This window comes from Malus sylvestris, chromosome 1 (assembly GCF_916048215.2).
Source record: "Malus sylvestris chromosome 1, drMalSylv7.2, whole genome shotgun sequence".
Classification (NCBI taxonomy): Eukaryota; Viridiplantae; Streptophyta; class Magnoliopsida; order Rosales; family Rosaceae; genus Malus; species Malus sylvestris.
Genome location: NC_062260.1, coordinates 19,694,772 through 19,764,288, shown reverse-complemented (window position 1 = coordinate 19,764,288; position 69,517 = coordinate 19,694,772). Strand labels below are relative to the sequence as shown.

At 36.1% G+C, this 69,517-nt stretch overlaps 8 protein-coding genes, 1 long non-coding RNA gene and 1 pseudogene across 14 annotated transcripts in view; 5 read left to right on the top strand and 5 right to left on the bottom strand.

Moving 5' to 3' along the window:
* LOC126631401 (protein ENHANCED DISEASE RESISTANCE 2-like) overlaps positions 1–3,940 on the bottom strand; it is a 6,711-nt gene extending 2,771 nt beyond the window's left edge. Inside the window, exons 1-13 of one of the 2 annotated variants that reach the window (XM_050301541.1) lie at positions 3,474–3,940; positions 2,727–2,801; positions 2,561–2,614; positions 2,416–2,481; positions 2,271–2,332; positions 1,728–1,858; positions 1,608–1,654; positions 1,421–1,521; positions 1,202–1,297; positions 1,061–1,125; positions 897–968; positions 519–665; positions 108–421 (exon numbers count right to left, since the gene is read on the bottom strand). In XM_050301541.1, the coding sequence (XP_050157498.1) occupies positions 108–421; positions 519–665; positions 897–968; positions 1,061–1,125; positions 1,202–1,297; positions 1,421–1,521; positions 1,608–1,654; positions 1,728–1,858; positions 2,271–2,332; positions 2,416–2,481; positions 2,561–2,614; positions 2,727–2,801; positions 3,474–3,626 (1,383 nt within the window). In that variant the 5' untranslated portion in view covers positions 3,627–3,940. The remainder of the gene's footprint in view (positions 1–107; positions 422–518; positions 666–896; positions 969–1,060; positions 1,126–1,201; positions 1,298–1,420; positions 1,522–1,607; positions 1,655–1,727; positions 1,859–2,270; positions 2,333–2,415; positions 2,482–2,560; positions 2,615–2,726; positions 2,802–3,473) is intronic. The other variant, XM_050301543.1, reaches the window with a different exon arrangement.
* Positions 3,941–12,442: 8,502 nt separating this feature from the next.
* LOC126625328 (dolichyl-diphosphooligosaccharide--protein glycosyltransferase subunit 1B-like) lies at positions 12,443–16,734 on the bottom strand. Its single transcript, XM_050294428.1, has 9 exons — positions 16,495–16,734; positions 16,355–16,399; positions 14,956–15,587; positions 14,262–14,409; positions 13,832–14,011; positions 13,635–13,703; positions 13,360–13,449; positions 12,744–12,881; positions 12,443–12,648 (listed from the first exon to the last, which is right to left on the bottom strand). The coding sequence occupies exons 1-8, from the start codon at positions 16,612–16,614 to the stop codon at positions 12,753–12,755; spliced, it is 1,413 nt and encodes a 470-aa protein (XP_050150385.1). The 5' UTR covers positions 16,615–16,734; the 3' UTR covers positions 12,443–12,648; positions 12,744–12,752.
* Positions 16,735–18,264: 1,530 nt separating this feature from the next.
* Positions 18,265–22,113, top strand: LOC126627184 (BTB/POZ domain-containing protein At5g03250-like). Its single transcript, XM_050296624.1, has 4 exons — positions 18,265–18,447; positions 19,712–19,781; positions 20,017–21,240; positions 21,522–22,113. Exons 1-4 carry the CDS (start codon positions 18,389–18,391, stop codon positions 22,008–22,010), a joined length of 1,842 nt encoding a protein of 613 aa, XP_050152581.1. The 5' UTR covers positions 18,265–18,388; the 3' UTR covers positions 22,011–22,113.
* A 2,326-nt stretch (positions 22,114–24,439) lies between these two features.
* LOC126590068 (large ribosomal RNA subunit accumulation protein YCED homolog 1, chloroplastic) lies at positions 24,440–26,732 on the top strand. Its single transcript, XM_050255793.1, has 3 exons — positions 24,440–24,552; positions 24,915–25,603; positions 26,274–26,732. The coding sequence occupies exons 2-3, from the start codon at positions 25,050–25,052 to the stop codon at positions 26,680–26,682; spliced, it is 963 nt and encodes a 320-aa protein (XP_050111750.1). The 5' UTR covers positions 24,440–24,552; positions 24,915–25,049; the 3' UTR covers positions 26,683–26,732.
* A 2,074-nt stretch (positions 26,733–28,806) lies between these two features.
* LOC126620049 (uncharacterized) lies at positions 28,807–29,835 on the top strand. The gene is made up of 2 exons (XM_050288514.1): positions 28,807–29,551; positions 29,652–29,835. The coding sequence occupies exons 1-2, from the start codon at positions 29,255–29,257 to the stop codon at positions 29,721–29,723; spliced, it is 369 nt and encodes a 122-aa protein (XP_050144471.1). The 5' UTR covers positions 28,807–29,254; the 3' UTR covers positions 29,724–29,835.
* A 405-nt stretch (positions 29,836–30,240) lies between these two features.
* On the top strand, positions 30,241–32,225 carry LOC126620041 (uncharacterized; annotated as a pseudogene).
* A 10-nt stretch (positions 32,226–32,235) lies between these two features.
* Positions 32,236–36,583, bottom strand: LOC126620030 (E3 ubiquitin-protein ligase WAV3-like). Its single transcript, XM_050288493.1, has 2 exons — positions 35,853–36,583; positions 32,236–34,580 (listed from the first exon to the last, which is right to left on the bottom strand). The coding sequence occupies exons 1-2, from the start codon at positions 36,081–36,083 to the stop codon at positions 32,649–32,651; spliced, it is 2,163 nt and encodes a 720-aa protein (XP_050144450.1). The 5' UTR covers positions 36,084–36,583; the 3' UTR covers positions 32,236–32,648.
* A 10,789-nt stretch (positions 36,584–47,372) lies between these two features.
* Positions 47,373–48,190, top strand: LOC126620713 (uncharacterized). The gene is made up of 2 exons (XR_007622620.1): positions 47,373–47,740; positions 47,890–48,190. It is a non-coding gene; the product is annotated as an uncharacterized LOC126620713 (long non-coding RNA).
* Positions 48,191–48,858: 668 nt separating this feature from the next.
* Positions 48,859–53,409, bottom strand: LOC126619970 (synaptotagmin-3-like). Its single transcript, XM_050288448.1, has 13 exons — positions 53,391–53,409; positions 53,098–53,233; positions 52,454–52,552; positions 52,299–52,349; positions 52,104–52,227; positions 51,635–51,753; positions 51,431–51,532; positions 51,235–51,309; positions 51,023–51,099; positions 50,613–50,859; positions 49,701–50,069; positions 49,335–49,460; positions 48,859–49,238 (listed from the first exon to the last, which is right to left on the bottom strand). Exons 2-13 carry the CDS (start codon positions 53,206–53,208, stop codon positions 49,110–49,112), a joined length of 1,629 nt encoding a protein of 542 aa, XP_050144405.1. The 5' UTR covers positions 53,209–53,233; positions 53,391–53,409; the 3' UTR covers positions 48,859–49,109.
* A 2,345-nt stretch (positions 53,410–55,754) lies between these two features.
* Positions 55,755–60,992, bottom strand: LOC126619768 (synaptotagmin-3-like). 5 transcript variants are annotated; one of them, XR_007622157.1, is made up of 13 exons: positions 60,537–60,992; positions 59,663–59,761; positions 59,503–59,553; positions 59,289–59,412; positions 58,690–58,808; positions 58,480–58,581; positions 58,302–58,376; positions 58,119–58,195; positions 57,792–58,041; positions 57,290–57,670; positions 57,080–57,208; positions 56,618–56,960; positions 55,755–56,003 (listed from the first exon to the last, which is right to left on the bottom strand). XR_007622157.1 is itself a non-coding variant. In XM_050288242.1 (12 exons), exons 1-12 carry the CDS (start codon positions 60,645–60,647, stop codon positions 56,832–56,834), a joined length of 1,647 nt encoding a protein of 548 aa, XP_050144199.1. In that variant the 5' UTR covers positions 60,648–60,992; the 3' UTR covers positions 56,603–56,831. The 5 variants fall into 5 exon arrangements, 1 of the variants encoding a protein (XP_050144199.1); XR_007622179.1 differs by having other exon boundaries at positions 59,663–60,339; positions 60,537–60,676; XR_007622176.1 differs by lacking the exon at positions 59,663–59,761 and having other exon boundaries at positions 60,537–60,991.
* Positions 60,993–69,517: the final 8,525 nt, after the last annotated feature.

The following is a 69,517-nucleotide window of genomic DNA, read 5'->3' as shown; positions in this document are numbered from 1 at the left end:
TGTATTGCAACAATGTGCATGACAGAATATAAAACTTGACAGAAGCAACTGGTAGCAAACATTGACTCTGAAAATTTGGATATTTAGAGTCTTGGATGTAAAGTTACCGTGGGATTCTGTTCCATGCTCACATCTGAAGGCCACTCGTTCTCGAACTGGTCATACTCTGTTGGTTCTGGAACATCAAAGAACTCGTCTGCAGCATCGTGCAGCCCCTTTAAACTTGCGCGACCTTCTGGCTTTTCCACCTCATCTTCCACGAGAACACCCTCCTCCATCTTTTTGACTTCTCCAGGGTGCTGAACTTCAGTCTTGATATTTTGCTGTCCACTTTGAGAAAATTTGATCTCACTTGACATGTCTCCGGATGAGAATTCAGGGGAGCTAGTTCCAGCTTTGGCTCCGAACAGCTCTCTTAATGCTGCGAATTACAGCAACAATGATAGTCTGCATCAACAAGAACCGGAAAATAGAAAGGGAACAAAAACTGAAATCCTAAGCAAAGAATGGAAGGGTACCAGCAACTCTCTCAAGCATACGGATGGTGATGCATCTTGCAGATGATGGACGCAGATACAATTTCCAGAATTTCCAATCAATAGCAAGCATATGTCTCACAAGAGATTGTTTCCCTTGGTTCGCAGGAGTTATAACAAATCCTCCGCCTGCATTTTTACAGAAATCATATTCATATAGAAGTTATCTAGGATGAAAAGTAAACAAAAAAAGGCAATTGAGTCGCAGATGATTGAAAGAAAGGAAGAGAGGAAGAACAATCATGTATTAGTAGTCGGAAATAGTTCATGAGACGGAAAATAGAAGATTCACATGCATTTTCCAAATATCAAGCCATATATGTAAGTCAATTGGTATCTCTAGCTCAAAGCGTGCATTACTTTTAAGGCAAGCACGGACATAGCCTCTTTTTGGAGGACATTTCTTGTGAGACACTGAATGGTAGAGGATCACTGTGACAAAACCAGATAAAGAAAGTTAGGGGCAGCTAACAAATGCCTCCATAGCTTTATGTTATGATTTAGATGTTGGAGAACTTCAGTACCATATGTGCCATCATCCTCCCTTCTCCAATAGCGACGTATCAGTAGATCTCTTCGTTGCATCCCCCTGCAAACTATGATGTGTCAAATAACAGCATATATATTTTTTATATGATTCTCTTTCATGAGGTTCGAAATATAACCAGGGTAGCCAATCACTGTATAACTGCTGGTGAATAATATCTGTATGACCATCAAGCCTCTCAACCACGCTACCCTGGTAGTAACAGAAATCCCATCTGCAAGACACTTGGTTGAAATGACAGCATATTTTTATTTTAAATAACTATATAAACTAACATAATGGCATCAAAAACTCCATTTAAAAAAAAAATGCTGAAATAACATGTCAGTGATCTTACTCTGATCTTGAGGGGCCAAGCGATAGAAGAGTCCGGAAAATGGCCTCTGAAGTTCCATCAACCACTCCTACTGCCATTATAGCCGGATGATCATCCCAATGCTGAAATTAGAAACGTTGTTGAGGTAAGAAAGTAGACAACAGAGTACAACAATATTAAGAACTTGTACATCAAAAGAGCACCTCACCCTTCCACGGGAATCCCAATCTTTTGCTTCTTTGAAAAGCCGTAGTCCTGCAGAAGGGATAAACTTTTCATGCATACACATTAAGCACTTGAAATGCAGATAAGGAACATGAAGTCTTACCATTCTGACAACCAAAAATTTTCCACGGTGAGGGAGCAATAACATCAGATGTCATTCCTTCTGTGTGCATCAATGGGCTAAAAGTCCAGTCAACGGAGTTTTTACGTTCTGTCCTCCTGGAACCAACCAGTCTGTCAAAACAATTAAAGTATGAAAGAAGTGCAACTGTAGATTTGGATAATGAATTAATGATAGAGTTACAACCTAACTAAAACAAACAAGTTCATCCAACTTATTCAACTCTAAAGGAAAACATTTTAATTGTACTCACTACTACCTTCATCTGATAATTTATCAGAAGATTACGAAGTTTGTTTTGTTTCTTTTATCAGTAATTCAATCAGTCTAGAGCAGTACTATACTACCATTATCCTGTATGTAGGATTTAACTATAGCTCCTAACACTGATATATAAAATCCATTAGAACATCAAAGAAAGATGTAATAACACAGGCATGTACAATATTTACATTGAATTTGCCGTAGAAAATAAATTATGAACTAGGAGATGAAATTCTTATGAGGTGCAACTGATCCATATACCTAAAAGATGGCCATCTGCTCTTAGAACAAGCCACAAAATCCTGTGTTGCATTTGGGCAGGCCTGAAAATATATAAACTTTTATTATACATGTATCATAAAAATATAGCTACTATACCCAGTGTAGTAATTTAGCAGCATGAAACCTTTAATGCAGCATCCTGCAAAGAACGAATCCATTTTGCTGCTTCTTCTGAACTACTTGCTCCCAACTATCAAAAGTTCAAATTTCAATTATTAATCAATACAATGAAATCTAAGTAATGATGTATGACTTGGAATACACCCTACCTTGAGCTGATCGCTGTTATTGGAAGTATTGTAGAGCGTGAAAACAAAGAAGCCCTGCAGGTTGCACAAATCATTAGATACTTAATGCTAAAAAATGTACCGATCACATGCCAACAAGAATTTATCCAGAATCTCTGAAAATCAAAGGGCTTCCCTAGGTCCATACTTTTCTATGAATGCTTGCCCTTCCATTATCCGTGGCCCGAATGCAGGTATCTATTACTGCACTTCTAACTGGTTCCTGATAAAAGAAAGTTTTCAGTGAGCATTTCTAGTGATAATGCAGCTATCCATTATCAACAAAATCCCTGCTTAACTTGCAAAATCAAGGAATGCTGAAAAGCGTCTCGGGGTAGTTGATTATACAAGTGAATGGGAGGTTAAGATGTCATCCAGCAATTAAAGAATAAAGACTAATAACTACTAAACCAGTAAGCATAATTGTATACCAAAAAACATAAAAGCAAAGATGACATTGAATCCATTGGTCCAATTAAAAATAAATAAAGACAAAGCTTTTACTGCACAACACATAATATATACATGATATCTATATAAAACCATCAAATCAAATTATCAAAGGACAAATCGTATCTGCATAAAACCAAAAATAAATAGATCAAAAATCCCAAAGGGAAAAAAATGGTATGAGGATCACAAACACCTCCATAACGATTCTGCAACATGGGGTTTAACACGGGGACACAATACCTCATCATTCACAAGGAATTTTCACCGCACGTGTGTTATGATCACATGTCATAATAACACAAACAAAGACAACAATGATTCTGCAACATGGTTTTCACATAAAACATAGAACTTTTAAAAAAACAAGCCAGAAATGCAATGCATGCAATGCAAAAACAGAAGGACAAAAAACACAATGAGACGAAGATTAAAAGAAGAGTACCTCCGAGTCAGAAGAAGGTTTGGCTTTGAAGCTCCTGAGGCAATTATCCTTGAGAATAAAATACCTTTTGCGCGAGTATTGCAGCCCAAATCGATTGGACCCGATTATATAAAGCCAACCTTCCATTTTACCATCATTCTGCGGGATACCCATTTCAGTAGAAACAACAAGAACCCCGCTTTCTGATTTCCCAAAAGCACTTCTCTTCAGAAGAGGCTTTTAGCTTACCAAAATTGTCTGAGACCTTTCTTGTTATTCGAACTTGAAATGCCTGAACCACAAGAACCCAAAACGAAAAATGGGAATGTGTGGATTGGGGGAGGAAAGATGATCCTCTGATCCCAGCACTGGGAATCAGAGAATCAATACAGAAATTTCAGTGCTGAATTCTCAGAGCAGCGCCCTGCGCTTTCCTTTCGTGCCTTCTTTTCTTCGTTATTTTCTGTTCCTTTCTGTGTTTCTCCACCTCTCCCGGTTTTTGAATAACCGACTTTGGGGTATTTATACGATCCAGAGTTCGATTCGAAATTACTGTTCTACCCCTATTGCTTTGTTTTGTTATTTCATTTTTTATTTTTGGATAAAGCAAAATATAGACAAATTTATCTCTATACTGTTACATAATTTGAATAATATTATTCCCTGCTACATGGAAAATTCTAATTTAAATTTTCTGAATTTTATGATTTCCATTAGCAAATCACACATACAAATTGTTGCATTTACACATTTTCTGTGAGACATGAAATGTGTATTGTAATTTCCAAACTGACAAATATGGTACTTTCTAAATGTTTGATAAAACCCAATTAGTAAACACCTTCTAAATGTTGTGGATTTTGGGTTTTTCAAGCTTGATAGAAGATGATTGTCACCATCAGATATTTCAGTATGTTACACACAGTTGAGCAGTTTTTGTATTTATGAACATTTGCTCGGCTGTTTTAGCAATGTAAACACTCTGAGGAGAAGATTTTATGATATCGTCACGGTAATGCCTTGTGTGAATAATACAATTTCATATGAAGTTTGTGTTGATATGATGTTATTTTGACACAAAACATTGCAGTGATGATGTATTTATGTCACGTGAGTTGCTCTCTTTCTAGACAACATCCAGCAGATTAACTAGGATTGTGAATTTATCATGCATTATATCCAAATAATTAATATAATTTTTACCAACAAAAGGGCACAAAGGTAAATCTGAAAGATTTGAACACTTTTCTTTATTCAAAACTCCTAGTAGGTGTGACACCCTAATCCATAAAAAAAGATGATTAGTTGTAGAGTGAATCATCTTGATTAATGGTAAAAAAAAAAAACAGTTAAGCTTAATTTAGTATCTAGAATTCTTAATTAAGAGCTGCTTTGAATATGATTTTTACTTATTTATTGGTTGGGAGAGAAACAAAAACTGGCATAGCATATCGCCCATAGAAAACTAGGAATTTGGATCCTCTTCGGACCTTGTGTCCAGAGCTTAAGGACTATAAAATTTGGGCTCTTGGTTTGTGTGAAAGAGAAATCGGAGCTCTTAATTTGTGTGAGGTATGCCAGCATAATGAGTTAATGGGAACCATCGAATTTGATTTGAGTGGTCTGGATTGCCTAATTGTTGGATTTCGGATAGTGAGATCCAGAGTGGATCTCTGTCCGAAAAACAGGATGATGTGTGTTTTTGTTTTGCTTAAAATAAGAAAATTGAGCTGTTTAGGCAAATCCAAATGGATGGTGTTCAATCAATGGATTCCAAAGTCCCTCCTAAGTGCTTCGCTGGCTCTTCCTCCCTCCCTCCCTGTCCATTTACTAGGTCAAAACTGTATCCAGTACAAAATCTTCTTTGAATCAATCAAAATTTAAAAAAGCAGCAAGAAAAGAAAAAGAAAAGGAGTGTCTAGATATATGTAATAGCTTCACAATCACAGGCTGGGAAGATCATGGGTTTATGAGGCCAGAACCTTGAATACAACTGATATTATTACGATCATTAGTAATTTTCCATCTTGTTACTTATGTGACGGGAAAAATATTAATGAAGGATAATTCTGATTACATGTCAAATTTTCTAGCTTATAAACCAGTCTTTCTATCATGAAATATTAGTGTTAAAGTTTTAGAGAGACGGGCAAAATGGTTCAACACGGAAATTGTTTCCAACTTAACCACATGTAACCCAAGAAATGTCGGTTTTATTTAGAAAGACCTCAATATAATTCGAAATGAAATCATTTGTATATAAATCACAATTTGTTTTTTCAAATCTCCGATGTAAGAATTCCAGAATATCAACTAAACATATTTAGTTAGGATGGTCTTTAGGTCTGAAGAATATAATTGCTTAACGCATCCCATCTAATTCAAGTCATAAAGCGGCAGTAAACCAGAAAAAGAGGGTCAAACATCGTAATATATACATCCTCCTCTCACCAATTTACTAGTGCAAAGTGCAAACAGCCAAAAATATTGGTACTTTGCAAGTTATATTTGTTCATTGTGGTTGTTTCTTTAAACAAAAGCAAACTATATGATAGGGTCACTCACACTTTTCTTTCTGATATTATACATATTTTCGAGGCAAAACAAAAAATCGGAAGATTAACTTTATGCATGGAGCTCATAATTATGAAAGACTAACGGCTATAGGATGATCAGTTCCTCAAAGGATTATTTCACAATTATCTTGTAATTGTTTCCATGATAATTTCCTTGTAAATTCTTAATTATTAGCTTTCTGCTAGTGTTTTAGGTTTATCCAATTACTTGAAAAATTGACCTCTCGTCGCCAACGTATTTTGTATGGCCTTCAATCATACTTGTGTGATCTTCTAAATTATATACTTATATGAGTCTATCCTAAGACTGTCTTGACCTCAATTTTCATCTTTTTCCCCAAATGATTAACGATTCACTTATATTTCTTGAGATTTTGAAGATTTCTTTTTATTGTTTATTATTTAGGTAGAGATGTTTGATCAAATCATTTATAAGACACTTTTGATAAAAATATGAGACCACTTTGTATTTGGTTTCAGTCGACTAAATTCGTCATTGTGAGAACCGTCATAATCAAGCATCATCATCGTATTTTCTTTCCTGCAATTGATGCATGTTGAATACCAAATTCATATTAGTCTGACAAGTGAATTTTAGTTCCTAAAATGAGACATCTTAATAATCAAATTCAAACCACTCCCGTCCTCATTTTCAGTATCTATAAAAAACAAAGCCTATGCACCATTTGACTTTGCGGTAATGAAAGGAATTAGACCCAACGGAAAGCACATGTACTAGCCAGTTCAGAAATTATACCAAGCTGTCCTTGTTTTTTTTTCCCTTTATAATTTTTCCAACCTCATCCATGAATCATGATAGTCAACTTTAACCTAACTTGAATGTATTATCTTATTCTCAAGTCTCATAAAATCTTTGTATGTTGAAATTACTTCGTCGCAAAACTACTTGCTTGTGTACATGCAGCACCGTCATATGCATATATGATAAACAAAATATTGTACAAATTTTTTTGTCTGACTTTCGGAATTTAGCGATATTGCTCTTTACAAAGTTGACAAATGTTGAAAGAAGTTGTAACCTAAATTCAGAAAAATTGGATAAAGAAAAACGTGTTGTTATAATTGGCCCAGCCCTTGTCTTAATGCATGCATGGGTTGCGTTATGGGAATCCAAAAGGAAGGTATGGGGAAGAAATATAACTGTGCTGGTGCGGAATGGGGAGAAAAACACATTGATTTTTCTTGGTGGGATATGGCTGTGTGCTGGAATATGGTTGCAAAATGCAAACCCTAGATTGAATGCATGATTTGAGATTTTTTTTTCTTTTCAGTGTTTGTGCTGCTGCCTGCTGAGATCTAAGGTTGAAACGACAAGGCAGATATACAAAGCGACAAAGTGTGATGGAGGCTTTGAATTTTTTATACCAGAGAACTATGATTTTCCATTTTCCAGATCATACTAAATCGATTTTTCTGCATGCATACATGCTCACGCCCGCGCGCACACACATATAGTATTCAAGGAACACTGTATGTATTCAAACCCCCAACAATCAACAACATATATACACATATACATACATACATACATACATATATATATACATACATATATATATATACATACATATATATATATATATATACATACATACATACATATATATATATATATATAGTTTTCAAGGAACACTGAACCAGAAGCAGTCATTACTACTAGCCATTCATATCTCATTCTCAAAGTGTCAACCCAAAATATATTTATTCATTTTCTTCTTATGCTACAGTGACCCAACCATTTTCTCAACTTTTTCAACTCTTTCCTATCTTAATTACGTGTTTACGTGTTGAGTGGGATAGGTATAGAATATGAGCTCTACCTTTCTGTTTTCCTCTTCCTTTTTGTCAATGGATTTGTTCTTCTTATAGACAGCCTTAAATTGGTGTCGCATTCCATCATATCCCAGTTTGATGAAGAAGATCGTTGTCGTGTAGGAGTGTGTAAGACACCTTAAGATCGACATTGCACTGAAATTTCACCCAAACTTTATCAAAATTTTCAATGAAATCTCTCCAAAATATAATATTTTAGATATTGAACCGAAGTGCTGTAATCCCACCAATTAATATTACCAAAATTTCAGACAAATTTCTAGAAAGATATGCTTCAGCACCCTCTCTCGAGTAACGGCAACCCCATTCATTCATACTCTTACAGTGACTAACGGACTTCATCACAAAGAGATTCTAGTTTTCTGCCATATTATCTACAAGGATTATAGGACAGTACCTTTTTCACCATCAAAAGCACATTCGCATTTCTTGTGTTGTGTACATGAAACCAGGACAATAAATAATTAAAATCATAAAAACGAAAAAATGGACTTTTAATTCGACTAAACTCGTTCAATTACAACCTCCAACGGGCCACAATTTCATGTTTCAGACAAATGGACCAGGGCGGAACTATATACTTTCATGCGAAACCCATTGATTTTTCATACGAGGAACTGTTGCGTTTTCTCAGCGTTTTCCCGCCTTTTCTCAGCAGTCAACCGGCGATTTTGTCTGTTTATCTTTTTCCTGGATATTTGAGAATGGACTCAGATTGTTTGTTGTTGCGGACTGTTCTTGTAGATAATCTTTTCTCCAAAGTTGTGTCTGGATATTTCCAGGTAAGATATTCATATACATTCAGAGTCCATAGTTTTTACTATGCGAGATTTTTGTCCTTAGTAGTTAGGTAATGCTAGAAAGACTAAATTTGTAAATAAAATTTTAGAAACTAAATGACATAATAGCGTGAGTATAATTAATTGGAATATAGCTCAGTTAATTTGTAGTTCGGCAGAAGAAGAATAGAAGAGAGATGAGTGCACTCGAGAGAGAAAATGGTTGCGGGTTTCTCTCTGCAAATCACAAAGGAAATATTCTTCTCATAGATTGCTATTCTCTCACTCCCACACACAAGTCGTGTAAAGGAGAATAATACCGTTAGAAATTCTTCGCTGGATCACTCTCTCTCTAGAAGCTGATCTCAACCACTCATCTAGCTAATAGCTAGGATCATTACTCATAGCACTCATGTCCTTACATATTAGAGCTTTACACTTGGTAATCTTAAACACAAGTGAATACACAATTAAGTACATGACTTATTCACTAATACTAATCAGCTCACTGCTTATAATTTAACAGGTAGTTGATGGTTGAGTTATTACTTAAAGTTGATAAATGTGAGCATTCTTATTGATGACAAATCATTTAGTTAATTTGTAAATTATGTCTACAAATTTTGTCTACAAAATGTTGTCCTAGAAGTAGCAAAACCTATATGGCACGCATGTTGAAGTAACTAGGCGCTAACTACATCCTTCAATGGCTTGAATGTGGTGGAAAACGTTGTTAACTTCTAGATCAAACAACATTGGCTGATGAAGGAGCACTCTCAGCCTTGGGTTCTATAACATAAAGACAAGGTTATTGATGAGTATATTTTATATTATATATTTTACCCTAATCTTAGTATATTTTCGTTAATATATTGGAAGAATTTTGATACTTTGAATTGTATTTTCAATATAGGACTTTCGACTTCCTCTGGAGCAAAACAGGATCAAATGGACGAATTTTGGAGTAATTCTAGTTGGAGGACGTTCGTGAGTCACTTAGCTTGATTGTATCAAAATTTGGGATTTTTTCACCAAGCGGTTATTTTCTGGCGATGAAATAAAGAAGTAGTGTGCAGTGCTGGAAAATGACGTTTTTGGGCTTTAATTGCGTTTTTGGAGCCCAAAATGACCTCGGATGGGTTCGTGGCCTTCTGGAAAAGTGTTCAGAATATTCCAAACATTAAATCCAGCTATATTGGGCCAGTTTTGGAGCAGCTTATGGGCCAAAAAGTGGCTGTTCAGATTTTAGACGAATTTTACTATTTTTATTTAGGTTTTTTATTAATTTTATTTTGCTAGGGTTTGTGTGGTGGCTTAGCAAATATATTGCTTGGCCGTCTACAGTTTTAAGGACGCTTTCTTTTATGCAATTTTGGAGACAGAGAATTGTTAGGGTTTTGAAGACTTTTTACTTGAAGGTGCTTTCAATCCTTTTCTTGAATATATTTTCTATGATTTCAATTATGAATATGCGGAACTAATTTCTTTTGCTAGGGCGAAGCCTTAAGCCTTAGTATGAATATGTGATTTTTATTTAATTGCTTATGATTGATTGCATGCGTACTTTGAATTGTTAATCACCGGGATAAAAACTATCTAATTGTTTTAATGCCTGATCACCATTAGGATTTTTAGAAAAGTAATTTGATGCAATTTTGGTCGGAAGGTTCCCTGAAATTGACGCTGGCTTCTTGTGATTAATAATTGTAATTTCACTTAGGATGAATATCACGTCTTAAGGATTGCATGGTTTTTCAAAGGATTTTCATAAAGCATAATGAGTCTTTCATGTTCAGATTTGATCCGAACGTCCGGACAGGTTGCATGTTAGATATACGTTATATGTTGGAGGTTCCAAGTAGAATATGAATTAGGAAAATCTAACCTTCAAAGTAGCATGTATGGATCATAAGTAATGGGTAAAAATTCATAGGATTGCTAGGTGATGGTGGAATCCTAGTGCTTTCTTAATTTGATTTTCTCATAACTGTTTTCTTCTCTCTAGTCCTAATATTGCAAATTGTTTATTTTAATTCATTAAATTCGTTTTTATTTTAATTAGGTTATAAAATCAATCACTTCAATTTCTACTTTACAATAATTAAATGAAATCTGATTAGTTCGAATTATTTAATAATCCCTGTGGAGATGACCTTGCGAAATCCGTTTATATTACAATAACCTTGTGATTCTTGCAAGTAAAATAGGAGATTTAAGCCCGTTCACATGAGTAGTAAAAATCCCTATCAGTTATGCAAATCAATGTGAAGTTCTAGATCTCGTGCACCATGTTCGGCAAGATTGACTATATTGGTGAAAACATAGGTCCGCTTAATCGGTATCAACTATAAGGACAAAGATACTCAAAGAAGATAAGTGTCTTTATCGTAAAAATAGTCTGGTCTTATGTTTGTCGAACTCTAAATTGACTTGAGATTATACTATCATAAAACACTTCACTTTGACGAGAATGTTAATGAAGGGATCTCTTTCGACGAAAGATTCTTCGTCGGATAAGACTTGATATATAGTCAATCACATTTTTTGGGAGAATCCCCGTGTATCCAATCGGTCAAAACTCCTAAGGAAAATTTTACAAATCTTATCCAATAAGAAATTGTGCTGACGGTTAGTGAAGCATTTAGTTTTCATATAAAGTGTGAGAGGTTTTGCATAGAGCATCGATTTGCGTGTTCAGTTGAAGAGGATACGTTGCAAATCTTCTTTTATTTATAGGGACAATTTTTTTTTATGCTCAAGTAGTAGAGTTCTGATAATACCACATTTCCTCGCATTAAATAGTCAATCACATTTTTGGGAGAATCCCCGTGTATCCAATCGGTCAAAACTCCTAAGGAAAATTATACAAATCTTATCCAATAAGAAATTGTGCTGACGGTTAGTGAAGCATTTAGTTTTCATATAAAGTGTGAGAAGTTTTGTATAGAGCATTGATTTGCGTGTTCAGTTGAAGAGGATACGTTGCAAATCTTCTTTTATTTATAGGGACAAATTTTTTTTATGCTCAAGTAGTAGAGTTCTGATAATACTACATTTCCTCGCATTATCTGGATATACTTGGAATTATCCTCACCGATCCTTCCACCGAAACTCTGTCAATGGCAGGGCTCCGTTTCTTCGACTTAGAACTAAGATTCTGAATTTGGTCGCATCATGTGATGAATTCATGCCTTATCCAAAGACCAATCCTAATCCTTGGGTGATTAATTCAAATATTATCAGAAACCCATCTTGATCCTTAGACAATCATACTTCGCCTAGGACTCGGGCATGCCCAAACTCAATCTTGATCCCTCAAACAATCTCACATCATCTGGAACTCAATCGAGCCACCAACACTTCACTACGGGCCAAGCATTTTACCGTTGGGCCGAGACTTGCGGCCCTTTTCTAGGCTATCAACTAACTTGACCCAAATTCAGGATTTCAGGCCCAAATAATATCTTTAAAAAGCTTCAGAAGACTTAGTACTGGTTTGGTACTGAGATGCTTTTATAAAAAGTACGTATAAAAAAAGTTGAGCTAAAAAAGATGTTTGGTAAACACTTAAAAACAGCTTATTTTCACAGTTTGAGTGAAAAAAAGCTGAAAACGTGAAGCAGCAAAAATGAGTTTATTCTCACAGCACAGCAGAAGCAGTTTTTTTTTCAAATCACAGCAATACCAAACCAGTCTATACTAAGTAAATAACAAGAAGAACGCAACAAATTTTCACAGCTTAAAAAAGATTTGGCAACACCCAGATTGGCAGTTGCTTGGCTTTGTTTAAAGAACTCTTAGCATATTTTCCTTTCGGCTTTGAAAACCTTTTTGATTTGATGTTGTACACACTAAATAATCAACGCGCAACAAAATATTCCTCATGGTAACCTACATTATATAAGGTAGTTTTAAATTTTAGAACCCAAAGTGGAGCTGGCGACGTTCACGCTCAACAGTCCTGGCTCCTCTCCTCCACTTAACGATCTACAAGTCAACAGTTTTCACCAGATAAGCTACAAAACATGGTTTTGAATAAATTATTTTCAGTAGGTGTGTAATTCCGGGATGTAGAAACGTACCTTTGTGAATCAAGATGATTTGCATATGGAAAAATCTATGTGTAGGTAAGCTACACTAGCCATGAAAATGAAGAAAAATGTAGACACCAACATCAGGGGTTCTGCCAGCATAAAGATTGGGTTGAAGGTGTAGTAAACCTGCCAAATAAAGCAAGGGAGAGAGATAGGTTCAGCCACTAATATACATATTATTTGAAGGTTGTGCACAGGATACGTGTATCATGTATGGGGACAAAACATAAGAATACGAACCTAGGAAATTCAATTCCGTCACAAGACAGTACTTCAATACTTAGTTGATCAACCGATAGTATCATTGTATGAACATTTCACAAGTGAACATACATATGCTAGGACCAATTCCAAAACCTTGCAATGCGAAACTAAAATACATGCTAATCTTTGAGGCATATTTCTATCATGGGATACTATTAGGTGAGCAATACTGATCCTAGATACGCTCCCACAAATGACACAGAATTTAAAGGCGCATAAGTTCTCCAAGTGGTAAGATAAACCTTATCAAATTTCATAGGCAACATGTGGGAGTAAAAATCTTAACCGTAGGGTTCAGAGTAGGGCAAAATCCAACCAATGTTAGTTTTAGATTAGTCACCTGGAAACGAGAGTTGTGCTCTGGAACTACATTCCTCTTTTCAAGAACCACCACCGTCCTTCCAGCAACATCAAGGTATGAATATTTGGTCTGCAGGTATAACAATGAAAATATATGCACAGTACCATTATATATATATAAAATATTCTTGGCAATGAAAAATAGAGTTAAGATTGCTTCTATGCACTTTACAATTAATCGGATGTATAGAGAATGTTGAGAATTATCATACAAAGGTGTTTGTCCATATGAATAAAGCGCTACATTAAGTTTACCTCTAGATGTTGCTCAACCGAAAAAGGAACCACAGCAGAAGGATCTTTTGATCCCTCTGGTAGCACAACCTGAAATATAACAGTGCCTGAATCAGTAAATTAATATTCCCATGTCTAGGGGCAAACAAAATGAAGAAAGAGCTAACGGAACTGAAAAATATAGAAATATTGAAGCAAAAACATAGTACTAAACGCACTTTTACAGTTAACTTGTCTACCACCGTCTCAGCGAGAGGACAACCAAAAGTGAAATTGAGGTATCGCCTGCCATCTGGTGACTCAAAAAGGAAATCTTCCAATGGTAACCCATACCCAATCACAAATGTAGCTTTCCAACCTCCAAATAAAGGATAGCGTGGTTCAATTTCAAGATCCGACTGAAAAAAAAGTATTGAAAAAGTCATGATTAATAGAACCAAAATCAGAGTTGTCTATGCACAAAATGGATATTATTCTGCATTGTTTTTCCAAGTGAACTTCCCCGTCTATTTGCTAAATCTTGTTCTTGTGTTTCCAATGCACAAATAAAGAGAGATTCTACGAAGATGTCAACGAGCAAGCAAAACATACATACAAGGATAACTGCCTCGAATATATAAATGTTAAATTGCCAGGGAGAAAAGTTACCCTTAGATAATCTGTACGTAAATGCGATGATGAGATGTTCCCAATTTCATCCCGGTAGTAGACAGAATGGACCCTAGGAGGTAGTCTGGCTAGAAGATGTTTGAATGAAGAGACACCACCAGCATGTGGCTTAGATTGATAGTCTACCCTGCCAAAATTTGGAAGCCTTGGAAGATTAATATTAAGAATGAAGCTGTCTTAACCTTGGTCAAGCATTACACAAAATAATTGATATCTTTTGCATTCATCCAACTCAGCTGTGCAATGATAAGTCTTTAAAGTTCACCTTTTACGTAGCTTATTCATAACTTTAAAACCATTCACATAGTGTTATGTCTTCCAGCAATTAAACGAGGATGATTTTCTAGTATGAGACTGGTTATCTAGTAAGAGGCCCATTTCGGTTTGTCTTAGGCCCCAAAAAGCTCAAGATCAACCTTGACCGTGTATCGGAGACTCAGTTTTCTTATAAGTAGGGTGTTTGTATTTATTTTTATCAACGTTATATATAAATGCATATACTTGCAAAGAGCAGGATTTGCGACAACATCATATTATGAAGAAATATAAACATTTTATGATAAATTTATCCTACAAAAGTTTTACTGCATTCAATTTTATTGTATCAAACTCTTTTCACTGACTACAACCTTTTACATTAAATACACAAGATAATACCAGCAGCAGAGGTTACCTCGAAAATATTCCTTTGTGTCGAGCACCAGCATGTGCCAACTTGTAATGCTCTGTGATCTGAAGACTGCCCCAGTGAGATACTTCGACTTCACGTACAAGCTCCTCAACAACAGCAAAGGGATTATTATTCTCAAAATGAACAATTACTGGAGAATAAGAGTATGTTGGACGATCCTTGTATGGCCCATACTTTATTTCGGAACCAGCACGGTTAGTGGACTCTACTCTTGTAAATGATTCCACCCTAGTACTAGGTGTTCTTATAAAAGTTGTCTGCTGCTTGATATAGTACGGAGACAATATGATTGCACTATCACGGTAGTAGACCAACTGAGACTCTGATTGGCTTATCTCCGCTGGGAAAGGCTCCAGAGAATGTGTCAATATGTAAAGCACCTCTAGTGTTGCAGTTTCACCAGCATTTAGTGGGTTGAGCAATGAGATAGAAAACGATTTAGCCCCATTTGGTGCATCAGGTAGCTCAGTGGGATTGACTTCAAGGGGCACATAACTTTTCTTTTTCTTTTTTCCAACAGTGATAGCTGCTTTGAGTGATGCTAGGTGATCAACCTGTGTGGGTGGAAAAGCAAGGAGTACTTCCGAAACAGGAGATGTACCAGTGTTTTCAACCTGAAAGACAACTCCATCAATTTAATAAACAATAAACATCCCAGTAGATTAGAATGAGAAATATTACTTTGAAAATGACTAATCTTGCTTGATCATAAATTATGCTTGTCTACAGTGTCATGTTGGTCATCGTTTCAAGCATAGTGTCCCGCCTTTACACAGCCAACTCGCAGGTCACATGCCAATTTATAAAAACTAAAATTTCAAAAATCTCTGATATTGTGATTCTATTATCCACATTATGCCAGATTTGGGCCAAAAACGATGGAGTGGAGCATGACAACTTAAATCAAACCTTAATTTGTCAGGAAAACGAAGTTTCCTAAGACCATGGTTTATAAAGCAACTACATCAAAAACTGAACCGAAGCTCAACTTTCAAATGACTAATGCCATTGCTATATTACTAACAAAGTACGATTGTCTATTGTACCATGACGTCGATCATCATAACAAGTGTAGCGTGCCAATTTGTAAATATGACAACCCATATTTCCAGTATTCAACATAAAAAGTAGTTCATTGATCCACATTATGCCAGATTTGGGCCGAAAACGATACAGTGTAGCATGAAAACTCAAATCAAAGACTGAACCTAACCTCAAGTATCACATTCATGCCGAAAATGATAAGCGAAAGACATGTATGAAATCTCAAACCGTGATAAAGATTTAAAATTTATTCGCAACCCACCAAGGTGTTGAAATTTTTACAAAACTGGGTTCATTTTACCACACAGAAAATCCAACAAAACAGAAAAATCCATACCTTTAACGTCAAGAAAACCTTCACAATATGAGAGGTCAAGTCAATCTGCAACACAATAAATTAATCAGATCAAACGTAATTAGATATAACCAAATCAAATTAGAGTATTGATGAAGAGGAAATGAAAGGAAGAGGCTTACTCTGCGCTCTGCGGTGATGATCTGGAGATCCTGAGTGGAAGATGAGTACGCGAGCAGGGAGAGATGGGAGAAGATCCACAAGGCTAGGACTAGTTGACCTAAGCTTCGCAGAGCTTCCATGGCTTCCGGTGAAAGAGCGTATGGAAGCTTAGCTTGACCTCCTGCAACGACCGATCTGGGAAAGGCTTTTGCTGGGCTATTCCATGGTATTCAAGCTTTGACCTTTGTGCTTCATGGGTTTTGGGCTTACATGGACCTTGTTTTGGCTGGCTCATTTTTTAATATATTTTTTTTATACAACTATAAGTTTATATAAAAATATGAGAACTTTAATTAAAAACTCCCGTTACTGTTTATTTTAACGAAAAAACATATTTTTACACTGAAAAGTCAATCATTGTACTATTCATTATATCCTTTATTTTTTCTTTATTGTTAAAACTCAAAGTTTTCAAATCATTTTCATTAATTTTCTTTCAAAATATATGAGAATAGATAAGTATCGAACTCTCGTAATTTATGAGATTTAAACATTGATATTAAGTAGTATTTGACTGACTCATCTTATTTGTTTCAGTACTTTGATTGAGACGAATAAGATTCCACGTATGAAGAGAACGTAATCGGTTTGTATCAAACGATGCTTCTTAATTCTTTTATCATCATATGTCACACGAAACATTATCTGTATATAACGGGCGATAATCTGATACATAATTATGTGTTCATTTTTGTCAATATATATCACATGATATATGATTGTTTACATTTATGAGTAAAGACAAATCGTCTCCCACACCCAACTTTTTATTTTGTTTTCAATTAAGCAAAACAAGATAATTAATGTCCTTATAAGTCTTTTTGCAAATTGACAAATTTGTAATTAAAAATTTCATTAAAAGATGGGTGGGAAGATAAGACATTTGGATGAGAATAACATCATTCTATTTCTATTATCACATATCACGTGATAACTTAAATTACAACACTTCCAATCTTTGGGGTATCAATATTACCTTATTTCATTATCTGAAATAATAAGAGTACAACATAACTTTCACTGATATTTTTCTTCTACATTCCCTTCTGTCTTTCTTTCCTCTTTTCTTGCGATGTTTTCTCCTCTCTTGCTTAAATGATTGTTTTATAGGCAAAGTGTCTTTCAAGTTACACTTTCTCTAACAATTTTATAAATGTATGGGTCGTTCACTCAAACCAAATAACAGATGGAAGACACGTGACCATCCATATTTACCACACTTCCAATCTTTATATATATATATATATATATATATTTTGCCAACATTTACACCGAAATCAAAACTTAAATTCTTGTTATATGCTAACTTGCTAACTCTAAATCTTATTTAGACTTCTAAAAATGGATAACAACCATAACCTTTTATAAAACAGTACACAAGGGAAAATAATTTTTATTTATTATTTGATGAACACAGTACAGTGTATGCACACGAGAATTTGAAGCAGTTTAGACAATATTTAATGACTTCATGAAGTCGTACATTCCTATATACCACTGTTCCTCCAACGTTGGAAGTTACGAAAAAATATATAAAAAAAGGGTAATGTGTTCTAGAGAGTGATGCACCAAACACTGCCCTTTTCCCGTAACAGCAGCAACTGAACTGAATTCTCTCTCTCTCTCTCTCTCTCTCTCTCTTAGATTAGATCCTCCCCTTTGGACTCGGGACCATCTCCAGCCTGCCCTTCCCCCTAAAAGCTCAGAAAAATAAGACTTTAGAGAGAGAAAGACAGAGAGAGTCACTGACGTTGTCATCATTGTTATCACATTTTTGTATGAGCGGCCTCGTTTGGTACGTCGGACTGTTTTGAGTGATATTAGAGAGAGAAGAGAGGGATTACTGAATCAGACATGGCGTGCGTGAAGCTGGGATCCAAATCTGAAGTCTTCTTCCTTGATGGCAAAACTTGGTACGTTCTTTTCTGGTCCTTCAGGGTTTTCGTTTGTTTCTGTATATTGCTACCACATTTCTTTTAACATGGTGATTTCAGACTGCTGGGTTTTGGTATTTCATATATTTATATATACCACTGAATATATTTCAATTTATGGTTTCTGGAATTCCTCATTCCTGTTAGTTTCTTGTAGAGAATTGATCAATTGGGTTTTGTTCTTTTTGTCAATGATTTATGAATTTAATCAAACGTTATAAGTTGAATTACTGACTTATGCTAATACTGAGGATGATTAGTTAATGGTTAATTTCGTTTAGCAATACTCTTGATTTGCTAAGGTATGTATTTTTTACTGTTTCATCGATCCCGGACTGTGGACTGTGAGCATCAGTGTGTGTGTGTGTGACTCTGCACACATTGTACGCATAAATTGTGTGTTCTGATGTATTTACCTACGATTAATCATAAGAATGTCTTCATTTTTTGAGCTTTCTTGTAGTAATGCACCTCCCTTCCCTAATCTTTTCCCGGCATTGTCAAAAAACTTCACTCCTTTGTGCATTGTTATTTTTCTGTCGTGTCACTCAAGGGATCTGTCATATGTAATCCGGGATCTGCGAAAACTTGTTTTCATGTGAAAATGTTAGAAGATTTACCAGTCGTTACAGGGTGAATTGATATGGTTTAAGCATATTGCACAACTTCAATGTTACAAGGATTAGGAGAAGATGCATTAATTCAGTTCATAGAGAGATTTAGAAGCGTAAATTTTTTGCTTTATAAATTGTTGGTGTTTGGGAGAAAAGCAAAGCATGGAATTGGTCTTATGAACCGCGCAGAACTGTATAAATTTCCACATCGAGACTTGTATCATTGTGACCGGGAACTGTCTTTTTACAAGAAATGCTTTATGTACTTACTTTCATCTGTTTCAATCTTGTTTGAAAATTGTTGACTTAAGTAATATCAGAAAGTGTACGACTTAACCTTGCTAGTTTTTTGCCAATGCTTTCTCGCCAACGGTTTTTATGTGGTTTTGGACTGAAGTTGAACTGTTGTAATTCTTTTGTCACATAATTTTGTGCCCTCTGCTGTTAAAACTCCTTCATCCTTGATCCTTTTGGGGTCACCGGCCTGGTTCCAACCTGTCGGATCCCTCAACGGATTTTTTTTGAAGATAAAAGATAAGTTTCATATAGCAGTTGAGTTGAATGGTGCGATCGATTCGACCTCTATGTCCTTCTCTTCTTTACTGGAGAATAAGTGATCTCTTTGGCAGGCTTTGCTCAACTGGACTTGCTAGTGACGTCATAGTTGAAGTTGGAGAAACGTCTTTCCATCTCCACAAGGTGAACCTTACTTGGTCAAGCTTAAAATTATGTTCTTCTTTCGTTTCTCGTTATGAACTCTACATAATGTATTAGTACTACGATTTTGTTTCGGAAATCAAAAGCCTATTCTCTGCCTTGCATCTCAAAACTTTTGCAGATTTTATCAAATGTTTATATATGCTGTTCTGTGTTTTCTTTCACGCCTGTGCTCATGAGTTGTAATTTTTCTACATTTGTTCGATATGTCCACCAGTTTCCATTGCTATCGAGAAGCGGATTACTAGACAACATTATTGGAGAACTTCCTAGCGAGGATGAGCAAAAAGGCATAGTGCAACTGCATGACATTCCAGGTGGAGCCAAAATTTTCTTGCTGGTAGCCAAATTTTGTTACGGTGTAAGAATGGAACTCAACGCATTGAATGTAGTAAGTGTGAGGTGCGCTGCTGAGTATCTTCGTATGAGTGAAGAATACAGTGAGGGAAACCTCATCACGCAAGCGGAGGATTTTCTAAATGAAATCTTCAGCAATTGGAGCGACTCGATTAAAGCACTCGAAACCTGCGAAGAGGTCTTGCCTCATGCAGAAGAGCTTCATCTTGTTTCGAGATGCATCAATTCATTGGCAATGAAAGCGAGTGCCGATCCAGTTTTATTTAGTTGGCCTGTGACGGGAAAGGATGCCGTGCAGAGCTCAGAGGGTGTGGCGTTTTGGAATGGAATATGCACGACAGCAAAGCCACACCCGGTCAGCGAAGATTGGTGGTATGAAGATGTCTCATTCCTGAAGTATCCATTTTTCAAAAGGCTGATTCGAGCAGTTGAAATAGGAGGCATGAAGCCAGAGAGGAAGGCTGGCTCAATAATGCACTACGCAAAGAGGCATCTTTCCTTGTTGGGCAGGCAATCAAGTTTCCATAATGGAAATCGTGTTGCCCCGTTATCAACTGTTCCTGCTGCATTTGATGGAGACCAAAGGACTCTCCTTGAGGAGATTGTGGGATTACTTCCTGATCAGAAGGGCGTTACGCCAACCAACTTCCTGCTTAGGCTTCTCCGAACATCTATGATTTTGCAAGCTAGTGCATCATGTCTCGAGAGCTTAGAGAAACGAGTTGGTGCTCAATTGGATCAAGCGGCTCTTGAAGATCTTCTGATACCAAACATGGGGTACTCAGTGGAGACCCTATATGATATTGACTGCGTTCAGCGGATTCTTGACCACTTCATGCTCATGGACCGCGATTCAATTAATTATACTTCTAGCTCTATTGTTGATGAGGGCCAGCTGATCGGCTCTTCTCAACCGCTGACTGCAATAACCTCGGTGGCAAACCTGGTGGATGGATATCTTGCTGAAGTTGCACCTGATGTTAACTTGAAACTGCAGAAATTTCAGTCACTAGCTGCTGCTATCCCGGAATATGCCAGACCATTAGATGATGGAATTTATCGTGCTATCGATGTATACCTCAAGGTAAAGGTCCTCTAAATTCTGTTCATACTCGAGATTATTTCATAATTTAAAGAGCGCTAAAACGAGCTTTTGGTTCCTGTAATTTTGCTATATATTGAAAAATACAGGAACGAAAGTGGAAACTTTGCGATACCACAGGGACTCGAAAACATGCTTTCGCTTTTGAATATTGCATCCGTAAAAATGTTCATATTTCATTACTTCTTCAACATATATTTAATGACTGTTTGATAACCTTTTCTGACTTAGCATTCCAATGCTCACATTTTTCTCAAGTTCAGGCCCATCCTTGGCTGACAGACTCCGAGAAGGAACAAATCTGCCGGCTTATGAACTGCCAGAAGCTCTCATTGGAAGCCAGCACGCACGCAGCGCAAAATGAGAGGCTGCCACTTCGCGTCATTGTCCAAGTTCTATTCTTCGAACAGCTTCGCCTGCGCACATCAATTGCCGGCTGGTTCTTTGCATCTGACAACCTCGAGAACTCACAAACCCAAAGTGGAAATCTTGCGCTTGCTCGAACTGAGGCACCTACTCAAGCTGGCACTACGCGCGATCATGTTGCAACAGTTGACATGAGAGAACGAGTTTTGGAGCTTGAGAAAGAGTGCTTGAGCATGAAGCAAGAGATTGGGAAGCTGGTGAAGACAAAGGGGAGTTGGAACACATTCTTGAAGAGGTTTGGCTTGAGGCTCAAGTCAAAAGCTAATGCAAAAACAACACCCAAACCCTGCAAACAAAATTATGAATATAATCGATTAAGAGATTGAGATAAAAAACGCGAATTTTAATGGAACTTGTTTTTTCTGTTTTTTGGGATAATTTTCTTTTCATTTTTATCTCTTTTTTCTCTAGTTAATTAATAATTAGTTTATCTTAGCACCTAGCAGTTTTTTTTTTTTTTTTGAAGTTTTAACAAAACATTTCCGGTACTTTTTATTTTTAACAAAAAATCATATTTTTATTTTTTTGTAATATTATTCACTACACTTTTATTTGTCATTTTTCATTTAATCTTTTTTTTTTGGTTAGTTTTCCTTTTTTTTTCGAGTGTTCATGCGAGTCGGACTGGAGTCGCTCCTCTTTTTCATCCCGTTTGTGTGCAAATCCTGGTACCGTACCAGTTGTACCGACCAAAAAGGAATAAATAAAATATTGAACTTTTTTGTTTTAATATTACTCAATTTGTTAGTTTAATATGCGAATTTCCGCAGACTTGAGTTGGACTGGTTAGTTGGTGACCATAGTGTGTTCACAACAGTAATGCGCATCTAGGGTTTTCATTTTAAGAAGATGTGATATCATCTTTCATTTAAACCTTAGATTAAACGGACCGTGGTTTAATCAGTAACCTTATATTATCCCTCTTACATCCTAACAAAATAATAATCTTGATTAAAAAGAAAGTTCATCATGCCTGAAACTTCTCCATCTTCTTCCCCTACCCGTCTCTCTCCCCTCCATCCCTCTCTCCCCCTCCTCTCCCTCTCCGTCTAAGGCCATCTCCAACCGAAGGGTCCAGAGGGCCAGAGGGCCGAAAATAGCCCTAAAACCGTCTCCAACCGAGGGCTAGGCCAGAGGGCTCGGGAATCTGAGAGGGCCCCACGGGATCGGAGAGGGCTGGAGGGCTGGAGGGCTAGCTGGCTGGCTATTTTTTTTTTAATGTTTCTTATTTCTGTCGGTTACAACCGACAGAAATAACATTTTGAATTCAAACTTCCAACGGCTAGCGCCACTAGCCGTTGTAAATCCTTTTTTTTTTTTTTTATGAATTTAAACCTTTTTTTTTCTTTTTTTTTCTATAACTTCTATTTTACAAAATTTGTTTCAATTTTTTTTTAATTCTATTTTTTTCCTATAACTTATATTTTACAAAATTTGGTTCATATTTTTTTCATATAACTTCTATTTTACAAAATTTGTTTCATATATTTTTTTTAAATTCCATTTTTTCCTATAACTTCTATTTCACAAAATTTGTTTCATATTTTTTTTAAATTCTAATTTTTTCCTATAACTTCCTAAGCCATTATACAACATTAAATTAAATTAAGTAACATGAAACAACATTAAACAATATGAAACAACATTAAATAACATTAACCGACATAAAAATTATACAACACTAACCAACATGATTTTTAAATAAAATTAAGTTGTAGTTTTTAAATAATAAATTATGTTTGGCCCTATGGCCATTTGGCCCTCGGTTGGAGACGGTTTTTTTTTACAGGGCTAAAACGAGCCCTCTGGCCCTCGGTTGGAGACGGAGGCAAATATGGCCCTGTACTGTTCATTAAAATATTAATATTTTGGAGAATCTTGGAGGGCCAGAGGGCTAAAACGAGCCCTCTGGCCAGCCATCGATTGGAGATGGCCTAAGCTTTTTGCGTGAGCAGCAATGCAAATGGTTGAGATTAATGAGGTCATCTTTCCTTTCGATGTTGTAGAAAGTGGATCTTTTATTAGTCAACACATGAATAGTTTCTTGTTGGCCAATATTATTCTTAATCTTAATATACTAATATCCACATTAATGCCCGTGCAAAAAGCTTAGACGGAGAGGGAGGGGGAGAGTGAGGTATGGAGGGGAGAGAGATGGGTAGGGGAAGAAAACGGAAGAGCTTCATGTGTGAACCTCTTTTTTAATCGAGATTATTATTTTGTTAGGAACTTAGCGTGTAACAAGAATCATGTAAGGTTATTATTGATTAATGCATCATCGGATTAATTTAAAGGTTTAAAGGATGATGACCTTAGATGAGCATTACTCGTATTCCCAATCTATTACATTTTTAAGTTCGAATTTTATTTTACTTGGATTTGACCAATTGGTTAAAGCGGCGTGCCCGTAACTTATCAAATTTAAGTTCAAATCTTCTTTTATTTGGATCAAGAGTACTTTAAAAAAAAATATTATTTTATCCAAAATATGAGAGAATTCTTTTGATAGAAATTTGTGTTGATCTCTCAATTTTCCATTTTTCCAAGAAAAATACTTAAGAAAAGGTTCGTACTCGAGATTTTATGTCCGATTTCTATTCTCCGGTAATTTTCCATTTTTCCCTAACAAAATATTTATAAAAAAAAATATACTCGAGATTTTAAATTCGATTTCTCTAATTCAACTTCGGATGTATAAGGTTGGTAGTTTCGGGGCCTAGTAAAACCAAGCTGCAACCCAAAACAAGAGTTGTGGGCCGAGAACAAATAAGGCCCATTTTGAGAATCTGAATAGATAAAGGAGGCAATCGCTCTCTGCAAAGAAGCAAAGCTTACATCTGCCACCTCTGTTTAACGTCGTTCGTCACTGTAAGCACCCTCACCTGCAATAAAGTTTAAATATTTGCATAATTTTTTGTTTTTTTTTTATATTTTTATTTCATGTGCTTCTCGTGCTTTATATATGAAATTTTGTCTGTTTTAATTTTTGGAAAATGGGTAACAAGATTGAGTTTCTTGAGCTATGAACACAAGGTGTTTGTTGAAATGCCCAGCTGAAATTTTCAGTGCCTTCTTTTTACATGTTGCGATTTTGCTAACTAAACTGTTGTCATTGTATTGTTTTCTGTATATGCTAAGTGGGTTTAATGTTTCGTGGGTTCATGCTAAACTTTGCAATCTGATATATCTAATTTTTCTTCTGGTCTGAACTATTTCTATCTTTCTTGCAGATATGGTTTCTTATTCACTTGTTGGGTTTCTGGTTTCGTCTTGAACTTACGAAAGATTCTTAATACCTAGCGTTTCGCATTATGCCTCAAACCCTTTTGTAGTTGTTAGAAGCTTTGTTAGATTGTGAAGCTATAATGTCATTTGTTGTCACCTCATCCTGCATTGCCACCTCCTCGTACTTTAACCGCCATAGCGTTTCTAAATTAAAATCCTGTGAGAATACTACGAAACATTCATGTGTTCCGTTTGTTCATTGCAAAAGCTCATTTTGCATTACAGAAAATATCCCTACAACTTCGACAAGAAACCCAAATGGCATTTTGAGGTCTACTGTAATGAGCTGCACAAAGCCTGATTATCAGTCTTTTGCTGGAGAAGACGCGGTTTTTCTTGACTTGGGGGATAATGAAGACACAGAGTCGCCCTGGGAAGGGGCAGTAATTTACAAGAGAAACGCTTCGATATCACATGTTGAGTATTGCACAACGTTGGAGAGGCTTGGATTGGAGAACCTTTCAACAGAGGTCTCGAAATCTAGGGCTTCAGTTATGGGATTACGGGTCACCAAAGCTGTGAAGGATTATCCACAGGGCACACCGGTTCAGATCTCCATTGACATAACTAGGAAGAAGCAAAAGCTGAGGCTTGATGGGATCATTAAAACTGTTATCACGCTGACTTGCAGCAGGTATTTTAATTTCTTATTTGATTGATTCCTGTCATCCTGTGATGCCGATAATCGATACACCTTATTTCTCTTATTATATTTTGTTGATATGCATTCATATTGTATTCTCTTTTGAAATGTGTAAGTGTTCGAGTTTGCAATTTCACTGTTATTGTTGCTGTTTCCTGCCACTTTTATGTGTTATATAAAATTAGGATTAATTATGCATGAGTCTTCATTTGATGCTTGTGCATTGAATCAGTTTAGCTGGCCTTAGAGACTAGGAAACGTGTCCATTTGAAAATACAAGTTATGTTGTACCGCTTAGCCCTCTAGTCCGCAAGATCAGCTCTAGACATATAGGTAGGTGCAAGATGCGAATAGTAAGGAGACATTCCACTGTTGGGAACCTGCCATTTTCCTAGGTGGGAAGCCTCGAAGCTTTTGATGTTAAATCCCAAAAAGGGGAAACTTAAGATAAACCAGGAACTACCAAGAGATCCTGTTGAACTTCTATCTTTGGATTCACCTCTCTTGGTAATGAATATTGTTCTAGTTTCTTAAAGTTGGGACCGGTTCTATGTATTATTGCTCAAGTCGGCTGATGGAAACATTGATAACGTTCCATACATTTTTCTTTCCTTATAATATGCTATTTTCTCTGAGTTAAGATTTATTCATTATGTTGAAGGTGTGGAGAGCCAGCGGCGGAGTGCATTTTCTCCAACTTCGCCCTTCTCCTAACTGATGAACCCCTTGAAGAACCTGATATCATCAATCTGGGAGTGATGTATGGGGACAATTCCAAAACTTATACCGAATTTGGGGACCAAGAGGAGGAAGATGATGAAGCCGCAATTGACTTCGAGGATCAGCTGTATTTTCGCCCCGATGAAAAAGAAATAGACATTTCAAAGCACATAAGAGACGCCGTGCATCTGGAGATTACAATCGCGGCAGTATGTGATCCGAGTTGCAAGGGTTTGTGTCTCGGTTGTGGTAGGAATTTGAACACTAGCAGTTGTACTTGCAGTAAAAAGGAGGTAAAGAAGGGTCTTGGACCTCTTGGAAACTTAAAGAAGCAAATGCAGCAAAAATGACACATATATATATTGATCTGTGAAAATGCAACTAAATGTTTTTAGTTCAAGCACGTCGTGAATACTTTGTTTCTTCAAACTGAGAATTACTACAAAATTAGGGCTCATCACGTAGTTAATCAATCCATAATCTAAAATACTACAATGTGCTTGACCACTTGACCTAGAAGTCTTTGCAACATCGTTTATGAGACGAGCGCAAAATTGGCATGAAAAAATGGTAGAGTTGAGATAAGAAAAGCCGACGTGTAAATATCAAAAATCGATCATTTGTTACAACGTGGGAAAATAGAAACTCATTGCGACGAGAGAGATTTATATAATATGAGTTGAGCGTCATCATGGTGTCCTAATCTAATAATATAATGTCATGTGTAAGTTGTTTTTTTTTTTCACATAACGTTGTATTATTAGACTAGGACACCAATAACGATAAGCCCGTTTAAGGTAAGTTTTTATACAAGTGTTGACCCTAAAAACTACAAAGTCTACGTGGCGCGCAGGCCGAGTAATTAATGAGCTAACTACGTCCTTCGGTGAATGCGGGGCGTGCCAACTCGTCGGCCGAGCTCGGCCGAGGAGTAAATTTGTTGATGTTGCGTTGGGTCGCACTACTGACTTCTGCGTCTTGCGATTGCGGCCGAGAAAGGAACACGTCTCGGCCTCTTGGGCTCTCGAACCTGAAGACAAGGTTACTATTCTTACGAAATTCAATATCAAATTCGGCTTTCAATGTGCCGAATGTAATAACTGTAACACCTCACTTCGCCGAGAAGGCTGATGAGATGACCTCGACCAATAAGGATTTAGAAACCCTTCTCGACCGAGACTTGGATAGGTAATCAATCGTTCTCGCCGCAGTGCTGTTGATGCCAACGGAAGATACTGCGAGACCGACTGATTCTACGGTGACAGAGCTATCTATGCCGACTTAAGATATCACCGGTTGCTTCCACAGTGCTGCTGATGCCAACGGAAGATGTGTTAGCGAAAAAGGAAAAAGAAAAATCACAAGTTGTGAGAGTTTGCGCAGGGCAATTTTGTATTGATTTGCAGGGGGCTTTGAAGGATGTGCAACCTCTTCTATTTATAGCACTGGCTCCCCCCAAGGTCGAGTTAAAAACCTACTCGGACTAGGTTTTCTTCCCCTGATCAACATCAACTCGACCAGTCCTACCTTCACTAGGACTGTGAACCTAGTCCCTAACTGAGCCGGATTCACTTCCGGGTCCTGCCGAGACTCCTTATTGCACTAGGGTTCGACCTCTTGCGTTATGACCTAGCCGACCTAGGTCTGGAGGCCCACGTATTGAACGATCCATGGTATTCTTGCCGCAAGGCCTTCCGGGCCGAGAATGACCCTACACTCGGCCCAAACTGTTATTTTGGGCCCAAACAACAAGTGATAGGTTTTCGACACTTACTTAACTCCTACATAACGGTGTAAAGGTTCAATGCAATAAAAAAGGTGGGAAAAAATGGATAAATTACATAATAACCCCTCAGGTTTGAGGTCTATTACAACTCCATACAACATCTTTAAAACATTTCACTTTCATACCTCAAGTACTATTTTATTTCAATATAATACATCCGTTAGATTTTCTATCCATTAATCCGTTAAATGCTGACGTGGCTGACACATTTGTGCCAAGTGGCAAAAAAAATAATTTTTAATTTTTTTAACTGAATCTTCAACAGGAAAAAAAAAAAAAAAAAAAAAAAAACCCAAATCCAGATCCCATCAACCCCCCCCCCCAAAACGATTATCCCTTCCCCAGACCCCCATCCCACCCCCAGTGATTATCCCTCCCCCCAACCCCCCCTCTACTACGAACTAGTTGCATGAATGGGGATCTGGGGAAGGAGGGTCGCGGGTGCGGAGGAAGACGAACTGGATTGTTTTTTTTTTTTTTTTTTTTTTTTTCGGGTTGCAGGAAAGGGTTTTGGGGGAAGAAGATGAACATGGAGGAAAGAGAAGGGGGAGGGAGGGTGAGTGTGGGTGCAAGGAGAAGACGAACTGGTTGCAAGAATGGGGGTCTGGGGAGGGAGGGTCGCGGGTTAGGGGGTGTTTTGTCACATGACACACATTTAGCAGCTACGTGGCAGCCACGTAATCACTTAACGGATTAATGGATGAAAAAACTAACGGACGTATTATTTTGAAATAAAATGGTACGTGAGGTATGAAAGTGAAATGTTTTAAAGATGTTGTATGAGTTTGGGTAAGATCTCAAACCTCAGGGTTACCGTGTAATTTACCCCCAAAAAAAATTTAAAGGAAAACGGAACAACCTAGCACCAAGCAGCCATCGAAGCCTTCCCGCAGGCCCGTGTCCCACCCCCCTCAGCCACTCAACGATCCATCCCTCAGCCACCCCACACCTGTAGGCCGTCATCGCACTCCTTGTCGCCGGAAAAATAACCTTCTCTTTCTCTTTCTTTCTCTGTTGGCTTGACTCTTTCTTCCCCTCCTGATCCGACTAGAGAGAGAACAAAACCCTAAAGTCCCAAATTCGATTCAGTTCAATTCAGTTCGTTTCCAATTCAATTAGCAGTGGTTTGGGGCCAGATGATCAAGGCGATGACAAGCGTCAGCAGAACAAAAGCCGGCGCGGCTGCGATTAAATCATCGACGTACAAGCGATGGGGGCGGAGACACCCGTTTATCCGATACGGCCTTCCGATGATCTCGCTCACCGTGTGCGGCGCGGTGGGGCTCGGTCACATGATACAAGGAAGCAAGGACATCGCGAAGGTGAAGGACGATCAGGAGTGGGAGATCATCGAGACCCGAAAAGCACTTTCCAGAACGGGGCCCGTTGACGCCTACAAGCCGAAGAAGACATCGCTCGAGGAAGAGCTCAAGGTACAAGCTTTGTAATAAGCCAAAAGCCATAAGCAGTTAGAAAGTGCTTTTGGGAGCTTTTTTTTATTTATTTTGGCACTTACCCAATTCGTTTTTGCAGGTTTTGCAGCAGAAAGTGGACATTAACAAGTACGATTACAAGCCGATTCCTCGCCCAAGTGAAGGAAAATGATAATTCAGCCTCAATGCAATGCATTAACTTGTGGTTTTGTTGTTTATGTGCTTGGAGGGAATTAGTTCAAGTTTTTGGGCTCAATCAATAAGCAATTAACAGTTTAACACCATGTTTGATGCTTCATTCTCTCAACTGCATTGCATCTTTCTTTCTTTGCTATCCTCCATAGCGATTCGGACTCCTCGTTTAGCCGTTTGCACACCAAATTGAATATTATTTTATGATTTTTCCATAAACTTTTCAAGTGGCACAGCCTCTCCGGCGCGGTAGTACCATAGCCTGAAAGTAATATTTTGCCACCCAACTGGCTAATCACCCACGGAGGTATGAAGCAAATTATATATCTATCCTCAGTAAACCAAAAGCACGAGGTGGTCGAGGAGGCGGTCTTGTGTCCGGTGGGATGGGGTTGTGTATATAGGTCGGACAGGTATCGTGGTTCGCTTCAAAGCAAGAAAAACAGCAGAAACTCTATTGCCTTGCGTTCCAAGCTTCACACTCTGTCTCTCCCCTTCTGTTTTTAATTCCCTCTGGATGTAGGGTTTTAATTGTTGTTAAGGATTTGTTATACTCTAGGCCGTATATATAAATTGTAATCATCCTTCTCTTTAAGCATTGCTTTCGGTTTCAATTCCGGATTTCTTCTTTTTCTTCTCCTCCGTTTATTCAAACGTCGATCCATCGCGTAATTGTTGGCTTTTCTCTATTTCCATATGAATTTTAATTTTGTCCATAGTTTGTTCTCTTTTTGCTCTCTCTAGATTTTCTGCAGAGATAGTTATTCTGTCTGGTTTTCGAATTTTTGTTACGTTTCGGGCTATAATTGTCTTGTTTTCGTGTGGGATTAAGAAATTTGGCTCCAACATTGCTTGGTAGGAGTTGAAAGAGTGAAGAATATAGAATGTCTGTGACAGCAGGTGTTAGTGATACTGTGATTGCAGTAAGGGATAAGCTCAGAGGTAAGATTGGGCAAAGAAAGTTACAAGGTATTGGCCCGGAAAAGCTCCCGAGTGGGCAGATGCTGCCGACGAAGATGGGGATATTAGGATGTTCAAGGCAGCAGAATCTCCCACTCAGGATTCTCATTCTTACAATGTTAGGAAAGATGATCCTAGGCTGCGTCGTTGGGTTGAAAGCAGGACAGATAACCGTGAGGATGTTAGAGCTGACCATAGGCGTTTCCGGCAAGCTGAGATTGTTGCGACAACTGAAGAGGAAGCCATGACGCACCAAGGTTGGAAGCGGAGATAAAGGATGCAGATGCCAATGAGGAAAGAAGACAAAGGATTAAGGAGACGATGTCGCTTCAAAGGGAGTAAGAAGATGAAGCTCCACTGCTTCCGTCAGAAGACGAGGAAGAGGAGGAGAAATCTGAGTATGATACTGAATCGGAACAAGAGCTTAATGTCATGTTGATGCTGAAGCCGTTGTTTGTTCCCAAGTTGGGGAGACATACTATCGCTGAGCGTGTGCAACTTGAAGCCGAAGAATGGGCCCTTGAGGATTCAAGGAAGAAGAAATTGGAGGAAAGGAAGAGAAAGACAAAGCAGATTGTGGTTGAGGAGATCTGGAAGGATAAAGGTTTGGATCAGGAAGCTCACATTGTTGCTGATATTGATACTGATGATGATGTAAACGAGGCAGAGGAGTATGAAGCTTGGAAGACAGGAGAGATTGTCCGGATCAAGAGTGACAGGGAGGGCTGGGAAGCGATGTTGAAGGAGGAGGACAAGACTGAAAAGGTCAGAAACATGACGGAAGAAGAGAGGAGCGAGTGGGAGAGGACGAACCTGAAACCTGCACCACAACCAAAGCAGAAGTGGATGTTCATGCAGAAATATTACCACAAAGGTGCTTTCTTCCAGTCGGAAGCTGACGGCTACGCTAAAAGGGCGGGAACAGACGGCATCTACGCACGCCATTATTCTGCCCCAACTGGAGAAGCTAAGATGGACATAACAAATTGCCCGAAGTCATTAAAACACTGTAAATGTCGAGAATCATAAGGGTTAACATTGTTTACTCGAAAGAAGTATTGCTAACCAAGAAAGGCCTTGTAACTTCATTCACTTGTAAGTGTCTAAGGTTCGAATCTCGTGAATGATGATTGATGAGTTCAATACTAATTTATTCTCTCATACCGCCAATTTTCCGTGGATGTGACGTTATGTTGCTGAACATCTCACATTCCATCGTCAAGTAAATATTACCACAAAGCTGCTTTCTTCCAGTCGGAAGCTGATGTCTCCGCTACAAAGGCGGGAACAGACGGCATCTACGCACGCCATTATTCTGCTCCAACCGGAGAGGCTAAGATGGACATAACAAATTGCCCAAGGTCATTAAACACTGTAAATGTCGAGAATCATAAGGGTTAACATTGTTTACTCGAAAGAAGTATTGCTAACCAAGAAAGCCCTTATAACTTCATTCACTTGTAAGTGTTTGAGGTTCGAATCTCGTGAATAGTAATTGGTGAAATAAATTGAGAGAAGTAAATACGTAGATCGAAAACACAAAACAAAATTACTGATGCATTGAACAAAACTTTGTCAAATGAATTGAGAGCATGGTAATTACATACCATTTTTGACAATTACATACTTTTTGCCCCATCTCTCATGGAGAAGAAAACCATTTGCTTTATGTACACCACCCAACAAAAAACACAAGAAATACATAATCTTATAAACCCTAAACCCTACTCTTCCAGTCTTCCTCCTCTTCTTTCCTTCCCAATTATACCCTTTTCACCATCTCCTCGTTTTTCTTTTTCGGTTTTTTATTGATTTACATATAGAAGGCAGGCCGCGGGAGGCCAAATCACATCCAAAAAAACCTCTCCTTATATCTTCAATTTATCTCCCTCTCCCCAATAAAAATTGAATGACAAAAGGATGAGCACACAGCAACCTTCTATGATTACCTCGGCTTTGGTTGTGAATAAAATGGTCGGACAAGCCGCTGGGCTGATGGACTGCCCAACAACATAGCTTGAGATCGAGTAAGCATCTCAACCATTGATGGGGTTTGATAGGCCTGAACAAGACTTGAACCATCGGTGGAGTCACCTCTTGCTGTCGCTCGTTGCCATGAGTGTGAGCTCAATCCTGAAAGGATGTACGCTCTGCCAGATGCCTCGTACACATGCCTGCTTGCCATCCTCTCTTGCATTTCCTTGAGCTCAGCATCCAATGCTACGCACAGGCGGTCCTGGGATTTTGCTGACACGGTCTCTGACAATACCCTTCGACAATTTTCAAGGGTTGAAACTGCACCGGTTAAGTCTCCCAGCTCAGCCGCTCCTCGTGCTTGAGCCATTGCCTCGGCTGCCTGGAGCCTATTACGTTGCCTGTCCACTTCTATTGACACTACTGCTTGCCGAGCTACATCAGGTCTCTCAATTCTAACTTCTTCACTTTCTATTGTTGCCGTTTCTTTATTCAAGGGATCCTTGTAAATGCATCTCACCTTTATCAATGATGTGAGATTGCTACAAGACTCTGTTGGGACATTAACTGAAACCAGAAAATCCCTCTCTTCATCGGCATACATATCTCCAACATCAATAACCCCCTTCCGTCCATCACCCATCACACGACTTGGGTAGCTTCCTGCTTTTACTGAACCAAAGCGGAGACTTGTGTTCACACACTCAACTACCACCTGCAGCTCTTGCACCACGACACTCAAAAGCCCCCCAATGCATTGTGCAAATGCATCCTGAATTACAGCTTCTGTCTCAATGAAAGAAAATGTTCCCCCAGATATCTCTGAAATCGAGTGCATCGATGATGCATCGTGATCTGCACCGAATCCAAATGCATGCACTGGAATCTGGAAGCCTGTATTGTCACTGTGATGAATAGACAAGGGGAGGAGCAACTGATAATTTGGCTGAGATTGGTTAGGCCCAGAGCCACTGACAGTATAAGTGTCCTGCCCATCCGACAACAGTATTATACTGGCAACAGGATTCTTTCCCCTTCGATCTTCCAATACCTTGCCACCTTTTCTTAAGCCCTCAGCAATGTTGGTCCCACCATTTGCAACCAGAGAGTTAACAGCTTGCAGTGCCTGCTGGCGTCCAGTGTCAGTCATTCGGCGGAGGGGAAAGAGGCGACGTGCTGTTGAAGAGAATGCAATAACTGAGAGTCTGTCGTTGGAGCCAAGATTCTGTATCACGAACCCCATAGCCCGTTTTAGTAATGCAAGCTTGGTCCCTGCCATGCTACCACTGGTGTCGAGCACTGTGACTAGGTCTACTGGAGCACGATGATTGTGTGAAAACTGAGGCAAACTGGAAAGATTTATGGTAGGATTTTGACTTGTAACTGAAGTAGCAGCTTTCAGATGCACCAAAACAGTAAAACTGTCGTGAGAATTGGATTTTGAAACAGCTGTCACCTCTGGGAATGTTTTGATCTCTATCGTCCTAACAAAATTGTCGTCTCCACCATTCTTATTGCAAGAGCTTCTCTCATCAAACACAGGTTGGTGATCTAAGGTTTCATCATCATTAAATACACCCGGCTCGTGTGCCCGATACAGTGGCACGATGTGCCGTCGGCTCAAGTCTCTTCGAGGAGGAGGTAGTCGGCGAACCACAGTCATCAAAGCATCATTTTGGGGCCAACCTACCGGACCAATAGCTGGCCTTCCAGGAGGAGGATCCAGACTAGGACCCTGCACTGGGATTTCTTTCCACTTGGCCCTACAAACTGGGCAAATTTGGTTGCCATGTTTCACGTTTGATGTGATGCAATGAAAATGAAAAGAATGTGAGCATTCGGCGGTGAAAAGAGCCTGGCCACCTCCTTGCTTCATCTTGGTTAAGCATATCGAGCACGTTTGCTGAAAACATAAAACAAGTGTAAGAAACAAATCATAAATAAGCCATATCAATCAAACGACGTACATTATCACACACTGGCTTCGTCGAACTTTAAAAAAATTTAAACAATCCCACCAGAGAAAATATCATTTATCAACACAGCGTGACGATTATAACACATTTGAGCAATTCAACAGCATTATGCCAGGTACAAAACCAACCATGATACAAAAACTAGTCATGCAAACAAAAGGAAGGAGGAATTTTTTTGTGGTAAGAGATGCCTTTAAACATGGGGTAGGCAAAGCAAGATGCCTTTAAACATAGGGTAGGCAAAGCAAGTAGAATTATCACAAACAGACAAATAAAAGAGTGATGGATCTACTGGTAAGATGATAAAAGTCAAGGTTAGGTATCCAAGCTTAGATCTACATGCAAGGGGCACATTAGGAAAAGGATAAAAAATCTATCATGTAACCCAATGTAACGATAACTAAACCTAAAAATTTGCTCAATTTTTTACGGTGCTCCGGAGTATCCTATATTTCGGGGTTTTTAACCGTTGGACCAAACCAGAGCTCTGAAAGGAGCCAGAGAAACCAACAAAAGGGAAATAATAAGCTGCTTTGTGGGACTCATTTCCCCTCTCTTTTTTTAACTTGCTAGATGAAATTTACTGCCAGAAAGCTTGCAGATGATGAGTCAACAGATAAGGGCAGCAAATGTTTTCCTTTTTTTTTACTCTCCATGGGAAGGAGGAAAAGGAAAGGTTTTTACCATTTAGGCAAACAAGAATGGTCCTGAAAGTGACTTGTGCATTAAAATTTAACCCCACATCCTCAAACACAGGAAAACAACATAACACTAAAATTCACATTCAATTATTTATTTGTCTCCTCAAAATCTGCTAAATGTGTTCTTCTCAAAGACCTGATGTCTTTTGAGGCCAAGAGAATTGAGACCTGATCTGTGAATGCTCATGTAGTAAGTAATATATATCAAACATTAGTTTAGGACCAAACTATAAATTAAATTTCAAGTCACAGCACAAAAGTTAATTAAGCAAAATTAACACAGAAAAATAATATTAAAGTACACAAAAAAAGAGTTAATTAAGCACCACATAGTATGTTAAACTACCATAGCAAAATTATTAACCATTTTGGTTAGCTGAGCTAAAATTTCTAAACCAAACACAAAGAATCCACAGAAACTTCATTTTCTCAGCATCCAAACAGAATAAACTAAAACTGATAAGAACCCATCAGTTATAAACTCAATCAAAGACAAACCTTTGAGGATTTGCTTCCACTTCTGGAGAGCTTCAAACCATGAGAGGATGGGGTTGGAGTGGTGGGCCTGGAGGAGCCATTGGCCCAATTGGCAGGTGAAAGCAGGGCTGCATCAGACAGTCTCTCAGCTGAGTCCACAGAGGAAGGAGATGAATCCTCTAGTGTTTTGGGAAGATACACACACAGATTCAGCCCCAGTGCAAGCTTTGCTTTCCTCCATTTGCTCCCCATTTTTTAACTGGAGATGTTTCAAAGCTCAAAACCCAGAACCAAAAATCTGTGCTTTGAGATGAGGCTCAAAGAAATTTAAGAGATAGCACAAAAAAGACTGAAAATTTAAGCAAAACTCACAAACCAGATCTCAAAGTGCTTAAATTAAGCTGCTTTTTTGGTCTTTTCTCCAGCTGGGAGAGAGTTCTTGGAATGAGAGAGAGGTAGTGGGCTTTAACAAAAGTTGAAATGGAACACGAAAACCGAGAGAGAGACTAGAGAGAGAGAGAGAGGTAGGTTTAATGGAGGTTGTTTAGAGGGAAAACTAGAAGAAAAGGAAAGTTGGGGTTGAATTATATTTGCAGAAAAGTGAAGCTAAATGTCAAAACAGAGCAACTGAGTCTTAGTTCTACTAGTCTTCTTCTTGTTGGTGTCCGTGGCCGCCATGAGAGAGCAAGAGAGAGAGAGAGAGAGAGAGTGATGGTGCTTGGTCTTATTGTGTGGGTTTATTGCGAAGATGTTGACCTTGGTTTTAGTACTTTGGTGGGTTGAAGTGGTAAATAAGCGTAAGCTGTAGAGAACGGTAAAAGGCATAGGAGTTAAAAGCGCTTAATTGTAAAAGCACGTTTTGATTGAATAGAGGAAAGTTGCGTGCGCTTTTGTATTATCTCTCACTTTATTTTTCATCGAATTATCATTTATTGAACCACAACTTTTCTTTTTCTCTTTTTTTCCTTTTCTTTTTTCTCATTTACTACTATGTCTTCTATTTTCCCCTGCATAACAAGAAAAAAAGAGGACTCTCTATAAAAAATTTATCATCTCATATTTTTAACACAATATTTTATAAATTTACATGAAAATTATCGTTAAATTGTGAGGTGACGAGGAATCCATAGAGAGTCTCAATTTAATAGATTCATTTTAGCATTTCTCTAGCTTAAAAGTCCTAATGTATGTATTTACTTGACTAGAAGGGTAACTTGGAAAATTAAATGTTGTATCTTTAGTCAACTTTAACATTATGTTTGGAGGAGGAAAATAAACTTGAAATTTGGACAAAAAAAAGAATTTATAAATTGACATGCATCAATTTCCTTGTTTGGATTTATAAACAAAAAAATTTAGAATTTTCGTGTGAAAAAAAACTTAGAATTTAGGACCTCAAATTTCCAAATTTAAATTCTCTATAAATATGTGTAATTTTCAAATTTCTATAAGTGAGTTAAAAAATAAAAAAACTCGACCATGAGTGGCCACCACCTAACACCACCACATGTCACCACCACCACCACAGCTGCCACCATCACCACATGCCGTTGTGGCGCAGTTGCCACCACCTCCACCCACTGTCATCTCATCACTATCACCACCACCCACCATCATCCATGTTGTCGCCACCACTACTAGCTACCACATTTCATAACTATTATCTTTGATTTATATTTAATTAATGACTCCTATACACACAATAAATTCTATATTTAAATTTCATTGTTCTTTAGGTTAACCAAACAACAAAATTCACAAATTCTAGAAAATAAAATTCTGTCATTTCTATTTCTGTCATTTTGAAATTCCTTAGTAATCTCAAATTTTCTTATCACAAACTTTGTCTTTTATTAAAAACAAAGAATTCATTTTTATTTTTTTGGGGTAAAATAAATGATGGTTGCTGAAAAGAGAAATATATTTCACGGTTAAAAATTGCCTCTTATATTTTGTAAAAGAATTAACTTGTATGTCTTTATATAGAATAACCTCTGAAACCTGAAAACTCCAACTAATTTCATGACTAGCCCAAAAGAAAATTAATTGTCAACCTACCATGAGCATGTTTTTTTTTCCTCAACATTTATAAATATGTTTTTATATCTATGTGTTTTATTTGAATTTTTTTTTTTAACAATCGATATTATCTACACTAAGGAGTAAAATGTGGGCTTAACATCACAATGAGTTAGCAATAATGTGGTTCAAATTCGCTTTTGGCGAGAATCGAACCTAAGACCTCTAACTTACATGTGAAGAGAAATATCACTAGACCATAGTATCAAGTAACATCTTTTGTTTGAATTGTGTTTTCAACACACACACACACACACAAATTTCTCAATGCCTAAGTTCTAAAACCATCGTGTTACCTTATTTGGCAAAGGTTTTTTTTTTTATCACAAATGGTCCCTGAAATTGACTATCACCATCGATATGGTCCCTGAAATTAAAAATTAATAAATGTAGTCTCTAAAAATAGGTGTCGCAAATCAATGTGGTCGTTCCGTCACAATTATGCTAAAAATTATGTTTAGTGTTGATGTGACACATAAATGGGTATCATATCATTTTTCCTCACAAATGATCCTTGAAATTGACCTACGACATCAAAATGGTCCTTGAAATTGACCTGTAATATCAAAATGGTCCATGAAATTGAAAATCAATCAATGTAGTCTCACAAGTAAGTGTCTCAAATCAATGTAATCCTTCCGTCACAATTCTGTCAAAATTTTTGTTATGTGTTGATGTGACACATAAATGGATCTTACAAGTCTAATTAAATTAAAAAAATTACAAATAGGTTTAATAATTTAATAATAAAAAGTTGTGAACCAAAAAACCTAGTCTACAATCACCTCTGATCCCACTCCACATTCCTCTACTTTCTTCGCTGTCTATTTTCTAAAATAAATCTCAACACATCCATCTTTACACACTTTGACACCCTTCATCGAATTGAACCTGAATCGAGATCATCTTTGGTGATGACTTGGCTGATTGGCAACGACTTCTGGGACATCACCATCAACATTTAGGTGATCAACATCTTCACAACCTTAATCTTGGAGAGCTTGTTTGGTGCTTTCCTAATGGTCTAGTGACTCAAAGAACGGCGATGTCTGCCTTGAGATAATGAGGTTATAACCGAGGTGCGTCTATTGTTGGTTGAAAACTATTTCCAAACCCTCTCTTAGGCCTTGGTTAAGCCTTGTGCTTTTGAGAATTTATGGAATGGATCTTTCTTCAGAGTAGGTTCTATTATAAAAATAAAAAATAAAAAAATTCCATTGTGCAAAAAAGTATTTAGATAACTTTTTAAATTAATTATTAAACTCACATCAGCACATAATAATTTTTTTTACAAAATTGTGGCGAAATGATCATATTGATTTGCGACACCTATTTTCAAAGACTACGTTCATTGATTTTCAATTTTAGGGACCATCTTGATAGTGTGGGTCAATTTCAGGGACCATTTGATGGTGTGAGTCAATTTTAAGGACCATTTGTGATAAAAACCCATAAATTTTATGGGGCCCATTTATGTGCCACATCAGTATTTAACGAAATTTTTACTAGAATTGTGACGGAAAGACCATATTGATTTGCGACACCTATTTTCAGGCACTACATGGATTGATTTTCAATTTTAAAGACCATCTAGATGGTGATGGTCAATTTTAAGGACTATTTGTGATTAAAAAAAATTATAAAAAAAAAAAAAAACCCTTTAGCAAATTCAAGTGTGGTGGATTTGGAATGTTATCTAACATCTGTTTCCATGTATGTAGACAAATAAAGCAAAAAAGCCGTCCTCCATGATTCTTGCATGTACTCATGATTCTTTTCCAGGCTACACTTCACTAACTTGCCAATCCCACTTCTATCTTGCATTGTCAATTCAAGCAGCTTTGGTTGGTAATATAGTATTCGTGGCCAAACAGAAGAAATTTAAAGAGTTATTGGAACAAAAATATATTAATGCATTTTGATGGTATTTATCAGTGTTCTAGAAGTCTCTTCTTAAGCACTAGGTGGTTGACCACCACCACGATTAATCTCTAAGTGTTTAAAAATAAGGAACTTTAACGAAAAATTCCTGGTATTGTTCATTTTAACGAAAAACCACATTTTACACCAAAAAGTCAATCTTGGTACTATTCACTTTACCCTTTATTTTGTCCTTATCGTTAAAACTCAAAGTTTTCAAGCCATTTTCATTAGTTGTCCTTTAAAAATAAGAAAGGACTCATTGACCTGTCGAAGCACCCACCTATCTTGCCTAGAACCGCCTAGACACCCCCTAGATTGCGACTCTCATTTAGATAGAAAAATATAACTTTCATTTTTTATTTTTTATTTTTTTAATAAAGTATAAAAGACTTATTGCATACTTAGATAAACAGTCATTGTATACTTGTTCCCCATATTTTGAATATGTTCTAGTACTCTGTAATTTATATGATATTCTATTCTGGAATTTATGTAATGCAATACAATTATGTATTTTTTAATAGGTAGACCTTTATTTATACATTATATAATAAATTTAATTAAAATTAAAATAACCGCCTAGGTCGCCACTTAGACACCTAAGCACTAGGCTCTTGTCGGCCGCCAAACTAGCGCCTAATGCTTTTTAGAACCTTGATATTTATACTATGTATTACTGTGTTAGTATTTAGCTGATATTATCATATTTAATAGATAATTTTTGCATCCCCTAAATGAGAGCTGCACATATTCCATCATTTATATAACACATTTTAACCGAATAAAATCAACGATCAGAACCTTCAATCTATCTATATTATGTATAAGCATAAAGGCATTGACAATACTGTGCAAATATGCAGCAATATTTAGCGCTAGTGGCTGGTTGTCAAATCCCTCTTTTTCTCCATTGTCTCTTGAAACATATCTTTTACTTTGGGTGATAAAATAACACTAAAATGTTGGGTGGATCATAATTTAATGACAAAAAGAATACCCCCATTACAAAATGTATGAATCAATTTGTATCATGAATAATGGGGTTTGGGGGCCACGGCCCCCATGCTAGCTTATTATGCACCATCATGATGAATCATTGTTGGCCATGGAGTCAAATGGTGCCATTTTTTTAATCATGCAATTTCAATTTTTAATTTAATTTTTTAAAATTCTTTTTTTATTTTCCTCCCACATGAGATGATGATCATGATAAGTTTGCCACACGTGCATATCATCACAGCAGTCGTTTTGTGGGTTCCCATGTCAACCCTGTTGACATTACGACTTAGATCTTATCATCACATGAGTTGGATTTCTCTTTTCTGTATTTTCCATTACTTTTCCTTTTTATTTTTGCTTTTTTTCGCTTTGACTTTAATAGCAAATTATGAATGAAATTTAACTAAAAGAAAGACATCATATAAATGGGAAGAATATTACATACAAATTTCTGAAATATTCCCCATATGAAATCTGTTATATTCCCATATCATTTCATTTTTCTCACTTAAAAAAGAAATTGTTTAATTTTTTTGTAGATTATTTCTACAACCAAATGGGCTTTAAATACTCGCGATTTTTACATAAAGAGAAAGTATGTTTACTTACTTTTTAATGTATAAGAATGATATTTACTGTTTTAAAAGTTAATAAATGCATGATGTATCATGAAAGAGAATACTAGATATATTTTGCTTGCTTGTTGTTGGTAGATAAATATGTCATTAGCGCGTACAATTGCACTAACTCTCCACCATTTGCTATACATGAAATTATTTAATATTCCTTTCATGTTTTCTTTGAGCACCATGGGGCCAAATATGAAAAAAAGAAGCCTCAAAGAGAACTAGGTACGGTAGGTAGCCAAGAACAACCGGCCAAAATAATGGTGTGTGAACATCACCTTGCCTCCAGGAGCAAAAATTTCTCCATTTGCCACTACATTCTCTTTTCTTTCTCCCCATAATTTTTTAAGAGAAATGCTAATGGAAATCATTTATAAGTGAGACTCTCTATAGACTTTTTGTAATCTCATATTATTTGCATAATACTTTATAATATTAACACGAAAATTAATTTGAATTGTGAAATGTTAGAGAATTCATGAAGTGTCTGCTCATTATTTCTTTTAATTATATGTTGTCTTCTTATTATAACAAGATGACGAAAAGAAAGAAATAGATAGAAACTTTTCAGGACAAAGTAGGTTTAGGTATGTCTAGACAATCATCTTGGACTGTCGATTTCTTAAAATAAAAATGCAAAATAAAAAATTAGTAAACTATGCATGTTTAACTTTCCCAGAGCAGTAAATAAATTGCTTAAACAAATTTCCCACCTAAAACGATGCACTCGAAGTTCCTAAACCTGTAATATTAATATACTAAACCCTAAAGTTACAAAACAAATTTCCCACATAAAACGATGTATTCAAAGTCTCTAAACCCTAAAGTTTCCACGACTTGTTATATATATACTAGTGATGACGACGATATATGTCGTTTTAAACCTTAACAATCTTGATGTTCTCGTTTCTGTTTTTTATAATCATATATGTTACTCGGTTTCGTGTGTGTTTCAGACCATACAAAACATTGGGTCGACGAACCATGCAAATCATCAACCTCTAGAATTGGCATACCGATTCAATGGTCAAAAACTGGCAGTTGGAAATATATTAGTCTATGGCTATAACCACCATTAATGAATCCACGAGAATATAGTAGGCTATGGGCAACCATCATGAATGTGTTCTTCGAGAAAACTCGTGCTTGAAAATTACATATGTGATATACATACTCTTCTTGGAAGACAACGTACTGAGTTGACCGAGTAATTTGTCTCAGGAAAATGTTAAGGTGACTCTGTCGAAAGTGAGACTCTCTATAGATTCCGTCACCTTTCAGTTTAATGTCAATTCTTATTTATAAAACATAGTGTAAAAAACATGAGGTGACAAAGATTGCATAAAAAGTCTCAATTTTGAGAGAGTCCCCTTAACATTTCTTTTTGTCTTAAAATGATATACATTCGTTTAACATCTATTCATGCAGTGGGGCCTTGTATTGATTGATTCTTCTCTCGTAATATCGTTTGGGGAAATGATTCATGGCTTCATGCTCACAAATTTATTTTGGCATACCTATGTTTAATTCTCTTTCACTTTATATAATCGTTTCAAATTGAAAGGGAAAATAGTGTGAAAGTCATTTTCATATCGTTTATATTAGAAAAACAAATACTGTTGTAAATTTTTTTTAAGACACCTTTTGGTTGAGCGCAACTGTTTTAAAAAAGGGAAAATAATTTATTTATTACGTTACATATGCAATATGTTGGTGGTGTTTTTTTTTTTCTTTTGAACAAATGATATATATATCTACACTAAGGGGTGTGAGAGTGGACTAAATCTCACAATGGACTAGCAATGATGTGGTTCAAATTCGTTGTGAGAATCGAACATAAGACATTTCACTTACAAGTGAAGAGAAATTATATTGGTGGTGTTGTAGTAGGATAATTTTGGGGGGAAGAAAGTATGATTCTTGAGGATTTATTTATTCCTCAAATATACCATTAAATCCTTATGAGGTTTACCAGTGGATGTGGCCTTGGTTGAAAACTGAAATTAGGTCAAAATATTCCCCTTCACATTATGTTTGGAATAGTATAGCTGTATAGTACAGTCACATACACAACTTTGTTCTCTCTATGCAAATACAATCTTCCATCTCTATCTCTCTAAGAGTAAATTGGGAAGTGGGATTATTGGAAGTTTGAAAATGTGAGTTGGAGAGCTGAGTGCTCAGAGAATTGGTATCTGCCATTCTCTCCATTATTTCAAGCATTTGGTAATGGTCTGCTGAGGCATCAAGAATCTTCATTTGTCCAGTTGTTCTCTCTTACTCAGAAAGTAGAGGTATTGTTATAAAAAAAATTGAAAATATAGAAATTAGTTCAACTCCTTATAAGTACATGCAAGATCCGTTAACTTTCCGACATGAGATTCACACTCTCAAGATCTCGCTCTATCTCAATCACAAGAACCTTAACGACATGACACCTCATGGATCAGCTTCTGAAATTGAGAGTGCACACAGTAGGGACCCAAGGCATCCAAGCACCAAACACTAAATCCAAATAATCAAAAGACTTAACCATCATATAATGAGGTGAGTGGAGTTCCCTATTCCCACCACTTTATATATCACAAGATAATATACCTTTTAAAAGAAAATTAAAATGCTGTAGCTTTTTAGAATTGCAAAAGTTATTCCTCTCCCCCACAAACGAACATCAACAAAGAACCAGGAAAGTGACCCCTTTTCATTTCACACCTCCTTTTGAGGGCACACATGCATGCCTCACACTACAAACTTGCCCTAGCTACTGAGTGAGAACCAGAAGAGAGAGAGAGAGAGAGAGAGGGCAATGAAGGGCTTCCTATAGCAGTGAGTGGAGATGCATTATAACAAAGAAAGAATCCTCATAAAAACCCTTTGTGGGGAGGGTATAGGATTCCCTTTACTATATCTCTAAAATTCGCCAGACTTTCTGGGGCAAGTCAACGAGAAAGCTGACCTTTTTTAATATCCAAGGGGAATAATAATCCCTCCTCTTATGGTGCTCCCCACTTGGGTAGTGAAAGTGATTAAGGGCATTCGATGTCTTGCATTTGAAAATTCTCATATAATCATGCATCCATTGCTTAAATAACTAATAATCTCTCTCTTTCTCTCTTATTGTGTAAATTAAGTATTGATTAAGTTGAATTTACCGTTTGATCAACTTGATCGATGGTTCTCAGTCTTCCATGAATATTTTGGCATATTAAACCTATTGAAAGATCAAATTTTTAAATGCATAATGGTTCTTCATTCTCATTTTTCATAGTGTTCATACACACCGAACTTATTGTGTCAATTAAAGAATTTAGAGAATATTTATATTATATGCTACGTTTACTTTAGTGGGGAGACAGAGATTATGTAACAAAATCATAATATGCAAAGTCGAAAAATCTTTTACTTGGTAGATTGGAACATTAATTATTGCACATGCATGCTTTTCTTCTATACTCTCTTTTTTTGTCAGAAAGTAAACCTCATTAAAGATCAAGACAAATTACAATTTGTGATCGATGGACTAAGTTCAAATAAAACACAAAACACTAAATAAACAAAGAAAGATACGAGGGTAGAAAGACTCAAGCCAAAGAAGACTTGCAACTCAAGATAGAAGCTTGCACACAGACTTATACCCGTAAGTTGCAAAACAAACATCAACCAAAAACCCTGCAGAGCCCAAACCTCCGGCGCCGCAGTCTCACATCCCCGAGGCAAGCCATCACCCCAAAATTAAGATAATTTTGATTCGGGTGTTATTTTAATTCTATACTCTCTTTAATCTATCTATAAGAGAATGGAAAAAGGTGAATAGTGATTTGGTGTCACCATGCTTCAACAAAAATATTTGGACAAAAATGCCCCTAAAACAAAAAATTTCAAAGGCATTCCAAAATAATACATCAAATAAGATAGGGGCATTTTCGTTGTTTTAATAGTATTTCTTTAATAATTTACTTTTTTGTGCTTTTTTTAATTTAATTAGTACATCACAATAAGTTAGCAATAATGTGATTCAATTTCTTTATTTTTAAACACGTTCAATACATCTTAAGAGGCGTGTAATGCAGGTTATAAAAAAAGTTTTTCCATACGCGGATAACAATGTGATTAAATAAGTTATCAAATGATTGTTTTATTTTTATTTTTAACAAACAATATTATCTACATTAAGGGGGTGGGCTTAGCTTTACAATGGGCTAGCAATAATGTGATTCAATAAGTTATTTATTAAATATTATTTTCTCTATTTTTAAACACGTTTAAAACATCTTAAGAGGCGTATAATGCCAGTTATAAAAAAGGTCTTTCGCACACGGATAATAATGTGATTAAATTAATTGTCAAATGATTTTTTTTAAACAAACGATATTATCTACACTAAGGGGGAGGGAGTGGGCTTAGTCTCACAATGTGTTTATTAAATATTATTTTCTCTATTCTTAATGTAAATTCTACGGAGACCGATTTTATTATGTGAATTTAGCTGCTTTAATTGGTTTATGAGGGATTTCTAGCATGATCTAAAATTATTCATTTACTTCAAATATTTGATTTTCCTTTTGTCAATTTATGCATATAAATACATTTAAAATATATAATCCCAAATAGCACGCCGTGATTCAAAAAACACACGTGCATGAAAGCTAGTTAAGATAATTTAGATGGAGTCTTAACCATGCATATCCACTACAGGGGAACAAGTTGCCAAGCAGCTTTCCTTAATTATGACGTCACATGCATTTGATCATCAGCAAGTCAAACCTAATCCATGCATCCACTGGGGTCCTTATGTTTAAGATCATGCTTAATTTGAGTTCGTGCAAGTCGCTTTCTAACTTTTTCACTGTTTACTTTTATTTTTTTATGCATATTCATGTATGTTGCCTTGCTTATGTGCATGTATCATATACATATAAATAGGATAGAATTTATTTGTATTTGTAATGTTATGTCTGCGGTGCATGATTAACTTGAAATTTTGATCTTGCCACACTTCAACTGCAAGAAATTTCTTGTTTTATTATACACTCGACAGTCAGACGTCCCATAAGAAATATAGAGGTTATAAAATAATAATCTTGTTGATTCAAGTGGAAAAGGTGCTGCAACACCTTCAGGCCTTTCAACATACTGAAATTAAAACTATGAACAAAATCTAAGTAAGGCTAATGAGAAAATGGAGGCGTTGCCTCTCTTGACGTGCTGCAGCTGCAATTACTTGTTCGATCAACCTCTTCAGCGAACATTGTTTCACCTGTGCTATACAAATGGGAAAGAAACAGTTAAAGAATTAGCAAATCAATAGTTTGATTTCATCACCAAAAAGTGGCTTGTTTCGTATCAATTAGGAAATTACATAAACAATATTTTGTTTAGCTCAGAAAAAAAAGGCACCAACCTGTACAAGGTTTGCCACAAGACATGCAACCTTACATGCTCAACTTGAGCTTTACTTAGTGAATTATCAATGTCAATCAGTAATCCAAACCTATCATGTATTATTATATCTTTTAACTTTCTTATATGACAACAGATGCTTAGCTTTAGAATACCTTCCTCAATTGTAGGGAAAGTTTTGTTGGAAAAGTTAGAGCTTAGTAATTTGGTTTTTTATTTTCATTTTTATGTTGGGGGTATTTTTTGTACTTTACATCTGAAGAGCTTTTTTAGTAGGATAAGTATTATGGTTTGATTTCCTATTATTTACTAGAGTTTACTATTGCATCTTGTAACTTAGTAGAAGAATAAAGTCTTGAGAGGATGTAAAAGAATCAAGTCGTTGTTTTTACAGTTATTGTTAAGGACGAGATGCAATTAAAACTAAATTCAAAATTTATTTATAAATCCACACCCAATAATCAAACACTCACAATCAATCAACTTTTTCTCCTATGTTTTATTATGGCTAAAACCCTTATTCCGTCCACTCCTCCTATAATAACCAAACCCTAATACGCTTTCATACAGAAAAAAACAGACCCTTTTTTCACGAATAGATGGTGATTTGAAGTTTTAGAGCTTTCCTATATATATGGGTTCAAACTGAAAAATGCCAATCGTGTTTGAAAATCTTTGCCTAACTTTGACAACAAGACATCCACCACATTCCAGTTCATGGCTTCAAATCACTTGCCTTGTGTTCCTCTGATCTTTTGACGCGATGGCCCGGATTGTTCCCATCCCAAGTGTGGCATTTGAGTTGGGAATGGAACAATCAAGTCGACTTCGATGAGCATTCCCATGGTAACCCTAATACCATACCAGGGACTATGGGATCAGGTACAAATCTTTACTTATGATCTGCAACTAGGAATCCCGTTGAATATTTTTAATGAATATTTTAAATATTTACCCAAATCCTATAACCCTATTAATGCCGTTTAAATTTACCTGTTTCTACTTCAACTGATCCAAATTCCCCTTCTAAGGTTCTCCTACTGCCTTCCACCACAATTTGAGGCGCAAACGTATTTGCTACATTTTGGAAACAATATATGTAGATGGTAAGTTGGACGTAAAGAGAGGTAATATGAGTTTGAACAAAATTTAAGAATCAAACTTTGTAATCAATTTTTCTTCTTCTTCCTCGTCCTTTGATTTGCTAACATGTTCTTGTCATATCGTATATTTAGTAGAAGTGGTATTTTTATCACATGATTCTGACTTTTTCATAACTCATTAGTTTGGTTTCTCACTTTGAAAATATATCAATGTTGTCATCCATGTTTATCCCACACCCTTACTGTCCAAATTCAACAAAATTTATGTTATGTGCTGACGTAGCATGCATGTGGATCTCACAACTCTAATTTGAAGGCACGACGTGGACTAAACAAAAGAAAAATCAATTTTAAACATTGTTTAAAATTTTACACCATAAAACTTTCGGGAGTGGGGGGGCCTTGGCATCATTGAGTTGGGCAGGCTTGCCCCATTCCAGCTTCATCCCCACTTTTTAATAAAAGAAAATATGACTTGGGCTTGATCTGGTCTAAAGCTTGCAGAGGTGTCTAACCCAAGCTCAATCCCTTACCAACTAGCCTGGTCTAGCTAGCACAATTGAAATTGGATTTTGATTTGAAAAAGAGTAAGCTTCCAGCCCAGCTCTAACCCAAAACAAAATAAACAAAATCATCCAATACCAAATCAGTAGGGGATTGCTTTGCACTTTACTGATGAAAACTTTGCTTTAGCTTGGTTGGTGTTATCACGCCCATTTTTACTTCTCGCACAATGCTCTCAATTTCCAGTTGTTGGATCCAATGAAAATGATTAGTGACAAAAATTAACAAAAGTGTGTGGGACGTAAAAAGGGGTATGTGAATAGCACTACCCCTTTAGCTTTAAGGTTGCTTCATAATTGTCAACCTGTACAAGATTGGTTGATAAGATGCTAATTCACCATAATCTACTTCAAAATTATTGGGATGTAAAAAGAAATGAGAAATGTTAAACCAATTTGCCCTATCCCTATGAATGACTACTCTAAAAATTGAAAAATCAAAACAATGTATGAGATCCAAGAATCTCTATCCCCCTCCTCTTCTCTTCCTCCCATTCAAATGCGTAAATCATCGGTCGGAACAGTTGGAAATGTCAGTTGAGACTTGAGATCACTTGTAACTCATTGTTTTCTAATCCCATGTCTTCAAGCCTTTGTCCAACTTAGCTCTACATGTATCCTTCCATTTTGGGAGTCAATCAAATGGTACTTATGGTTGATACGGCCATTGTGTACCACATCGGCGAGATTAATTACCACGTATCCCAGTGATTCCTACATGATGAGATGATACAGAATCCGAGCACTGTAAAGCATGTGGAGAAGACTAGGGCATAGAGAAAAATAAGGGAACAATGGTGTTTTTCATACCTTGGCTCGGATTAGGGCTCTGCCTTTGCTCTTGACCTCGATAAGAATCTTGTCATTCAAAGGAGGCTCATCGAGCATAAATTGAAAATCTTCATTCCAAAGTGGATTACGAGATTTCTTAATCATCTGCCAACAAAATAGAAAGAAAAAAACTTAAGAAAATACGTGAACAAAACCACGAGAATGCTTACAAGATTTTACTGTCACAAAAGATTGTGTAGAACACAATTAAAGTTAAATAAATAGGTAAATGGAGCCACGAGACTGATTACAAGATTTTTTCATTGAATTTGTGGTTCATGCCTATGTTCAAAAAATGTTGTTGATGATAAAAAGGAGTTGATAGTTATCAAAGTGAAGGTTCACCTTAGTTTTCTTTTCTTCACCTCTAAAGCAAAGCAAAGCATAAGGATTGTTGTGATGCTCCCCTTCTACGTCCTCAGCTCCCTGGATCAAAACGGATAGTACACCAGCTCCACTGAGGGACTCATCACTCTCTGATGACCTTCCACTTTCGCTTTTCCCAAAACCATTACTAGATCCATTAAGTTTACTGCTTTCTGATTTGAAAGGAACAAAAGCAAGCTCCACCACAATTTGCCCCCTATGCTTCTTGTTTTGAGGATCATTGATATTTGTGTTCTTGACCAAATCTAGCACAAATTCCTTGGTCACACCGGGTGTTAGTACTTTTAAAGGAACTAACTGCATTCCCAATTTGTCATGTCTGCCAACCTGTGAACACAAAAGACGATCAAAACCTGAAATTGAACCTTGTTCACAAATTCAGAAACTAACAAACAGAATCTTTCGTCTAAACCTCACCTCAGACTCAGAGCAGATTTAAGAATAAATTATGGAGACACGCTAATGACCAATACCAACGGAGAAAAGGAATTGATTTTAGCCTTATTCAGTAGAAGTTCATAGAAGCTTGTTAACGACCAATTTAGCAAGAACTAGTATAATGAACTTTGATGATATTGAGAAACTATTGTTCCATGAATATGCTTTCAAACACACATTTGAGACCAAAGAGCTTGAGAACCAATACTGATAAACACAAGACATCCCTTCTGATTCCCTTTTATCAAAGGACACGGCAACATCATTAACAAACTTCATATTCCTTAGCAGTTAGCATTAAGCAGAGATCAACGCTAATGAGGGTTCACACACTATTGCAGAAGAATTGCAAGAAATAACAAAATCAAACGGATTAATATTAAAAAATAATAATTTGGTATTTGAGCCAAAAGAAACAACTGAGGGGAAAACCTTGTCCCAGTCATAGAGTTGTAACTCAAGAGCTTGAGTTTGAGGGTCCTTCACAAGAAGCTTGAACTTCTCATTCCACTCAGGATTCAACTTATTCATCTTGATACTGGTTTGCTTTGCTGGCAACCTATCTTCAGTGAGGGTTAGTTTGACGTACGGATCGGAACTTCCCAAGATGTCCATCTTCAAAAGCTTCAGTGCTCGAATAACCTTTACATGAAGGATCCCTACAGGCTTCTTGGCCACTCTGTTGAATATTTAAAGGGAAAATCATTTTTGTGAAACAAAAGGATATTTGAAATAGATATAAAATAGATATAAGTAAAACAAAATATAGAATCAATAAATTTTAGGTGAAAAGAATGAGCTAGATGTGCTGAGGCCAGCTGCACCATCTCATGGTTACTCACATTGAAGCATCGAGAACAGGTATTTCCAGTGTTTGAGGCCATAGATAGAGGCCTGCGACTTGTTTTTTGATGGTCTCCTGCAAACACGTAGACGGTTAGTTAAATCAAATCAAACCAACATCTGCACATGCATAAATCATCTACACAGCTATCCAAAACTCATCCAATGTATAATCACAATCCTATCCAGAAAAGAATTACTGGTGAAGCACCTGAACAAACCAATAAAGGCCTGGTATGGCCATGATGTCCCCTCCCAATACCTTGATTCCAAAATCGACATGTGGCTGCAAATAAATTGAAGAAAAAAATCATCTTATCAATGCAAACTAACTAAACCAGTCAGAAAAAATGCAATCCAAAATAAAAAGTGAAAAAAAATAAAAGAAAAGTTAGCTCTTCTGAGACCTTCTCCAATAAAGACACCAGAATGCTTGCAAAACACGGAAAAGTCGGCACTAGAGGTTTCAGAGTTACCCGTGGTGCTGCAAATACTTGCAAATCCACTAACTGAGAATAACAACAATCAGTATTCTGAAAAGAATGCATCAAGCATAGTATCATATAAACATACAGATTCTTCTCCTAAAGGATTTTGCTTTGATTTGTTACCTGAACTGTAATTCTTAGAGACAACAACTTCAAAACCAGAATTATGTTGGGATTGCCAGCCCACCTAAATGCCGGTTCCATGACTAATTCATTCTCATTAGTCTCATAAACTTTTAGACCTGTAAGATTCAAAAGTAACCAAAATATATCATAATAAATCTCGAAGGGTTAATGCATAAACCAAAATATTGTTTTGAATTTTAACCATGATTTGCACACGTTATGCGAATATCCTTTTAGTTCTGCGTTGACTGATGTGAGATAAACAGAAATATGCATACAAAACAAGGAAGAACTGTCATTTATGAATCAATGGAAGTGGTGCCCTAAACTTCTGTAGACTCATCGTCATCGCATTTCAAATTTAACAAAGAGCATTAAAAAGTGCTAGATAAGAAAATCAAAATGCCTCTTGCACTCGGAAAATAATAAGCATTTATGATTAAGCTATCAAAGTGAGTAGGCTAACCATAAATTATGGGTGGCAGATTTCCAAGACTCAACTTGTCAAATTCAATATCCTCAATGTGATACTTCCCTATGTACTCAGCGCAGATAGGTTTTGCCATGCTTCTTATTGTAGAACAAATTGCCTGCAGCACAATAAATAAACAGTCTCTCAAAAAGCAGTGCAATAAAATACAACTGCTAACCAGATTATTACCTTGTCAAGGTAAGGCCACACGTCAACGAGAAACTTGTTTAACCAGTCAACCTGCACAGTGATGCGTATAATCAACATTGAGGTGAGGTGTTAGCAGGAGTGAGAGAAAGAAAGGGCAAAGGCTCAATGCAATAAGATTGAGAGGAGATACTAACTCGTTCATAGTCGGAAAATTTAACCCACATTGGTATTTCAGGTAGAAGACCTTGCAAAGTACTAGAATCTAATTCGTGTAGCGGCCTGATAATTGGATCCTGCAACATGAAGTACGTTTAGCACTATACACGCTTAACACTTCACAGTACTTTTGTTTAGCAGTGTTCGATGTTCATCGACTCAAAAGTCATACATCAACCTCTTAGTCACAATCAAAGATTCAAGAGGGGAAAGCAGGGGAGGTGAAGTTAATTTTGGTTACATGAAGGATGAAAAGTTCACTTGATGGCTTATTGTTTGCATAAGAAAGAACAAAAGGGTAAACATTACCAATGAGTTTTCTTTTGAATCAGCATAAAATCTCTCAAATAATTGAAGACATAAGCTCAAAATTCAAAAATAACATAAAAATTGGAATTGAAGATTTCCCAGTTTCTTCTGAAACTCAGAAATTCATAAGAGATGCAGGTGATACCGAATGCAATCAAATCCATGCAAGACTGGCAAATTAAACCATTTGTTTGATCCAAAATCTCTAAACACAAAATGCTCAATTAATTAAGCGAACACCTTGGGCAACCAAAAAAACCCAGAAATCAAAAGCTTCCAAAAATCAAAAGCTTCAAATAGTAAAAGATTTTACCTTCACTTCCTCAGGCTCTGAATAGATGAAAAGATAGAAACCCACCAAGAGTCCCACCAGACTTCCAATGCCAAAGCCGATGAATCCCAAGAAAGTGCTTAAAATTCCCATCTTTTTCCTCAGCCACTTCAGGAAGCTGCAGAACCAAAAGAAGAACTCTAATCCATTTTAATATCCAATAACATTTAAAAGCGATGGGCTGTTTTTTGTTGTTTTTTTTAGTGAAAAATACAGTGTCTGAGAGTGAGAAGAGCGCCAAAACAAACAGAGAGTCACGCGCGGTGTTGTTTCACCTTCAATTACTCTGGCTTTCTTCTTCAGAGTTCGAAACTTTGAATTTGTTTTGTTTCTTTTCTTTGCCTCGAAGGAAACGGGACAAATTTTTAGTTGTGACTGGAACACAAATGATACACGTAGTTTTAATAGTAATGGTGAAAGATTGTATTTTTTAAGCTATTAACTTTTTAGCACATATATCTCATCATTTGTTTAGTGACACATGATGTACTACTTCGTATACCAGTCACATTAAAAAATTTCTCAGAAAACTGGCCTTTGCCTGATCACCAGCGCCTCTCAGTGGTCGCTACGTGTACATGTAACTCCTGACTTAAATGATTACTGGTTTTTACGTTCTCAATGTGGGAAATGACATTGTGCCCACCCTTGCCAATTCAAAATTTGTACAGTGGAAAGCGAGCAAAGGTCTAGAACTCTTAACTTAGAGTTCGAATTTGAACTCTCACAGGTACATTTTTGGGCACCACAGAGTTGATAATTAGACAAAAGGTTGTTTCTGTCGTAGAGCAACGGTACGCTAAAGTAGATCACTGACAAAGTGGATATATGGTTGGTTTGGTATTGCTGTCATTTGAAAAAAAAACTACTTCTGTTGTACTGTGAGAATAAGCAGCTGTGAAATAGGGCAGTATAATGTTTGATAAACTTTTTTGTAAAAGTATTTTTGAAAAAAAAGTAGTATTATAGTATTTGATAAACTTTCATGTAAAAAAATGCATTAGTGAGAATTTGAACTCAAGTTAGAAGTCAGTTTCCATTAGATCAACTCATTGGCTCATTTTCATTAGATCAACTAATTGGGGTTATTGTGGGAGATATTTTTAAGTGGGATGAGCTATCCTTTTTAATTAGGCATGATTAAAATATCTGGTATTCTATCAACCTAACTAAACAACTTGATGAAAGCTTGGGACCCAAAAAAGACCCAATTTTATGTGTAATAGGAAGGTGTATATTATTTCCTGAATAACTTAAAAGGATATTTTTCAGACTTCAAAGGAAAATAGATAAATATATCGTCATAAAAATGATATAATATGTATGTATTTATTTAGGATATAAAAACCACTAAATACAATTGTTTTGGGACCATATGATCATTTGCTTTACTTGAAACGCTATGGATTAAGTACAACTAAACTTGAAAAACCAACAAAGAAAAGGTAGGACAAGGATTTCCATTCGGTTTTCAGCTAAATAATGGTTTATGAGAGTGGTATAACTCATTACTTTGGTCTCTGAGATTGTAAATCAATAGATGTGGTCGTTGAGTTTGTCCACTGTCAATTATTTTTGTTCTTTCATGAAAAATATGTGTTAAATAGGGATCAAAATGATAAAAACACCCTCAATTTAATAAACGATGGGCCAAAATGATTTTAAAAAGTTGAGGGTATTTTTGTAAAATTTGGTTCATTTTTAATAGAGATTTTTCATCAAATAACCAAAATGATTAATGGTAAACAACTCAGCATACCTCTATAGATTTTAATTCTCATGAACCAAAGTGAGGAGTTATACCAATAATCATTTTGACTAAAAAAACTTAATAATAAAACACAAAGCTTAATAGTTGGAGATCCTTTGCAAGTGCTCGAATATTACAGGTTTTGGAATATTACATACATTTTGATTATTTTCCAACAAAAAAAAGAATATTACATAATCGTTTTAACATGTTCTGTTTACAATGTTGCTTGATGGGTTGGCAAAACATTAAACTTTAAGAAAAATTAATAGAATATGTCTGTGAGTACAAACTGAAGGAATCTTTTAGTTTTAAATACATACCTAGGAAACTGCCAAGGAAAACAAAATATATATGTAATTTTGATTTCATAATTCATGTGTTTTTGTGAAATTTTAATTAGAAATTCTTTTGGACAAACCAACCTCTTGTAGGTTCTTTTTTATTGGTGTTACGGTTGTTTTACATCTGAAACAATAACGTTGACGTAAGTACTTATTCAAACAGTTATATTACAACTCAACCATGTTATTATCGAATAATACTTCAAATATGTTAAATTCTGTGCTCGAAATCCTCATTCTTAAATCACCTCTATAACCAAGAAGCTAACTTGGCACTTGGAGATTGGTTTGCCAATGCTCACTAAATATGATCAAGAATATTAACTAATTTAAAAATCAAGAATTTTAATACGTAGGAGGAAGAAAAGGGTCAAAGTTTGGAAGACCGTACTATTCTATTAACTATTATATCAGGGGGAAACCTAACATCTGGTTTTCTTCTTTTTTTTTTTTAAAGCTTCTTCGTCATCCTTTTTTCTTAAATAATGGCTTTGATGAATAAGTTTCTCTTATTATAAATTATAATGCACTAAGTACCAGAGAGATTTTTAAGTGTGATGAGAACACGGTCCGATATATCAAGTGTATTACATTACATTTAATGTACTATATCGTATTTCCAACACATTAAAACAATTTCTCATCAGTACCCGAGTCAAAGATGATTAACGCACTTAACACAGTTTTCTATATTAAATAAATATTAGAATTGCTAGATCCCTAGATACAAAAATGTGTTCACACCGGCTTTTCCAATGTCTTTGTTTGCTGTAACTCAGATCTGCAGATGCAACCTATACAACCAAAAAATAATAGCCTCGTTTACCGGTGAAATACATATATATTTGTACATTAACAATTAATAAAAATATTTTCCTGTACAAAAAAAAAAAAAAAAAAAACCAAAATTGTTACATTATTTCTGAAAACAGCAGGATTTTTGTTTTTGTTTTTGAATTCGCATACATTTTTGTATATTAACACTGTTCTAAATTCACAGCTTCAGCTTTAGGCCCGGTTTGGGATTGAGGTGATTTTAAAAAAAGCCACTATGAAAAAAAGCTGAGGGTCATTTTTGTGTTTGGTAAACTGAAAAAAAAGGGCTTATTTTGGAAGCTACTGTAAGAATAAGCTGAAAATCAAAGGAAAAGCTGAAGCTGCTATTTGCTGCTTTGAAAAAAAGCCAGTTTTTTCAAAGCACATGGAGCTACAATGCTCCTTTAATGAAAAGACACACTATCATCCTGCTTTTTTTTCCAAAAGCACTTTCACAAAAAAGTTTACCAAACGCTCTACTGGCTTTATTTCACAGCCGCTTATTCTCACAGGACAGCCGCTTATTCTCACAGCAGCTTTTTTTCAAAGCACAGCAATACCAAACCAGCCCGAGCAAGCAAATCCACCTTACCCTCTCTATTTCTGAGCTTTGCATCCAAAGATAAGGAGTTCGTTGGATAAATCACCATAAAAGTTTAGGCTCCCTGGTATTGTGCAGGACTTGAACTTTTACCTCACCCATGAAATTTCCAATGGCCATCCTGCAAAGTAGTAAGTCATAGATGATCGAAGAGTTCGACTTGCGCTTTCACTCAGGATTACTGTAGCGTTGCATTTTCCATTCCTCAAATCATCTTCCAGCTAATCTCAACATGTATCACTCCATTTTTTGAATTGATTAAGTGGTATTTGTGGTTGATCCGGCCGTTGTGCACAACGTCTCTTAGATTGATTTCTACATGTCCCAACGATTCCTAATGATAACAATCGAAAGAAAATCATAAGTTAAAATGTTGTCAACTATGAGCAGAGATTACTTCTTTACTAGTACTAGTTGTGTAAACGAAAGTATGAGGGTTGAACTATTTCACACCTTCATTCGGAAACTAATGCCGGTCCTCTTGCTCACAACCTCAATATGAACTTTCTCATTCAAAGGCGGCTCATCTAGCATGAAAGGGAATTCCTCGTTCCAGCGTGGATCACGAGTTTTTCGAAGCATCTGAAGAAACCAAATTGTATCATACTGTTACCAGAGAGACTGTTACATTGCAGCTAACCGGAGACTAAAACCAAAACTTACATGTGTTTTCTTCTGTTCTCCTCTAAATAGGAGGATGGCATAAGGATTGTTGTGGTACTTCCCTTCCACATTTTCGGCTCCTTGAATAATAACCGATAGTAAACCTGCTCCGCCTAGGGTTCCCCCATGTGATGACATTGACATATCAATTCCGCTTTCATTTCTCCTATGTGCTGCATCAATAGGTCCACTAAATCTGCTTTTGTCTTCTTTGAAAGGCACAAAAGCTAGCTCCACCACAAGCTGCCCTCTTTGCTTCTTGTTTGGACTATTGTTAATACTCGTGTCCTTGAGCAAATCAAGTTTAAATTCTTTCGTCTCATGGGGTGTAAGTTGTTTGAGAGGAACTAACTGCATTCCTATCCTATCATGCCCACCAACCTGCAGAAAGAGCAAAATTGAATGATCATAGACAACCATACGTCTAAAATATAACTAGGAGATTTTTTTGCTTCCGGTAATCCTATATTTTGAAAAAAGTAAAGTAGGTAAGAGAGGAAACCTTGTCCCAGTCAAAGACTTGTAACCGAAGAAGTTGGGTCTTAGGATCCTTCACAAGAAGCTTGAACTTCTCGTTCCACTCAGGGTTCAGGTTTTTCTTCTTGATAGTTGTTTTCTTTGCTGGTAGCCCATCTCCAGTCAGGCTGAGCTTGACATAAGGATCGGATGATCCTAAGATATCCTTCTTCAAGAGTTTAACCGCATGAACAACATTCACGCGTAGTATTCCCACCGGCTTCTTTACAGCCACACTGTCTAAATGAAAAAAATCATAAAATGCAGACAAAGTGACCAAAGCAGAAAGCTGTATCATCTCAAATTAACTTACGTTGAAACGTCAAGGATAGGTATTTCAAGTGTCCTAGGCCAGAGGTAGAGGCTTGCAACTTGCATTTTAATAGTCTCCTGCAGGAAATTATGTCATAGTTGATTCAAATCCAACCAAACATTTAAATGTCAGACAATTAGATAAAATCCCAACTTCAACACGAAAGTATTACCAGTGCAGCACCTGAACAAAACGATAGAGGCCGGGTATAGACATGATATCGGCTCCCAATATATTCATTCCAAAATCTATATGAGGCTGCAGATAGTTAAGATAAATTTAGCTTACAAAACAGATCTTATTTATCCAATCTTTTTAAGGCACGAAAAGAAATATGCGTTAACTGGTGTCCTCTGCTCACCTTCTCCATCAAAGACACCACAATGTTTGCAAAACATGGAAAGGAAGGCACAAGCGGTTTGAAAGCTATCCTTGGCACTAAATACACTTGTAAATCTACTAACTGAAATGAATTTTGGTCAAGTTTCTGAACAAATTCATCCACATCAAGAAAACAAATTACAAAAGTCTTGTTCCTCTGTCAAAAAATGTTTCCTTAGGTTCTTCTTACCTGAATTGTAATTCGTAAAGACAGAACTTTTAACACCAAAATTATGTTGGGATTTCCAGCCCATTTTATCGATGGTTCCATGATTAATTCCTTCTCGTTCGTCTCAAAGACCTCTAGACCTGAAACGTTATCAATAAAAATAAATTATAACACCAGATGGACAAGCAAATGATGTTTGTTTGCTACTAGAACTGTACTTTTCCTCTGTGATGTATACATTTATGCTTCAATATGTTTTCTTGGTCATAAGCTTTGCTCAAACTTTCTTAAAATTTGGATATTATATATTGTGTCTTTCTTTCTTCCTCGTTGGGAGCATTAAGTTATGTAGCCAAATACTGAGACTTAAGTAATCAACAGGTCTGACATAGACTGACTGAATATTCATCCCTCCTTCAAAAAATTACGATGATTTTTACAGCGAGTATGCATAACTATTTCTGGATTTGAAGTTATTGTTCAACGGAGGTTCTTCAAGACTGAAAATATATGCAGGACTTTGGAAGATAACAGAAACTACTGATCTATAAAACTGAAAACTATTTGTGCACACCAATTATGCAGTAAACCGAATTAGAAATTGCTGCGACCAAACTCACCGTTAAGAATAGGAGGAAGAGTTCCCATATCTATTCTCTCAAACTCAATTGATTCAATCTGAAACTTTCCAATGTACTCATCAAATATAGGTTGAGCCACGCTTCTTATTATTCCCGCAATTTCCTATCAATAATGTTAAAATCATATATCAAAATTACAACATTAAAACAACAATCAAAAGGGATTCAAAATGACCAAAGATTAGAATATCACCTTCTCAAGGTAAGGCCATAAGTCTGCAATAAATTTATTCAACCAGTCTACCTGCAAAGTTGTGCACATAACCAATACATAATGAATAAAGATATAGCATAGAAGCAAGAGAAACGATCCTAGAAGTTTGATACGGAGGAGATTGGAAGGGGATACTAACTCTATGATAATTAGGGTTCTTCACCCACAGTGGAATTTCAGGAAGAAGATCTTGCAAGGCCAATTCATCTAAATCATGAAGTGGCCTGCAAACTGGATCCTGCATAGTATGTCAAGTTACTATAAGCAAATGCAGACATGGTTGGCATAATTTAACTTTCTTCGGTTTATGATCTTAGTCGTACTTTAATTTACTATTACACATTTGAATTTAATTTGATTGGATTCTTTGAAGTAGTTTACTGAGAAATCGATGTTTAAGAACTTAATAATTGCTAGTGAAACAATCATACTCATATTTAGAATGAAAAGTTAAAAAGTTTAAGTTATTATAATTCCCCTAAACAAACATAAGAATCCGAGTGTAAACATCCACATTACGAAATTATGCTCCCATCTTTTGCATAGTCTTTGACATGAGTTTAGCTGCTTGTTTCTCAACTTTCAAAAAGAACCATTAATTCCATTACATTCTCACATCAGATGATAATATAAATTGAAAAACTGAATGAAAATAAACCCAGGATGAGAGCTTCACAACATTCTAAATTAAGACTAAGCTGGTGAAATAAAGAAAAAAACAATTAGACATCTACAAGGGGCTTGCATCTCTGTTGGTTACAAGCATTCACCCCGGCATTCGAGTTCCTAAGTATGATTGCACCTCCCCTGATATTGCTTGTATAAAAAGAAACGATTAAACATCTTTGCTTTCCATTTAAACTTTCCCATGGTAAATAGAAGCATGATCAAGAATATACAATTTGCATTGCCAATCTGGAAAAATCAAAATCTGACTGGAAACCAGCTAAAAGTCAATTGCAATTATCAACACATGAATGATCAAACAAAGAACAATAAGGAAATGGATTTACCTCAACTTCTTTGGGATTTGAATAAACAAAAAGAAAAAACCCCACCAAGAGTCCAAGAGGAATTCCAATTCCAAAACCAAGAATTCCCACTAAACTGCTCACAAATCCCATCTTCTAAAACCTCCCAAAAACTCAGAGAACCGACATGCATTAATGGCAATTGACACCTACGCCACCGGAAACTTTCCCAGCAAACAAAACTGTCTCCAGCGATGGATTCTAAGGAGAGAATGCGCTGATCAGAAGCGTTTCGAATAAACTCCACAACTCAAACCGCCAAAACAGAAGAAACATCTGAACTAGTTCAAAACATCCACTGTTGCAACAAAACTGCACCTCCAAATAGACAATGAAATGACCTAATTATCCAATGTCGTGGTTGTTATATCTTGTATATGTTACAGCTTGAAGGCCACGTAAACCCTCAAAGTGTATATATGGATGAGCTAAATTTTCTTTTTCTTTTCTGGCAATTGTTATAGGGGTTGTGGGTTGTTTTCAGGCTGTTGAATATTCTATTTGTTTTTTTTTTTTATGTGCTTTGACCAATTCCCACACGAGCATTTTTTTTTTAAAATTACATGAATTGCCTACAATCTAGGAAATTTAATTTCCCCAATCCCTTGAATTCCTACTCTTTTAATGACTTCTCCAATAAAAGTAATAATTAATTTAAGTAAATCCAGCCACTTAGTACTACGGTCTAGTAATAGTCTTAATACTAGAGTTTAGTAGTACTGTCTAGTAATTCACTTATTCTATTAGAAATTTATTTTAATAACGGTCTAGGTGGTAGGATTTAACTTCTAATAACAATTCCCTAAAATAAAATGAAATGAAATTGATCGCCGCAATTGTAGGGAAAATGTTAATTAAATTTTCTTATAGAAGAGATGTTTATTCTATGACATTAAAGAATGAGACATTTATGTCAAAACGCCTCGATTATTAATTCAGTTTGATTGTTTCTTTCTTTTCTTTTCATCTTTGAAGACACTATTTTCTTTTTTATGGGGGCATCCGGCATAGTGAGACCTTGCAAATATTGTTTTCTTGTTAGATTAAAAGTGTTCTATTTATTGGTTTGAAGAAATGGGTGATCCAAACTTACAACCTTCTTAACTCGCTTGCAAATATTGAAAAGTCTCACCACCCCAGTCAGCTTTTTGGTGCGGCCAACCATATATTCCACTCGAGAAATGCTTTAGAGAATTTTCTCAAAAATAGAACTCTTCAATTCATAAATTCTTTGTCGCCTCACAGTTTAACGTTAATTTTCATGTGAATATTATAAAATACTGTACCAAAAGCATGAGGGATAAATAATCTATAAAAAGTCTCACCTTCAAGAAAGTTCACAAAGCATTTCTCATGTCGACAGTTAGTTGAATAGTCTTTGAAGTATGTCATGACTCATGATTGAAGGTAAATTTGGAAAAGTATTAAAAAAACTTATGTATTAACCAACCAATATCAATTAGAAATAGAATTGGTATAAGTATCTATGCGTTGCTGCGGATTTTTAAAGTGTATAAATATGTAAAAAGTTATGTACACATGTACAACCAAATTAGAGGTTCAATCATGGATTCGTATTCCTGTTTACAATTATATTTGCACACATACACTAATCAGCACTTTTAAATTCTTTTTGATCAGCAACTTTTTACATACATTATTTTGGTGGCAACAAAGGTCGATCAGCAACCTTCTACAAACTTTATTCCTTAAAATTCACAATTTTGTTTTTGTGATTTCTGCTAGGCCAGCACAAACTGTCACAACCTTTGAAGATAACAATTGACAAAAACCTGTTCAGATTCAAGATAAAACTTCAAATAAGCACTTGGGGATTTGAGGAAGAAGAAGAAAAAAACAATAAAATTTTGACATCCAACATACCCATTTCAAATAAGCAAATGTCAATCAACCAAGACGACATCATAAAAAAGCAATAAAATTTTCACACAAAACTACATTGAAATTTGAAATTATGAGAAATCCCATAAAAAAATACATATAACAAAACAAAAAAAATAGGATTTTGGGAAGTATAGGGGAAGAGAAGAAGCATAAGGAAGGGTGTATTCAATTGAGAATTTGAGAGACTTTAATGGATTTATAAATTCATGAATTTTTATGGACTTTTATAAATCCATGAATTTTTATGGATTTTAATTAATTTGTAGAGATTCCATATAAAATTTTAATTCAATTCATTCGAACTCATATGTGAGATTTGTGGATGCTTAAAATACATTATGAAATCTCTCCAATTCCCTAATTCTTCAACTTTATCAAATTCTTTAAAATCAATTTCTAATTGAATACACCTAGAACGTTATAAACTTCTTTAAAATCCTAATTAGATACATCTAGATTTCTAAGGATTTTAATAAACTATCTTAAAATTATAATTGAAAACATTTTGAATTTCAGACAATCACTTAAAATCCTGATTGAATATCCCTAAATTCATTAAAAGAATTAAAATCCCTCAAAATTCCAATTGAATACACCCCCAAAAGCAAAAAAAAAATTCATATCCAAATACCCCATTTCAAATAAGCACTCAATTTGAAACTTGTACAGAAACCCTGTTTACATATAACAAAACAAAAATTGGAGGTTTTGGGAAGTTTAGGGCCAAAAGAATGAAGACGAAGAAGAAGGACCTTGAGCTGAGGCGCTGTGATGCTTCCGGTATGGGCCGGGCCAACTCGAGCTCTCTCGGAATGGAGGAAAAACGAAGAGGTGAAAGAATCATTAGAGGGGAAGAAGCGGTGAAGATCCATGCATCACCATTCTGCTCTCCGTTTGACAGCAAAGGCTACAGTGATTCTCCCACCGGTTTTAGTATATATAGATTTGGGCCTACTCCAAACCTAGCTCCTACTTCAATAGGCCACTAAAACCATTTGGACATCAGCCCAACCTTGTATTAACCATGATGATTAAGCTAGATACACTGTGGATGCTATTCACCAATTGGATGGGACTTAAGGCCTTAGATATTATTATGCTTTTAAAAAAAGAGAAATTAATGAAAAATGTTTGAAAACTTTGGATTTTAACGATAAGGACAGAATAAAAGATAAAACGTATAGTACCAAAATTGACTTTTTAGTGTAAAAATGTGATTTTTCGTTAAAGTAAATAGTACCGGAAGTTTTTTGTTAAAATTCTCTTTTAAAAAAAAAAATTCTTTTTCTGTGATGTGATGGAAGAGTAATCAACTATAAAGTAGGACAATTACCAAAACACTTAAAAGTGTTTGTTCTCTTACAAGTATTGTGACTATTTTTAATGACAAAAAAAGAAGTTAATTTCAAAAGTTTTTCTAGGGTATGTTTGTACTGCTATTAAAAGGGTTAAAATTATTTTTGATAACCAAAAGCATTTCGGATTATATTTGACAAAAAAACTTGAAAGCATTTTTGGGTCATAGGAGTGCTCTCTGAAGAAGCACATAGCATGCGAGACAAACGTTATTTACGTGTTTAAGAAACACTTCTAAGATCTATTCTACGAAGAACTTGGATTTTTAATAAAAATTTATGAACTTTGATATAAAAGATCTGCCACTTAGTACTACGATCTAATGAAATTCATCTTCACCTATAAGTGAGAAGTCTTAGGTTCAATTCTCGCGAAAAGCGAGTTTGAACCATATTATTGCTAGCCCATTAGGAAGCTAAGCCCACCCACTCCCCTTAATGTAGATAATATCGTTTGATAAAAAAAATATATATAAAAGAACATCTAGCAACATCACTCTCTTCCCATCCCGCCTTTTTACCCGGAATTTCAAATTGGCTTATACTTTCTCCAATGAGCTTGTAGTTAAAATTTAAGGAGGATTTTAAAAAATTCCATCTCCAATCACACTCTCTATCTACCTCCTAAGATAGGGATTCTCCTAGAAGTTTCTAAATATAGAGAGCGAGAAAAGAGTTCCTAACAGCAGCTCCAAATGAGATGTCTAATTCTAGGTGGCAGTAACAAATCAGAAGAAAAAAATAAATGCATGAAAGAGCTCCAACCGAAGCTGTTTAATCCTACATGGATTGACCCTTTGGTGCATGTTGTCAAAATTGGCAGCCATGAGAGAAGGCGTCAATTTCTTCCATTTGCTTGGTTTTATACTAGGGCTCACATAACATTTCTATTATTAGAGTGAATTTTGAACTTTTTTTTTCACCCAATTTTTAGTACATCAAGACTGAAATAATAATAAAGAAACATATCGGTTGGAAATTAAAATAAATAAAGATGTCAAATTGTCACATAAGCTATCAAATTTAGATTTGATGTTTGAATTTAATCCATGGAGATGCTCTAAGGTTCATACCATTAATTACTGATGATTAATGCTATTTAAATATTTACTTTTATTATTTTATTTGCAAACAAAACGTTTTAAAAGTATCAACTTTAAATTAAAAATGAATTAAGACATTTATTACTCCTCAAACTAGAAAGTATGAATGGAGTAGAAATTTTTAGGAAGCTCTTAAACCAGTTATTTTTAGCTAAAATTAGCTGAAAATAGAGCGCATGATTAGAAATGGTCTTAGTAATGCTGTCTGATAAGCACCTTGACCATCTGTTAACCTTATTTTTACCGTGGCCTAAATATTGGAAGTTGCGGATGGTGAAATATTGACTTCTATATTCAAAGCAATTGAAAGGAACATAAACTTGTCTAAGTTCTTATCCTCAAATTACACCAATCAAGATAATGAAATAAATAAATAAAAGACCTCCGGTGAGGGCTCGAAAATTTCCGTTGAAACAAATGAGAGTACTCTTCGGTAGGCAATGGCGGAGCCAGAATTTTAGCTCAGGAGAGGTCTAAAAATCTCACCCTAAAATGCTCTCCTACCATAAGAAAAATAAAGGTCCGTCGTGTCCTAAGCTACGACCACCGTTATTTTGGTTTGGTGTGACGTCTTTCTTGTCATCATTTTCCTCAACTCAACACCCATGCCCAGTATCATGACTTAGATACAATTTAAAGTCCTTGTAAGTGGGGAGCGGAGGAAGGAAGGAGGAGGAGAATAAAGCAAATATAAAACTAAAAACTAGTTATCTCGCCTACTTTCTCTCTCTACCTCTTCTGATCACCTAAGTCCCACAAAACTCACAGTGACGTTGGTTAATTGCATGGGAGTCACAACATCAAATTGAACCCCATGAAAGAAATAAGGAAAATATTCTAGTTGGAGCCCTAATTTTGTGAAAAATCTTTGAAAATCAAAGGAATAACTCTAGTTTTTTTGTGTGAAAAAAATAAAAATAAATTCAGGGTAGGCCCAGGACCATTCTGGTCTCTTCATAGCTCCGCCCATGTTGGTAGGGGCATTGAAAAACTCACCGGTGGAATTTGTCTTTGTCATCTATCGGTTGTAAACCTTGACGAGTCCAACCCTTCCCTTACCTTAGACGGAGATGTTGCTTATGAAAGGTTAGCAAAGGCGGCTTTGAAGGAAAGTGAAAGGTGCAATCACACAAGACCCCAAGTTTGAAGGGGCTCCCGAAAATTTGTCATTTAAAATCTCATTGTGCACTCCTTATAAGTGTAAATTTTTTTTATTTCTAAATATAAAAAATTAGAGTGCACAATGAGATATTTAGAGTGTCAATAACAACACCCTAAAAATAACTTTTTTTTTCTTTCAATTTTATTATATAATAATGCTATATATTTAAGTGTACTACGGTCTGGTAGTATTCTTCTCCACTTGTAAGTGAGAGGTCTTAGGTTCCAATCTTGTAGATGGCAAATTCGATACCAAATTAGATCGCTCATTGTGTGGTTTAGCCAAACTTCCCCCTCCCCTTAGTGTAAATATATTGTTGTACTAAAAAAAAGTGAAACTTTAAAGTTACTCTCGAAGTTTTTTTCTTTCTTGTTTGGTTGTTTAAGTTTGAACGGTTTTTTTAATTATTTAGTGAAGGTTATGTTCGCTGCTCTTTTTACTTATTATTTAATGACATTTGTAAACTTACGATAAGTGAGTCACAAAGTTTGTTTTGATTTAAGTCATTATTTTCTAGCATCAATACATTGTCCTACTTTTTTGGGAAAACTATCTTAAGGAGCAGCCCTTTTATAAATTTTGAATAGGGATCTCAAAATCTCAAAAACAACCTTGTAGGTTAGTGGTTAGCAACCTTGTAGGTCAATGGCCCGAATCACTTGATCCTGGACCTTTGATGGAAGAGATCCGGACCGGATCCTCTTTGAGAGATTCTTTTTCGTTGCCATGGGTCTCCTTGATGATCATGATTTGATATGTCTTGGGATAACTACCCTCACCCCTTTGATATTATCATGACACATATAATAGTCATACCCTTACTCTTGATAATACCATCTTCATATTGGCACATACATCTTGATGTCACACGGCTCCTTGGGCTTTCAATCAAACTATCATTTGATGTTATTTCCCTTAATGCCTCACACCACACGTCTAGAAATAATGTAAAAAATGTGGGATGGACACATCTTTTAATTGAAGCGATATCTCCCATCCGTCTATTCAACGGTCTAAAATACATGAATTTATAATGTAAAATCGGATCCAAACATTTTCAATGTTTGACATGAAATAAATTTTAAAAATGATCAAAACTAACATTAAAAGTAACTGGGATGTGCATACGTTGATGTATTGTTCAAATTATGGTAATTAGGCTTGGGCTCAGTTAGTGCTAGTGAGTTTCAATTTCTTTAATTTTGATTTATTAACCATTAGGATATCATTTAGTATTACGATCTACTGTTATTTCTCCATACTTACTAGTGAAATGTCTTAAGTTCGGATATTTTGGACTTCACACCAAATAAAACTTTGAAAGGAATGAAACCAAAATGAAACCTAACGGATTTCACAGTTAACAACTTTCTTTGTTAAAAAAATTGATATTTTAGGCGAGGCCTTGCATTGTCGTGAGGGAGTTTCTGTTACGTTCCGTCTTAAATTAGAAAAGCACACATTAGTCAATAATCGACATGTTTCAAGCCACACAAATCTGCTACAGTAGCAAACAACCCAATAATTTCCATCCTACTTTCCCAGCTCTATCAAGTTCAATGCCGCACGACACAAATTGTGTTTACATGCAAAGAAAATAAGAGACTGAAATTGTCACATAAAAACAACCCTCGTGAAAGTTGACGTGAGACGAAAAGCACCAAACAGAGACCAAGAAAAAACATTAGGTAATGGTGCTGCTTCCACCACCTTGCAGTCTGCATACGACGTCAAAGGGGTTACAGCTTCTGCTGTGCTACACTGTGTGTTGTTACCGAGTACAAATTTCCCTGTTGCCACACATGTTTGTCGGTTTCAAATACTACATGAGCTCTTTTCTTACTACTCTACCATGTTAGACTAGCTCGACCTCGACTTTGACCTCAAGGTCCACCAAAGTTGTTGAAGGTGCGCTAATCAGAAATTGAAAATTGTTTAGAAACTAAACAAATATCAAACAATTAAGATTTGCTTCTAACAATTTTAAGCTCAGTTGTTCCTTCTAGGAAAAGCCAATTTCCAGAGTGCTATATTTTTAAATGGGGCATTTAGACTTAAAGGCCTAAATAAGATTAATTTTTATTATAATTTGAATGTTTTTATAAATCTAATTCCAGTCCAAAATTTAAAATTCATTATAACGTCATGTTAAATACCCCTGACCACTTTTATTATTTTTGAATTTTTTTTTCTAAAATTCCTAATTTAATCATCAATTAAGCCTTAAAAGTAGGAACTAATTTCTAAAAAAATCAAATTTAGCAATTTAAAATGGAAGATTTTTTTAAAAACATTTGGTTAATGAGAAATAAAAGTACATAAAAATTTGGAGAAACAAGCACAAAATCAAACAAATAAACTATTGTGCAGACGCAATAAATAATACACTAAATATATATAGGAAACATATACATAAGTGCATATGTATAGGTACACAAATGTATATATAGGTGCATATATTTCGGCATATAAATATATATTAATTCATATACATATGAATAGGTACACAAATTATATATACATATACGTGTATATGTTATAAATAGGCAAAAGTTAAAGAAATAAACTTTACTAGTGACAGGAGCAAAGCAGGTGTAAAATATCACACTGTAACTATAACACAAGGGGATGACAAATAAAAGAGGGAGGGATAGATACTGATGTTATTGATCTTTTCTTCTTCTTAGTATATTTTGATAGCACACGGAGCGCTCTATTTATAGAGCAACTTCAAACAAACGTAATAATTACACCTTGAAATTTACAGCACACACTTTTTGAAAATACAATCCTCATTCATTTCCCAAGTCTACATTAGTCATTAATGTGTGGAAATTCATTAATCCACCAATAATTTCAACATTATTGTGTGGGCATTCATTAACCCACAAATATTTTCAACAGTATACGCATTAATTACCCACCGAAGAAATTTTTTATTCAGTTTGGTGTTGATTTTCATTGTTAATGGCTCTTCCAGAGTGTTACCGAGTACAAATTTCCTAGTTGCTACACATGGGTACCAAATACTATATAAGCTCTTTTCTTAATACTTTACCATATTAAACTAGCTTGACCTCGACTTTGACCTCACGGTCTACCAAAATTCTTAAAGGTACGCTGATTAGACACTGTAATTATCTATAAACTAAACAAATATTTATTTATAATAAAACAAAATTAGGCGAAATTAGTTTTTCGGTAATAATTGTGTGCGAGGTATCTACACTCTTTGGCAATGGTCTTTTGTTCGATTCTCGTCAAAGACGAATTTGAACCTATTATTGAGAAAATAGGCAACATTGAAAACGAGGAGCTATACTCGAAAAACCAATGTTCTAAAAAAGGGCCTAGGCGCCAGGCGGTGGTGAGTCAAGGCGTTTTCTTGCAAATCGGTTGGAAAAATCGGATGGGCTCTAGGCGGCCGCCTAGGCAGCA

Bases quoted from the DNA above. Each gene is read 5' to 3' on its own strand.
- LOC126620030 (XM_050288493.1), bottom strand. From the start codon at position 36,083: ATGGGGAGCAAATGGAGGAAAGCAAAGCTTGCACTGGGGCTGAATCTG. The intron at 34,581-35,852 runs GTTTGTCTTTGA...TTATGTTTTCAG, and splicing joins GTGGAAGCAAATCCTCAAAG to CAAACGTGCTCGATATGCTT.
- LOC126627184 (XM_050296624.1), top strand. From the start codon at position 18,389: ATGGCGTGCGTGAAGCTGGGATCCAAATCTGAAGTCTTCTTCCTTGAT. The intron at 18,448-19,711 runs GTACGTTCTTTT...TCTCTTTGGCAG, and splicing joins TTCCTTGATGGCAAAACTTG to GCTTTGCTCAACTGGACTTG. The intron at 21,241-21,521 runs GTAAAGGTCCTC...TCTCAAGTTCAG, and splicing joins CTATCGATGTATACCTCAAG to GCCCATCCTTGGCTGACAGA.
- LOC126620049 (XM_050288514.1), top strand. From the start codon at position 29,255: ATGATCAAGGCGATGACAAGCGTCAGCAGAACAAAAGCCGGCGCGGCT. The intron at 29,552-29,651 runs GTACAAGCTTTG...TCGTTTTTGCAG, and splicing joins CGCTCGAGGAAGAGCTCAAG to GTTTTGCAGCAGAAAGTGGA.
- LOC126619970 (XM_050288448.1), bottom strand. From the start codon at position 53,208: ATGGGAATTTTAAGCACTTTCTTGGGATTCATCGGCTTTGGCATTGGA. The intron at 51,310-51,430 runs GTCTCAGAAGAG...ATTTATTTGCAG, and splicing joins TGGTGTCTTTATTGGAGAAG to CCACATGTCGATTTTGGAAT. The intron at 50,070-50,612 runs GTTTTCCCCTCA...TTGTGTTCACAG, and splicing joins AACTCTATGACTGGGACAAG to GTTGGCAGACATGACAAATT.
- LOC126590068 (XM_050255793.1), top strand. From the start codon at position 25,050: ATGTCATTTGTTGTCACCTCATCCTGCATTGCCACCTCCTCGTACTTT. The intron at 25,604-26,273 runs GTATTTTAATTT...ATTATGTTGAAG, and splicing joins ATCACGCTGACTTGCAGCAG to GTGTGGAGAGCCAGCGGCGG.
- LOC126625328 (XM_050294428.1), bottom strand. From the start codon at position 16,614: ATGGAAGCTCTGCGAAGCTTAGGTCAACTAGTCCTAGCCTTGTGGATC. The intron at 16,400-16,494 runs GTAAGCCTCTTC...ATTGTGTTGCAG, and splicing joins TCATCACCGCAGAGCGCAGA to ATTGACTTGACCTCTCATAT. The intron at 14,410-14,955 runs GTAACCTCTGCT...AAATTTTGGCAG, and splicing joins CACAAAGGAATATTTTCGAG to GGTAGACTATCAATCTAAGC.
- LOC126619768 (XM_050288242.1), bottom strand. From the start codon at position 60,647: ATGGGATTTGTGAGCAGTTTAGTGGGAATTCTTGGTTTTGGAATTGGA. The intron at 59,413-59,502 runs GTGATATTCTAA...CATTATTGATAG, and splicing joins TATGGCCTTACCTTGAGAAG to GAAATTGCGGGAATAATAAG. The intron at 57,209-57,289 runs GTAAGTTTTGGT...TGGTTTCTTCAG, and splicing joins GAGAACAGAAGAAAACACAT to ATGCTTCGAAAAACTCGTGA.